This window comes from Trifolium pratense, unplaced genomic scaffold (genome assembly GCF_020283565.1).
Source record: "Trifolium pratense cultivar HEN17-A07 unplaced genomic scaffold, ARS_RC_1.1 scaffold_62, whole genome shotgun sequence".
Classification (NCBI taxonomy): domain Eukaryota; kingdom Viridiplantae; phylum Streptophyta; class Magnoliopsida; order Fabales; family Fabaceae; genus Trifolium; species Trifolium pratense.
In genome coordinates this window covers 195,165-260,881 of record NW_025721047.1, presented here as the reverse complement: position 1 = coordinate 260,881, position 65,717 = coordinate 195,165, and the positions used below count along the sequence as shown (strand labels likewise).

Genomic DNA, 65,717 nt, shown 5'->3' with positions numbered 1-65,717 from the left:
TCAATTTAGGACACCGAGGGACATAAGCTCAATATAGGACACCGAGGGACATAAGGTCAATTTAGGGACACCGAGGGACATAAGTTCAATTTAGGGACACCGGGACATAAGCTCAATTTAGGGACATCGATTTTCATATGCTTAATTTGGAAATCGAGGGACATAAGTTCAATTTAAGGATATCCAGGGACATAAGCTCAATTTAGGGACACCGAGGGACATAAGCTCAATTTAGGGACACCGAGGGACATAAGCTCAATTAAGGGACATCGAGGGACATAAGCTCAATTTAGGAACATCGAGGGACATAAGCGCAATTTAGGGACACCGAGGGACATAAGCTTAAATTTGGGACATCAATGGACATTGGCTCAATTTAGGGACAGCGAGGGTCATAAGCTCAATTTAGGGACATCGAGGGACATAAGCTCAATTTAGGGACATCGAGGGACATAAACTCAATTTAGGGACATCGAATGACATTATCTCAATTTAGAGATGTTGAAGGACATAAGCTCAATTTAGGAGAACCGATGGACATAAGCTCAATTTAGGGGCATCGAGTGTAATATGGTTAATTTGGACATCGAGGGGCATAAGTTCAATTCAGGGACACCGATGGACATAAGCTCAATTTAGGGACACCGATGGACATAAGCTCAATTTTAGGGACGTTGAGGTACATAAGCTCAATTTTAGGGACGTTGAGGGACATAAGCTCAATTTAGGGACACCGAGTGACATAAGCTCAATTTAGGGAAACCGAGGGACATAAGCTCAATTTAGGGACTGCGAGGGACATAAGCTCAATTTAGGGACTCCGAGGGACATAAGCTCAATTTAGGGACTTCGAAGGACATAAGCTCAATTTAGGGACACCGAGGGACATGAGCTAGATTTAGGAACACCGAGGGACATAAGCTCAATTTAGGGACACCGAGTGACATAAGCTCAATTTAGGGACATCGAGTGACATAAGCTCAATTTAGGGACACCGAGGGACATAAGTTCAATTTAAGGACATCGAAGGACATAAACTCAATTTAGAGACGTGGAGGGACATAAGCTTAATTTAGGAACACCGATGGACATACGCTCAATTTAGGGACACCGATGGACATACGCTCAATTTAAGGTCACTGAGAGACATAAGCTCAATTTAGGGACACCGAGGGACATAAGCTCAATTTAGGGACGCCGAGGGACATAAGCTAAATTTAGGGACGCCGAGGGACATAAGCTCAATTTAGGGACATCGAGGGTCATATGCTTAATTTGGACATCAAGGGACATAAGTTCAATTTAGGAACACCGAGGGACATAAGCTCAATTTAAGGACACCGAGGGACATAAACTCAAATTTGGGACATCGAGGGACATACGCTCAATTTAGGGACAGCGAGGGACATAAGCTCAATTTAGGGACATCGAGGGACATAAGTTCAATTTAGGGACACCAAGGGTCATAAGCTCAATTTAGGACACCGAGGGACATAAGCTCAATATAGGACACCGAGGGACATAAGGTCAATTTAGGGACATCGAGGGACATAAGCTCAATTTAGGGACACCGAGGGACATAAGCTCAATTTAGGGACACCGGGACATAAACTCAATTTAGGGACATCGATTTTCATATGCTTAATTTGGAAATCGAGGGACATAAGTTCAATTTAGGGATATCCAGGGACATAAGCTCAATTTAGGGACACCGAGGGACATAAGCTCAATTTAGGGACACCGAGGGACATAAGCTCAATTAAGGGACATCGAGGGACATAAGCTCAATTTAAGAACATCGAGGGACATAAGCGCAATTTAGGGACACCGAGGGACATAAGCTTAAATTTGGGACATCAATGGACATTGGCTCAATTTAGGGACAGCGAGGGTCATAAGCTCAATTTAGGGACATCGAGGGACATAAGCTCAATTTAGGGACATCGAGGGACATAAACTCAATTTAGGGACATCGAATGACATTATCTCAATTTAGAGATGTTGAAGGACATAAGCTCAATTTAGGAGAACCGATGGATATAAGCTCAATTTAGGGGCATCGAGTGTAATATGGTTAATTTGAACATCGAGGGGCATAAGTTCAATTTAGGGACACCGATGGACATAAGCTCAATTTAGGGACACCAATGGACATAAGCTCAATTTTAGGGACGTTGAGGTACATAAGCTCAATTTAGGGACACCGAGTGACATAAGCTCAATTTAGGGAAACCGAGGGACATAAGCTCAATTTAGGGACTGCGAGGGACATAAGCTCAATTTAGGGACTCCGAGGGACATAAGCTCAATTTAGGGACTTCGAAGGACATAAGCTCAATTTAGGGACACCGAGGGACATGAGCTAGATTTTGGAACACCGAGGGACATAAGCTCAATTTAGGGACACCGAGTGACATAAGCTCAATTTAGGGACATCGAGTGACATAAGCTCAATTTAGGGACACCGAGGGACATAAGTTCAATTTAAGGACATCGAAGGACATAAACTCAATTTAGAGACGTGGAGGGACATAAGCTTAATTTAGGAACACCGATGGACATACGCTCAATTTAGGGACACCGATGGACATACGCTCAATTTAAGGTCACTAAGAGACATAAGCTCAATTTAGGGACACCGAGGGACATAAGCTCAATTTAGGGACGCCGAGGGACATAAGCTAAATTTAGGGACGCCGAGGGACATAAGCTCAATTTAGGAACATCGAGGGACATAAGCGCAATTTAGGGACACCGAGGGACATAAGCTTAAATTTGGGACATCAATGGACATTGGCTCAATTTAGGGACAGCGAGGGTCATAAGCTCAATTTAGGGACATCGAGGGTCATATGCTTAATTTGGACATCAAGGGACATAAGTTCAATTTAGGAACACCGAGGGACATAAGCTCAATTTAAGGACACCGAGGGACATAAACTCAAATTTGGGACATCGAGGGACATACGCTCAATTTAGGGACAGCGAGGGACATAAGCTCAATTTAGGGACATCGAGGGACATAAGGTCAATTTAGGGACACCAAGGGTCATAAGCTCAATTTAGGACACCGAGGGACATAAGCTCAATATAGGACACCGAGGGACATAAGGCCAATTTAGGGACATCGAGGGACATAAGCTCAATTTAGGGACACCGAGGGACATAAGCTCAATTTAGGGACACCGGGACATAAACTCAATTTAGGGACATCGATTTTCATATGCTTAATTTGGAAATCGAGGGACATAAGTTCAATTTAGGGATATCCAGGTACATAAGCTCAATTTAGGGACACCGAGGGACATAAGCTCAATTTAGGGACACCGAGGGACATAAGCTCAATTAAGGGACATCGAGGGACATAAGCTCAATTTAGGAACATCGAGGGACATAAGCGCAATTTAGGGACACCGAGGGACATAAGCTTAAATTTGGGACATCAATGGACATTGGCTCAATTTAGGGACAGCGAGGGTCATAAGCTCAATTTAGGGACATCGAGGGACATAAGCTCAATTTAGGGACATCGAGGGACATAAACTCAATTTAGGGACATCGAATGACATTATCTCAATTTAGAGATGTTGAAGGACATAAGCTCAATTTAGGAGAACCGATGGACATAAGCTCAATTTAGGGGCATCGAGTGTAATATGGTTAATTTGGACATCGAGGGGCATAAGTTCAATTTAGGGACACCGATGGACATAAGCTCAATTTAGGGACACCAATGGACATAAGCTCAATTTTAGGGACGTTGAGGTACATAAGCTCAATTTTTGAGACGTTGAGGGACATAAGCTCAATTTAGGGACACCGAGTGACATAAGCTCAATTTAGGGAAACCGAGGGACATAAGCTCAATTTAGGGACTGCGAGGGACATAAGCTCAATTTAGGGACAACGAAGGACATTATCTCAATTTAGAGATGTTGAACGACATAAGCTCAATTTAGGAGAACCGATGGACATAAGCTCAATTTAGGGTCACCGAGGGACATGAGCTCAATTTAGGGACACCGAGGGACATAAGCTTAAATTTGGGACATCAATGGACATTGGCTCAATTTAGGGACAGCGAGGGTCATAAGCTCAATTTAGGGACATCGAGGGACATAAGCTCAATTTAGGGACATCGAGGGACATAAACTCAATTTAGGGACATCGAATGACATTATCTCAATTTAGAGATGTTGAAGGACATAAGCTCAATTTAGGAGAACCGATGGATATAAGCTCAATTTAGGGGCATCGAGTGTAATATGGTTAATTTGAACATCGAGGGGCATAAGTTCAATTTAGGGACACCGATGGACATAAGCTCAATTTAGGGACACCAATGGACATAAGCTCAATTTTAGGGACGTTGAGGTACATAAGCTCAATTTAGGGACACCGAGTGACATAAGCTCAATTTAGGGAAACCGAGGGACATAAGCTCAATTTAGGGACTGCGAGGGACATAAGCTCAATTTAGGGACTCCGAGGGACATAAGCTCAATTTAGGGACTTCGAAGGACATAAGCTCAATTTAGGGACACCGAGGGACATGAGCTAGATTTTGGAACACCGAGGGACATAAGCTCAATTTAGGGACACCGAGTGACATAAGCTCAATTTAGGGACATCGAGTGACATAAGCTCAATTTAGGGACACCGAGGGACATAAGTTCAATTTAAGGACATCGAAGGACATAAACTCAATTTAGAGACGTGGAGGGACATAAGCTTAATTTAGGAACACCGATGGACATACGCTCAATTTAGGGACACCGATGGACATACGCTCAATTTAAGGTCACTAAGAGACATAAGCTCAATTTAGGGACACCGAGGGACATAAGCTCAATTTAGGGACGCCGAGGGACATAAGCTAAATTTAGGGACGCCGAGGGACATAAGCTCAATTTAGGAACATCGAGGGACATAAGCGCAATTTAGGGACACCGAGGGACATAAGCTTAAATTTGGGACATCAATGGACATTGGCTCAATTTAGGGACAGCGAGGGTCATAAGCTCAATTTAGGGACATCGAGGGTCATATGCTTAATTTGGACATCAAGGGACATAAGTTCAATTTAGGAACACCGAGGGACATAAGCTCAATTTAAGGACACCGAGGGACATAAACTCAAATTTGGGACATCGAGGGACATACGCTCAATTTAGGGACAGCGAGGGACATAAGCTCAATTTAGGGACATCGAGGGACATAAGGTCAATTTAGGGACACCAAGGGTCATAAGCTCAATTTAGGACACCGAGGGACATAAGCTCAATATAGGACACCGAGGGACATAAGGCCAATTTAGGGACATCGAGAGACATAAGCTCAATTTAGGGACACCGAGGGACATAAGCTCAATTTAGGGACACCGGGACATAAACTCAATTTAGGGACATCGATTTTCATATGCTTAATTTGGAAATCGAGGGACATAAGTTCAATTTAGGGATATCCAGGTACATAAGCTCAATTTAGGGACACCGAGGGACATAAGCTCAATTTAGGGACACCGAGGGACATAAGCTCGATTAAGGGACATCGAGGGACATAAGCTCAATTTAGGAACATCGAGGGACATAAGCGCAATTTAGGGACACCGAGGGACATAAGCTTAAATTTGGGACATCAATGGACATTGGCTCAATTTAGGGACAGCGAGGGTCATAAGCTCAATTTAGGGACATCGAGGGACATAAGCTCAATTTAGGGACATCGAGGGACATAAACTCAATTTAGGGACATCGAATGACATTATCTCAATTTAGAGATGTTGAAGGACATAAGCTCAATTTAGGAGAACCGATGGACATAAGCTCAATTTAGGGGCATCGAGTGTAATATGGTTAATTTGGACATCGAGGGGCATAAGTTCAATTTAGGGACACCGATGGACATAAGCTCAATTTAGGGACACCAATGGACATAAGCTCAATTTTAGGGACGTTGAGGTACATAAGCTCAATTTTTGAGACGTTGAGGGACATAAGCTCAATTTAGGGACACCGAGTGACATAAGCTCAATTTAGGGAAACCGAGGGACATAAGCTCAATTTAGGGACTGCGAGGGACATAAGCTCAATTTAGGGACTTCGAGGGACATAAGCTCAATTTAGGGACTTCGAAGGACATAAGCTCAATTTAGGGACACCGAGGGACATGAGCTAGATTTAGGAACACCGAGGGACATAAGCTCAATTTAGGGACACCGAGTGACATAAGCTCAATTTAGGGACACCGAGGGACATAATTTCAATTTAAGGACATCGAAGGACATAAACTCAATTTAGAGACGTGGAGGGACATAAGCTTAATTTAGGAACACCGATGGACATACGCTCAATTTAGGGACACCGATGGACATACGCTCAATTTAAGGTCACTGAGAGACATAAGCTCAATTTAGGGACACCGAGGGACATAAGCTCAATTTAGGGACGCCGAGGGACATAAGCTAAATTTAGGGACGCCGAGGGACATAAGCTCAATTTAGGGACATCGAGGGTCATATGCTTAATTTGGACATCAAGGGACATAAGTTCAATTTAGGAACACCGAGGGACATAAGCTCAATTTAAGGACACCGAGGGACATAAACTCAAATTTGGGACATCGAGGGACATACGCTCAATTTAGGGACAGCGAGGGACATAAGCTCAATTTAGGGACATCGAGGGACATAAGTTCAATTTAGGGACACCAAGGGTCATAAGCTCAATTTAGGACACCGAGGGACATAAGCTCAATATAGGACACCGAGGGACATAAGGTCAATTTAGGGACATCGAGGGACATAAGCTCAATTTAGGGACACCGAGGGACATAAGCTCAATTTAGGGACACCGGGACATAAGCTCAATTTAGGGACATCGATTTTCATATGCTTAATTTGGAAATCGAGGGACATAAGTTCAATTTAGGGATATCCAGGGACATAAGCTCAATTTAGGAACACCGAGGGACATAAGCTCAATTTAGGGACACCGAGGGACATAAGCTCAATTTAGGAACATCGAGGGACATAAGCGCAATTTAGAGACACCGAGGGACATAAGCTCAAATTTGGGATATCCAGCGACATTGGCTCAATTTAGGGACAGCAAGGGTCATAAGCTCAATTTAGGGACATCGAGGGACATAAGCTCAATTTAGGGACATCGAGGGACATAAGCTCAATTTAGGGACAACGAAGGACATTATCTCAATTTAGAGATGTTGAACGACATAAGCTCAATTTAGGAGAACCGATGGACATAAGCTCAATTTAGGGTCACCGAGGGACATGAGCTCAATTTAGGGACACCGAGGGACATAAGCTCAATTTAGGGATTCCGAGGGACATATGCTTAATTTTGGACATCGAGGGACATAAGTTAAATTTAGGGCTACCGAGGGACATAAGCTCAATTTAGGGCCACCGAGGGACAGAAGCTCAATTTAGGGACACCGAGGGACAGAAGCTCAATTTAGGGACATCGAGGGACAGAAGTTCAATTTAGGGACATCGAGGGACATAAGCCCAATTTAGGAACACCAAGGGTCATAAGCTCAATTTAGGGACACCGAGGGACATAAGTTCAATTTAGGGACACCAAGGGACATAAGCTCAATTTAGGGACACCGAGGGACATAAGCTCAATTTCGGGACATCGAGTGTAATATGGTTAATTTGGACATCGAGGGACATAAGTTCAATTTAGGGACACCGATGGACATAAGCTCAATTTAGGGACACCGATGGACATAAGCTCAATTTTAGGGACGTTGAGGTACATAAGCTCAATTTTAGGGACGTTGAGGGACATAAGCTCAATTTAGGGACACCGAGTGACATAAGCTCAATTTAGGGACACCGAGGGATATAAGCTCAATTTAGGGAAACCGAGGGACATATGCTCAATTTAGGGACTGCGAGGGACATAACCTCAATTTAGGGACTCCGAGGGACATAAGCTCAATTTAGGGACACCGAGGGACATAAGCTCAATTTCGGGACATCGAGTGTAATATGGTTAATTTGGACATCGAGGGGCATAAGTTCAATTTAGGGACACCGATGGACATAAGCTCAATTTAGGGACACCAATGGACATAAGCTCAATTTTAGGGACGTTGAGGTACATAAGCTCAATTTTTGAGACGTTGAGGGACATAAGCTCAATTTAGGGACACCGAGTGACATAAGCTCAATTTAGGGAAACCGAGGGACATAAGCTCAATTTAGGGACTGCGAGGGACATAAGCTCAATTTAGGGACTCCGAGGGACATAAGCTCAATTTAGGGACTTCGAAGGACATAAGCTCAATTTAGGGACACCGAGGGACATGAGCTAGATTTAGGAACACCGAGGGACATAAGCTCAATTTAGGGACACCGAGTGACATAAGCTCAATTTAGGGACATCGAGTGACATAAGCTCAATTTAGGGACACCGAGGGACATAATTTCAATTTAAGGACATCGAAGGACATAAACTCAATTTAGAGACGTGGAGGGACATAAGCTTAATTTAGGAACACCGATGGACATACGCTCAATTTAGGGACACCGATGGACATACGCTCAATTTAAGGTCACTGAGAGACATAAGCTCAATTTAGGGACACCGAGGGACATAAGCTCAATTTAGGGACGCCGAGGGACATAAGCTAAATTTAGGGACGCCGAGGGACATAAGCTCAATTTAGGGACATCGAGGGTCATATGCTTAATTTGGACATCAAGGGACATAAGTTCAATTTAGGAACACCGAGGGACATAAGCTCAATTTAAGGACACCGAGGGACATAAACTCAAATTTGGGACATCGAGGGACATACGCTCAATTTAGGGACAGCGAGGGACATAAGCTCAATTTAGGGACATCGAGGGACATAAGTTCAATTTAGGGACACCAAGGGTCATAAGCTCAATTTAGGACACCGAGGGACATAAGCTCAATATAGGACACCGAGGGACATAAGGTCAATTTAGGGACATCGAGGGACATAAGCTCAATTTAGGGACACCGAGGGACATAAGCTCAATTTAGGGACACCGGGACATAAGCTCAATTTAGGGACATCGATTTTCATATGCTTAATTTGGAAATCGAGGGACATAAGTTCAATTTAGGGATATCCAGGGACATAAGCTCAATTTAGGAACACCGAGGGACATAAGCTCAATTTAGGGACACCGAGGGACATAAGCTCAATTTAGGAACATCGAGGGACATAAGCGCAATTTAGAGACACCGAGGGACATAAGCTCAAATTTGGGATATCCAGCGACATTGGCTCAATTTAGGGACAGCGAGGGTCATAAGCTCAATTTAGGGACATCGAGGGACATAAGCTCAATTTAGGGACATCGAGGGACATAAGCTCAATTTAGGGACAACGAAGGACATTATCTCAATTTAGAGATGTTGAACGACATAAGCTCAATTTAGGAGAACCGATGGACATAAGCTCAATTTAGGGTCACCGAGGGACATGAGCTCAATTTAGGGACACCGAGGGACATAAGCTCAATTTAGGGATTCCGAGGGACATATGCTTAATTTTGGACATCGAGGGACATAAGTTAAATTTAGGGCTACCGAGGGACATAAGCTCAATTTAGGGCCACCGAGGGACAGAAGCTCAATTTAGGGACACCGACGGACAGAAGCTCAATTTAGGGACATCGAGGGACAGAAGTTCAATTTAGGGACATCGAGGGACATAAGCCCAATTTAGGGACACCAAGGGTCATAAGCTCAATTTAGGGACACCGAGGGACATAAGTTCAATTTAGGGACACCAAGGGACATAAGCTCAATTTAGGGACACCGAGGGACATAAGCTCAATTTCGGGACATCGAGTGTAATATGGTTAATTTGAACATCGAGGGACATAAGTTCAATTTAGGGACACCGATGGACATAAGCTCAATTTAGGGACACCGATGGACATAAGCTCAATTTTAGGGACGTTGAGGTACATAAGCTCAATTTTAGGGACGTTGAGGGACATAAGCTCAATTTAGGGACACCGAGTGACATAAGCTCAATTTAGGGACACCGAGGGATATAAGCTCAATTTAGGGAAACCGAGGGACATAAGCTCAATTTAGGGACTGCGAGGGACATAACCTCAATTTAGGGACTCCGAGGGACATAAGCTCAATTTAGGGACTCCGAGGGACATAAGCTCAATTTATGGACACCGAGGGACATGAGCTAGATTTAGGAACACCGAGGGACATAAGCTCAATTTAGGGACATCGAGTGACATAAGCTCAAATTTAGGGCTACCGAGGGACATAAGCTCAATTTATGGACATCGAGGGACATTGGTTCAATTTAGGGACAGCGAGGGTCATAAGCTCAATTTATGGACATCGAGGGACATAAGGTCAATTTAGGGTCACCGAGGAACATCGGCTCAATTTAGGGACACCGAGGGACATAAGCTCAATTTAGGGATTCCGAGGGACATAAGTTAAATTTAGGGCTACCGAGGGACATAAGATTTAGGGTCACCGAGTGATAGAAGCTCAATTTAGGGACACCGAGGGACATAAGTTCAATTTAGGGACATCGAGGGACATAAGCCCAATTTAGGGACACCGAGGGTCATAAGCTCAATTTAGGGACATCGAGGGACATAAGCTAAATTTAAGGACACCGAGGGACATAAGTTCAATTTAGGGACACCAAGGGACATAAGCTCAATTTAGGGACACCGAGGGACATAAGCTCAATTTAGGGACATCGAGTGTAATATGGTTAATTTGGACATCGAGGGGCATAAGTTCAATTTAGGGACACCGATGGACATAAGCTCAATTTAGGAACACCGATGGACATAAGCTCAACTTTAGGGACGTTGAGGTACATAAGCTCAATTTTAGGGACGTTGAGGGACATAAGCTCAATTTAGGGACACCGAGTGAAATAAGCTCAATTTAGGGACACCGAGGGATATAAGCTCAATTTAGGGAAACCGAGGGACATAAGCTCAATTTAGGGACTACGAGGGACATAAGCTCAATTTAGGGACTCCGAGGGACATAAGCTCAATTTAGGGACTCCGAGGGACATAAGCTCAATTTAGGGACTCCGAGGGACATAAGCTCAATTTAGGGACTCCGAGGGACATAAGCTCAATTTAGGGACACCGAGGGACATGAGCTAGATTTAGGAACACTGAGGGACATAAGCTCAATTTAGGGACACCAAGTGACATAAGCTCAATTTAGGGACATCGAGTGACATAAACTCAATTTAGGGACACCGAGGGATATAAGTTCAATTTAAGGACATCGAAGGACATAAACTCAATTTAGAGACGTTGAGGGACATAAGCTTAATTTAGGAACACCGATGGACATACGCTCAATTTAGGGACACCGATGGACATACGCTCAATTTAGGGACACCGATGGACATAAGCTCAATTTAGGGACACCGAGGGACATAAGCTCAATTTAGGGACACCGAGGGACATAAGCTAAATTTAGGGACACCGAGGGACATAAGCTCAATTTAGGGACGCCGAGGGTCATATGCTTAATTTGGACATCAAGGGACATAAGTTCAATTTAGGGACACTGAGGGACATAAGCTCAATTTAAGGACACCGAGGGACATAAACTCAAATTTGGGACATCGAGGGACATACGCTCAATTTAGGGACAGCGAGGGACATAAGCTCAATTTAGGGACATCGAGGGACATAAGTTCAATTTAGGGACACCAAGGGTCATAAGCTCAATTTAGGACACCGAGGGACATAAGCTCAATATAGGACACCGAGGGACATAAGGTCAATTTAGGGACACCGAGGGACATAAGCTCAATTTAGGGACACCGAGGGACATAAGCTCAATTTAGGGACACCGGGACATAAGCTCAATTTAGGGACATCGATTTTCATATGCTTAATTTGGAAATCGAGGGACATAAGTTCAATTTAGGGATATCCAGGGACATAAGCTCAATTTAGGGACACCGAGGGACATAAGCTCAATTTAGGGACACCGACGGACATAAGCTCAATTAAGGGACATCGAGGGACATAAGCTCAATTTAGGGACACCGAGGGACATAAGCTCAATTTAGGGACACCGGGACATAAACTCAATTTAGGGACATCGATTTTCATATGCTTAATTTGGAAATCGAGGGACATAAGTTCAATTTAGGGATATCCAGGGACATAAGCTCAATTTAGGGACACCGAGGGACATAAGCTCAATTTAGGGACACCGAGGGACATAAGCTCAATTAAGGGACATCGAGGGACATAAGCTCAATTTAGGAACATCGAGGGACATAAGCGCAATTTAGGGACACCGAGGGACATAAGCTTAAATTTGGGACATCAATGGACATTGGCTCAATTTAGGGACAGCGAGGGTCATAAGCTCAATTTAGGGACATCGAGGGACATAAGCTCAATTTAGGGACATCGAGGGACATAAACTCAATTTAGGGACATCGAATGACATTATCTCAATTTAGAGATGTTGAAGGACATAAGCTCAATTTAGGAGAACCGATGGACATAAGCTAAATTTAGGGGCATCGAGTGTAATATGGTTAATTTGGACATCGAGGGGCATAAGTTCAATTTAGGGACACCGATGGACATAAGCTCAATTTAGGGACACCAATGGACATAAGCTCAATTTTAGGGACGTTGAGGTACATAAGCTCAATTTTTGAGACGTTGAGGGACATAAGCTCAATTTAGGGACACCGAGTGACATAAGCTCAATTTAGGGAAACCGAGGGACATAAGCTCAATTTAGGGACTGCGAGGGACATAAGCTCAATTTAGGGACTCCGAGGGACATAAGCTCAATTTAGGGACTTCGAAGGACATAAGCTCAATTTAGGGACACCGAGGGACATGAGCTAGATTTAGGAACACCGAGGGACATAAGCTCAATTTAGGGACACCGAGTGACATAAGCTCAATTTAGGGACATCGAGTGACATAAGCTCAATTTAGGGACACCGAGGGACATAATTTCAATTTAAGGACATCGAAGGACATAAACTCAATTTAGAGACGTGGAGGGACATAAGCTTAATTTAGGAACACCGATGGACATACGCTCAATTTAGGGACACCGATGGACATACGCTCAATTTAAGGTCACTGAGAGACATAAGCTCAATTTAGGGACACCGAGGGACATAAGCTAAATTTAGGGACGCCGAGGGACATAAGCTAAATTTAGGGACGCCGAGGGACATAAGCTCAATTTAGGGACATCGAGGGTCATATGCTTAATTTGGACATCAAGGGACATAAGTTCAATTTAGGAACACCGAGGGACATAAGCTCAATTTAAGGACACCGAGGGACATAAACTCAAATTTGGGACATCGAGGGACATACGCTCAATTTAGGGACAGCGAGGGACATAAGCTCAATTTAGGGACATCGAGGGACATAAGTTCAATTTAGGGACACCAAGGGTCATAAGCTCAATTTAGGACACCGAGGGACATAAGCTCAATATAGGACACCGAGGGACATAAGGTCAATTTAGGGACATCGAGGGACATAAGCTCAATTTAGGGACACCGAGGGACATAAGCTCAATTTAGGGACACCGGGACATAAGCTCAATTTAGGGACATCGATTTTCATATGCTTAATTTGGAAATCGAGGGACATAAGTTCAATTTAGGGATATCCAGGGACATAAGCTCAATTTAGGAACACCGAGGGACATAAGCTCAATTTAGGGACACCGAGGGACATAAGCTCAATTTAGGAACATCGAGGGACATAAGCGCAATTTAGAGACACCGAGGGACATAAGCTCAAATTTGGGATATCCAGCGACATTGGCTCAATTTAGGGACAGCGAGGGTCATAAGCTCAATTTAGGGACATCGAGGGACATAAGCTCAATTTAGGGACATCGAGGGACATAAGCTCAATTTAGGGACAACGAAGGACATTATCTCAATTTAGAGATGTTGAACGACATAAGCTCAATTTAGGAGAACCGATGGACATAAGCTCAATTTAGGGTCACCGAGGGACATGAGCTCAATTTAGGGACACCGAGGGACATAAGCTCAATTTAGGGATTCCGAGGGACATATGCTTAATTTTGGACATCGAGGGACATAAGTTAAATTTAGGGCTACCGAGGGACATAAGCTCAATTTAGGGCCACCGAGGGACAGAAGCTCAATTTAGGGACACCGAGGGACAGAAGCTCAATTTAGGGACATCGAGGGACAGAAGTTCAATTTAGGGACATCGAGGGACATAAGCCCAATTTAGGGACACCAAGGGTCATAAGCTCAATTTAGGGACACCGAGGGACATAAGTTCAATTTAGGGACACCAAGGGACATAAGCTCAATTTAGGGACACCGAGGGACATAAGCTCAATTTCGGGACATCGAGTGTAATATGGTTAATTTGGACATCGAGGGACATAAGTTCAATTTAGGGACACCGATGGACATAAGCTCAATTTAGGGACACCGATGGACATAAGCTCAATTTTAGGGACGTTGAGGTACATAAGCTCAATTTTAGGGACGTTGAGGGACATAAGCTCAATTTAGGGACACCGAGTGACATAAGCTAAATTTAGGGACACCGAGGGATATAAGCTCAATTTAGGGAAACCGAGGGACATAAGCTCAATTTAGGGACTGCGAGGGACATAACCTCAATTTAGGGACTCCGAGGGACATAAGCTCAATTTAGGGACTCCGAGGGACATAAGCTCAATTTATGGACACCGAGGGACATGAGCTAGATTTAGGAACACCGAGGGACATAAGCTCAATTTAGGGACATCGAGTGACATAAGCTCAAATTTAGGGCTACCGAGGGACATAAGCTCAATTTATGGACATCGAGGGACATTGGTTCAATTTAGGGACAGCGAGGGTCATAAGCTCAATTTATGGACATCGAGGGACATAAGGTCAATTTAGGGTCACCGAGGAACATCGGCTCAATTTAGGGACACCGAGGGACATAAGCTCAATTTAGGGATTCCGAGGGACATAAGTTAAATTTAGGGCTACCGAGGGACATAAGATTTAGGGTCACCGAGTGATAGAAGCTCAATTTAGGGACACCGAGGGACATAAGTTCAATTTAGGGACATCGAGGGACATAAGCCCAATTTAGGGACACCGAGGGTCATAAGCTCAATTTAGGGACATCGAGGGACATAAGCTAAATTTAAGGACACCGAGGGACATAAGTTCAATTTAGGGACACCAAGGGACATAAGCTCAATTTAGGGACACCGAGGGACATAAGCTCAATTTAGGGACATCGAGTGTAATATGGTTAATTTGGACATCGAGGGGCATAAGTTCAATTTAGGGACACCGATGGACATAAGCTCAATTTAGGGACACCGATGGACATAAGCTCAACTTTAGGGACGTTGAGGTACATAAGCTCAATTTTAGGGACGTTGAGGGACATAAGCTCAATTTAGGGACACCGAGTGAAATAAGCTCAATTTAGGGACACCGAGGGATATAAGCTCAATTTAGGGAAACCGAGGGACATAAGCTCAATTTAGGGACTACGAGGGACATAAGCTCAATTTAGGGACTCCGAGGGACATAAGCTCAATTTAGGGACTCCGAGGGACATAAGCTCAATTTAGGGACTCCGAGGGACATAAGCTCAATTTAGGGACTCCGAGGGACATAAGCTCAATTTAGGGACACCGAGGGACATGAGCTAGATTTAGGAACACTGAGGGACATAAGCTCAATTTAGGGACACCAAGTGACATAAGCTCAATTTAGGGACATCGAGTGACATAAACTCAATTTAGGGACACCGAGGGATATAAGTTCAATTTAAGGACATCGAAGGACATAAACTCAATTTAGAGACGTTGAGGGACATAAGCTTAATTTAGGAACACCGATGGACATACGCTCAATTTAGGGACACCGATGGACATACGCTCAATTTAGGGACACCGATGGACATAAGCTCAATTTAGGGACACCGAGGGACATAAGCTCAATTTAGGGACACCGAGGGACATAAGCTCAATTTAGGGACGCCGAGGGTCATATGCTTAATTTGGACATCAAGGGACATAAGTTCAATTTAGGGACACTGAGGGACATAAGCTCAATTTAAGGACACCGAGGGACATAAACTCAAATTTGGGACATCGAGGGACATACGCTCAATTTAGGGACAGCGAGGGACATAAGCTCAATTTAGGGACATCGAGGGACATAAGTTCAATTTAGGGACACCAAGGGTCATAAGCTCAATTTAGGACACCGAGGGACATAAGCTCAATATAGGACACCGAGGGACATAAGGTCAATTTAGGGACACCGAGGGACATAAGCTCAATTTAGGGACACCGAGGGACATAAGCTCAATTTAGGGACACCGGGACATAAGCTCAATTTAGGGACATCGATTTTCATATGCTTAATTTGGAAATCGAGGGACATAAGTTCAATTTAGGGATATCCAGGGACATAAGCTCAATTTAGGGACACCGAGGGACATAAGCTCAATTTAGGGACACCGAGGGACATAAGCTCAATTAAGGGACATCGAGGGACATAAGCTCAATTTAGGAACATCGAGGGACATAAGCGCAATTTAGGGACACCGAGGGACATAAGCTCAAATTTGGGACATCCAGGGACATTGGCTCAATTTAGGGACAGCGAGGGTCATAAGCTCAATTTAGGGACATCGAGGGACATAAGCTCAATTTAGGGACATCGAGGGACATAAGCTCAATTTAGGGACAGCGAGGGACATAAGCTCAATTTAGGGACATCGAAGGACATTATCTCAATTTAGAGATGTTGAAGGACATAAGCTCAATTTAGGAGAACCGATGGACATAAGCTCAATTTAGGGTCACCGAGGGACATGAGCTCAATTTAGGGACACCGAGGGACATATGCTTAATTTTGGACATCGAGGGACATAAGTTAAATTTAGGGCTACCGAGGGACATAAGCTCAATTTAGGGCCACCGAGGGACAGAAGCTCAATTTAGGGACACCGAGGGACATAAGTTCAATTTAGGGATATCGAGGGACATAAGCTCAATTTAGGGACACCGAGGGTCATAAGCTCAATTTAGGGACATCGAGGGACATAAGCTAAATTTAGGGACACCAAGGGACATAAGTTCAATTTAGGGACACCGATGGACATAAGCTCAATTTAGGGACACCGATGGACATAAGCTCAATTTAGGGACACCGATGGACATAAGCTCAATTTTAGGGACGTTGAGGTACATAAGCTCAATTTTAGGGACGTTGAGAGACATAAGCTCAATTTAGGGACACCGAGTGACATAAGCTCAATTTAGGGACACCGAGGGATATAAGCTCAATTTAGGGAAACCGAGGGACATAAGCTCAATTTAGGGACTGCAAGGGATATAAGCTCAATTTAGGGACTCCGAGGGACATAAGCTCAATTTAGGGACTCCGAGGGACATAAGCTCAATTTATGGACACCGAGGGACATGAGCTAGATTTAGGAACACCGAGGGACATAAGCTCAATTTAGGGACACCGAGTGACATAAGCTCAATTTAGGGACATCGAGTGACATAAGCTCAATTTAGGGACACCGAGGGACATAAGTTCAATTTAACGACATCGAAGGACATAAACTCAATTTAGAGACGTTGAGGGACATAAGTTTAATTTAGGAACACCGATGGACATATGCTCAATTTAGGGACACCGATGGACATACGCTCAATTTAAGGTCACTGAGGGACATAAGCTCAATTTAGGGACACCGAGGGACATAAGCTCAATTTAGGGACACCGAGGGACATAAGCTCAATTTAGGGACGCCGAGGGACATAAGCTCAATTTAGGGACATCGAGGGTCATATGCTTAATTTGGACATCAAGGGACATAAGTTCAATTTAGGGACACCGAGGGACATAAGCTCAATTTAAGGACACCGAGGGACATAAACGCAAATTTGGGACATCGAGGGACATACGCTCAATTTAGGGACAGCGAGGGACATAAGCTCAATTTAGGGACATCGAGGGACATAAGTTCAATTTAGGGACACCAAGGGTCATAAGCTCAATTTAGGACACCGAGGGACATAAGCTCAATATAGGACACCGAGGGACATAAGGTCAATTTAGGGACACCGAGGGACATAAGCTCAATTTAGGGACACCGGGACATAAGCTCAATTTAGGGACATCGATTTTCATATGCTTAATTTGGAAATCGAGGGACATAAGTTCAATTTAGGGATATCCAGGGACATAAGCTCAATTTAGGGACACCGAGGGACATAAGCTCAATTTAGGGACACCGAGGGACATAAGCTCAATTAAGGGACATCGAGGGACATAAGCTCAATTTAGGAACATCGAGGGACATAAGCGCAATTTAGGGACACCGAGGGACATAAGCTTAAATTTGGGACATCAATGGACATTGGCTCAATTTAGGGACAGCGAGGGTCATAAGCTCAATTTAGGGACATCGAGGGACATAAGCTCAATTTAGGGACATCGAGGAACATAAACTCAATTTAGGGACATCGAATGACATTATCTCAATTTAGAGATGTTGAAGGACATAAGCTCAATTTAGGAGAACTGATGGACATAAGCTCAATTTAGGGTCACCGAGGGACATGAGCTCAATTTAGGGACACCGAGGGACATGAGCTCAATTTAGGGACTCCGAGGGACATATGCTTAATTTTGGACATCGAGGGACATAAGTTAAATTTAGGGCTACCGAGGGACATAAGCTCAATTTAGGGCCACCGAGGGACAGAAGCTCAATTTAGGGACACCGAGGGACATAAGTTCAATTTAGGGACATCGAGGGACATAAGCCCAATTTAGGGACACCGAGGGTCATAAGCTCAATTTAGGGACATCGAGGGACATAAGCTAAATTTAGGGACACCGATGGACATAAGTTCAATTTAGGGACACCAAGGGACATAAGCTCAATTTAGGGACACCGAGGGACATAAGCTCAATTTAGGGACACCGAGGGACATATGGTTAATTTGGACATCGAGGGACATAAGTTCAATTTAGGTACACCGATGGACATAAGCTCAATTTAGGGACACCGATGGACATAAGCTCAATTTAGGGACACCGATGGACATAAGCTCAATTTAGGGACACCGATGGACATAAGCTCAATTTAGGGACACCGATGGACATAAGCTCAATTTTAGGGACGTTGAGGTACATAAGCTCAATTTTAGGGACGTTGAGGGACATAAGCTCAATTTAGGGTCACCGAGTGACATAAGCTCAATTTAGGGAAACCGAGGGATATAAGCTCAATTTAGGGACTCCGATGGACATAAGCTCAATTTAGGGACTCCGAGGGACATAAGCTCAATTTAGGGACTCCGAGGGACATAAGCTCAATTTATGGACACCGAGGGACATGAGCTAGATTTAGGAACACTGAGGGACATAATTTCAATTTAGGGACACGGAGGGACATAAGCTCAATTTAGGGACACCGAGTGACATAAGCTGAATTTAGGGACATCGAGTGATATTAGCTCAATTTAGGGACACCGAGGGATAGAAGTTCAATTTAAGGACATCGAAGGACATAAACTCAATTTAGAGACGTTGAGGGACATAAGCTTAATTTAGGAACACCGATGGACATACGCTCAATTTAGGGACACCGATGGACATACGCTCAATTTAAGGTCACTGAGGGACATAAGCTCAATTTAGGGACACCGAGGGACATAAGCTCAATTTAGGGACACCGAGGGACATAAGCTCAATTTAGGGACACCGAGGGACATAAGCTAAATTTTGGACACCGAAGGTCATAAGTTCAATTTAGGGACACCGAGGGACATAAGCTCAATTTAGGGACACCGGGACATAAGCTCAATTTAGGGACATCGATTTTCATATGCTTAATTTGGAAATCGAGGGACATAAGTTCAATTTAGGGATATCCAGGGACATAACCTCAATTTAGGGACACCGATGGACATAAGCTCAATTTAGGGACACCGAGTGACATAAGCTCAATTTTAGCGACGTTGAGGGACATAAGCTCAATTGAGGGACACCGAGTGACATAAGCTCAATTTAGGGACACCGAGTGACATAAGCTCAATTTAGGGACACCGAGAGACATAAGCTCAATTGAGGGACACCGAGGGACATACGATCAATTTAGGAACACCGAGGGACACATCCAGCACATTACCTCAATAAAAGAACAACGATGTTGCTAGCATTGTTCTAAATTGTTCTCCGTAGACACAGTATAAAGTCATCGCAACAGCATTTCAATTGCGACTATAATATGCCATAGTATTAAGGGTCACAGTATAACAACCGCAACTGCAATTTAGCCAAACAATATTTGAAATAGATTCCATAGTTTCTTCCATTGCATGAAAGAAACTTGTTCTGGCAACCATGTATCCAAAGTTGTGGACCTCACCTTGTAACAAAATCAGAAGGTTCCGCCATTATAAAATTTCTAAACTGAGAAGGAACAAAAATGTATATGAAACCTTTGATATATGCACTCCTAGACTCCGGTGAATCCCTGAAAATTGCATGCAAATGAAAATTCCTAGATTCGCACAAGCCCATCGTGGTGCCCTGAAATAATATAATTCCAACAAAACTCATTAATTTCAAAAATACAATTTGCAAGATCAGATGCTAAACTTTACACTGCTACAATGAATGTGGTTGTTTTGCTTCCTTTCACATGAAAAAAACTTTCAACTATACTATATCTCATAATCCTAAATAAATTCAATGATGAAGCATCCCCAAAATCAGATGATAGGAACATAAGCAAAGTGAATGAAACGAAAAAACTTAGAATTGGGTGAAACACTTTTAAATAGCTAGATTTAAGTGCTCAGCAATTGTTATTAATCAGATCAAGATTCAAATTGTGAATAAGAACACTTTGTTTTCAGAAACCTGAATTGAATCTCATCATCAATAGTAAGATAATATGGCAATAAAAATGTCATTTTTAAGGAAAAAAACCAAGTGAGACAACAAAATGATAAGCAGATATATCATATATGGACATCAAATTAATTCAAGATTCAAATCATATATCATACGACAAAAAGTAAACAAAGAAAATAAGGTTTGATTATATAAAGTTGACAGACAAAAAAAGTAATTGTCTACACTAAGTTTAAGCAGTGATTTATTATAACGAACCAGAATTCAAGATGGGATTATGTCCTTGGTAGCTTGTTCGGCTTGGTAGGATCCTTAGCGGCTTTGCTCGTCTGTTTCCTTCCTGTTACAATTCAACAAAAAAATCGAATAAAAAACCAGATCAAACCATTCATTACAAATTGTTGATGAAAATTGTTCATCTAAAACCTAAAAAACAAAATAAAAAAATATAGTGCTATAGCCGCTAGTTATTAACATTCTGCTGCTACGCTATAGTGCTATAGCCGCTATTTGGTAACATCGATATCTTCCATGAGTAAAGAAAGAGCAAGTCGATCAAATCGAAATTACGTAATGTCCTTTTGGAGAAAAAGAAAGAGTTGCTCAGTGTATCTAATAATTTGCTCAATAGTACATTTCACAAATAAAGTAATTAAGAAATAGATTCAAGAGTTTCTTCTATTGCATGAAAGAAACTTGTTCTGGCAACCATGTATCCAAAGTTACGGACCTCGCCTTGTAACAAAATCAGAAGGTTCAGCCATTATAAAATTTCTAAACTAAGAAGGAACAAAAATGTATATAAACCTTTGATATATGCACTCCTAGACTCCGGTGAATCCCTAAAATTGCATGCAAATGAAAATTCCTAGGTTCACACAAGCTCATCGTGGTGCCCTGAAATAATAAAATTCCAAAAAAAACTCAATAATTTCAAGAATACAATTTGCAAGATCAGATGCTAAGCTTTACACTGCTACAATGAACAATGAATGTGGTTGTTTTGCTTACTTTCACATGATAAAAACTTTCAACTATACTACATCTCATAATCCTAAGTAAATTCAATGATGAAGCATCCCCAAAATCAGATGATAGGAACATAAGCAAAGTGAATGAAAAGAAAAAACTTAGAATTGGGCGAAACACTTTTAAATAGCTGGATTTAAGTGCTCAGCGCAATGGTTATTAATCAGATCAAGATTCAAATTGTGAATCAGAACACTTTGTTTTCAGAAACCTGAATTGAATCTTATCATCAATAGTAAGATAATATGGCAATAAAAATGTCATTTTAAAGGAAAAAAACCAAGTGAGACAACAAAATGATAAGCAGATATATCATATATGGACATCAAATTAATTCAAGATTCAAATCATATATCATACGACAAAAAGTAAAAAAAGAAAATAATGGTTTAATTATATAAAGTTGACAGACAAAAAAAGTACTTGTCTACACTAAGTTTAAGCAGTGATTTATTATAACGAACCAGAATTCAAGATGGGATTATGTCCTTGGTAGCTTGTTCGGCTTGGTAGGATCCTTAGCGGCTTTGCTCGTGTGTTTCCTTCCTGTTACAATTCAACAAAAAAATCGAATAAAAAACCAGATCAAACCATTCATTACAAATTGTTGATGAAAATTGTTCATCTAAAACCTAAAAATCAAAATAAAAAAATATAGTGCTATAACCGCTAGTTATTAACATTCTGCTGCTACGCTATAGTGCTATAGCCGCTATTTGGCAACATCGATATCTTCCATGACTAAAGAAAGAGCTAGTCGATCAAATCGAAATTACGTAATGTCCTTTTGGAGAAAAAGAAAGAGTTGCTCAGTGTATCTAATAATTTGCTCAATAGTACATTTCACAAAGAAAGTAATTAAGAAATAGATTCAAGAGTTTCTTTCATTGCATGAAAGAAAGAAATAGATTCAAGAGTTTCTTCCATTGCATGAAAGAAACTTGTTCTGGCAACCATGTATCCAAAGTTACGGACCTCACCTTGTAACAAAATCAGAAGGTTCAGCCATTATAAAATTTCTAAACTAAGAAGGAACAAAACTGTATATAAACCTTTGATATATGCACTCCTAGACTCCGGTGAATCCCTAAAATTGCATGCAAATGAAAATTCCTAGGTTCACACAAGCTCATCGTGGTGCCCTGAAATAATAAAATTTCAAAAAAAACTCAATAATTTCAAGAATACAATTTGCAAGATCAGATGCTAAGATTTACACTGCTACAATGAACAATGAATGTGGTTGTTTTGCTTCCTTTCACATGAAAAAAACTTTCAACTATACTATATCTCATAATCCTAAGTAAATTCAATGCTGAAGCATCCCCAAAATCAGATGATACGAACATAAGCAAAGTGAATGAAAAGAAAAAACTTAGAATTGGGCGAAACACTTTTAAATAACTGGATTTAAGTGCTCAGCGCAATGGTTATTAATCAGATCAAGATTCAAATTGTGAATCAGAACACTTTGTTTTCAGAAACCTGAATTGAATCTTATCATCAATAGTAAGATAATATGGCAATAAAAATGTCATTTTAAAGGAAAAAAACCAAGTGAGACAACAAAATGATAAGCAGATATATCATATATGGACATCAAATTAATTCAAGATTCAAATCATATATCATACGACAAAAAGTAAAAAAAGAAAATAAAGTTTTGATTATATAAAGTTGACAGACAAAAAAAGTAGTTGTCTACACTAAGTTTAAGCAGTGATTTATTATAACGAACCAGAATTCAAGATGGGATTATGTCCATGGTAGCTTGTTCGGCTTGGTAGGATCCTTAGCGGCTTTGCTCGTCTGTTTCCTTCCTGTTACAATTCAACAAAAAAATCGAATCAAAAACCAGATCAAACCATTCATTACAAATTGTTGATAAAAATTGTTCATCTAAAACCTAAAAATCAAAATAAAAAAATATAGTGCTATAGCCGCTAGTTATTAACATTCTGCTGCTACGCTATAGTGCTATAGCCGCTATTTGGCAACACCGATATCTTCCATGAGTAAAGAAAGAGCTAGTCGATCAAATCGAAATTACGTAATGTCCTTTAGGAGAAAAACAAAGAGTTGCTCAGTGTATCTAATAATTTGCTCAATAGTACATTTCACAAAAAAAGTAATTAAGAAATAGATTCAAGAGTTTCTTCCATTGCATGAAAGAAACTTGTTCTGGCAACCATGTATCCAAAGTTACGGACCTCACCTTGTAACAAAATCAGAAGGTTCGGCCATTATAAAATTTCTAAACTAAGAAGGAACAAAAATGTATATAAACCTTTGATATATTCACTCCTAGACTCCGGTGAATCCCTAAAATTGCATGCAAATGAAAATTCCTAGGTTCACACAAGCTAATCGTGGTGCCCTGAAATAATAAAATTCCAAAAAAACTCATTAATTTCAAGAATACAATTTGCAAGATCAGATGCTAAGCTTTACACTGCTACAATGAACAATGAATGTGGTTGTTTTGCTTCCTTTCACATGAAAAAAAACTTTCAACTATACTATATCTCATAATCCTAGGTAAATTCAAAGATGAAGCATCCACAAAATCAGATGATAGGAACATAAGCAAAGTGAATGAAAAGAAAAAACTTAGAATTGGGCGAAACACTTTTAAATAGCTGGATTTAAGTGCTCAGCGCAATGGTTATTAATCAGATCAAGATTCAAATTGTGAATTAGAACACTTTGTTTTCAGAAACCTGAATTGAATCTTATCATCAATAGTAAGATAATATGGCAATAAAAATGTCATATTTAAGGAAAAAAACCAAGTGAGACAACAAAATGATAAGCAGATATATCATATATGGACATCAAATTAATTCAAGATTCAAATCATATATCATACGACAAAAAGTAAAAGAAGAAAATAAAGGTTTGATTATATAAAGTTGAGAGACAAAAAAAGTAGTTGTCTACACTAAGTTTAAGCAGTGATTTATTATAACGAACCAGAATTCAAGATGGGATTATGTCCTTGGTAGCTTGTTCGGCTTGGTAGGATCCTTAGCGGCTTTGCTCGTCTGTTTCCTTCCTGTTACAATTCAACAAAAAAATCGAATCAAAAACCAGATCAAACCATTCATTACAAATTGTTGATGAAAATTGTTCTTCTAAAACCTAAAAATCAAAATAAAAAAAATACAGTGCTATAGCCGCTAGTTATTAACATTCTGCTGCTACGCTATAGTGCTATAGCCGCTATTTGGCAACACCGATATCTTCCATGAGTAAAGAAAGAGCTAGTCGATCAAATCGAAATTACGTAATGTCCTTTAGGAGAAAAAGAAAGAGTTGCTCAGTGTATCTAATAATTTGCTCAATAGTACATTTCACAAAGAAAGTAATTAAGAAATAGATTCAAGAGTTTCTTCCATTGCATGAAAGAAACTTGTTCTGGCAACCATGTATCTAAAGTTACGGACCTCACCTTGTAACAAAATCAGAAGGTTCGGCCATTATAAAATTTCTAAACTAAGAAGGAACAAAAATGTATATAAACCTTTGATATATTCACTCCTAGACTCCAGTGAATCCCTAAAATTGCATGCAAATGAAAATTCCTAGGTTCACACAAGCTCATCGGGGTGCCCTGAAATAATAAAATTCCAAAAAAACTCATTAATTTCAAGAATACGCTATAGTGCTATAGCCGCTATTTGGCAACACCGATATCTTCCATGAGTAAAGAAAGAGCTAATCGATCAAATTGAAATTACGCAATGTCCTTTAGGAGAAAAAGAAAGAGTTGCTCAGTGTATGTTTTGCTTTCTTTCACACGACAAAAACTTTCAACTATAATTATATCTCATAATCCTAAGTAAAATCAATGTTGAAGCATACCCAAAATCAGATGATAGGAACATAAGCAAACATCAGAGAAAACAACAAAAAAGAAAGTGAAACAACAACAACAAAATGATAAGCAGATATATCATATATGGGCATCAAATTAATTCAAGATTCAAATCATATATCATCCGACAAAAAAGAAAGAAAAAAAAAAGAAATCATATATCAAATTGAACGAAATAAAAACCAGATGGAACGATTCATTACAATTTGTTGATGAAAATTGTTCATCTAAAACCTAAAAATCAAAATCAGAAAATCGCAAAAAAGAAGAAAGAACGGATAGAAACGATTTACCTGATATCGGCGGGTTTGGAATCAACTTTATCATTCGGCATGATGAAAAAATCGAAACCGAATAGAACGAGTTACGCGAATGAGTCGAGTGAGCGAGTTACACGAACGTGTTGTGAGGTTTTTTCAGCGTTCTGTTATGATGAATGACGGAGAAGGAAAGAGTGTCGCAAAGAGAAAACAAATTGGGCAGAATGAATCGATTATGAATTAGTGATAATGAAAGATTAAAGTAGCGATAGTGATAACAAAGAACCCTAATCAAGAAACTATCTCTGAATTTAGAGTTAAAAAGGAATGTTGTGTTTCAAAGGAGTGTGAGAGAGATAGAAAGAGAGAATTTGGGGATTGAGAGATTTTGAGTTTGGAGAATCAAACCTACCGTTTGATTTTAACTCAAGAACCGTTTGATTTTTTTTTTCAAATCAAACTTACCGTTTTGTCAAAAAAACAATCAAAGCCTTCGTTTTTTTTTTTTCTGCATTGTGAGTTATAGGATTTTGATTTATTTTTCTAAATATGAAAAAGAATAATGCTTAATCCTACGAAACTACCATTCACGAAATACACGACCGCTTTACCAAAAAAAAAAAAATGACATTGGCTCGTGACGTGTCCCTCTCTCAACCACTTAAATTTCTACAAAAATGTGAGCCAAAAATTCAACGTGCTTTGTTTCCTTCCTATGCGGCGCTGTGCTTCCTATCACTTGTGTTTCTTTTCTTTCTCCATCAACCCCTCTCTCATCCTCTTGCTTTCATATCCTTAATTTTTCCTCTCTTTCTTTATCCCATACATTCTCATTCAATTGTGAATTGTGATTGGCTTTCTTTCTTCATTATTTCTTCTAATACAGAGTATTTTCTTTTGTGTTTCCAACTAAGCCTTTTAATGTCAAGACAACGACAACATAAAATTCACAAAATATTTTCATTTCTTTAACTACTATTCATAAAGATCAGCCATTAGCCATGGAAACCTCAAACCTTATGGTAAGGAAGAAATAAGTTGGACTTATTAGTGTTAACACAGAAAAATAAAATGGAAGGGAAATGCGGTGGTTTCTGCGTATTTCACACACTAACAGCATTATCCTAAATGTGTGTAAGAGGATAGGAACAAAATAAAAAAACAAACTAACATATAGTAATAATCTAAATTTAAATTAACATTGACTTATTTAACAATTAGCACTAAATGGAAACCTTGTACTTATTGAAAGTAAGCATGGTGAAGAGATTAGTCATGTCAGGTAAAAATAGTGGCATCAAACAAATTTTACAATGTTGATAGGCTGATTATACCAACATAGTGGGGACTGGGGAGTTACTATTTTACAAAGAGCTTTATGCACCGCATAAAAAATAAAATAAAAAGGTTGTGAAATACGTGAGTCGAATACACGCATGGCACGCATTCTTAGATTTCGTGAATGAAGTATTCGTATGATATAGCACTGCTGTATGAAAAATTTGGATAGAAAAATATTTAATGTTTAAAAAGTTAAATGCAGTCACTATATTATTTTTTTTTTTTTGACGCAAGCAAATTTAGTGCATTTCATTCATAATGATAAGTTCAATATAAGGTGGACAAAAATTATAAACTTGGGGACTAGCTAAAATACGAGTCGCCTGAGCTAATTCATGAGCTACTCGATTGGCTTGTCGCCTAACGAAACTGACCTTACAGTTATCAAATTCAGCTAATATTCTAAGACACAACTCGATTATGCTACCAAATTCAGTCTTGTTTACTGGTTTTGCTAGAATGGCTTTTGCTACTTGCATACAATCTGTTTCAATGACAATTGGTGTACTTGTTCTATTTGTACTCTTCAACCAACGTAATACTTCTAGCAGACCCATGGCTTCGGCTTCTGCAATATTTGGGCGGCCTGCAGATCGCTTCGCGTAAGCTTGTACAAATTGGCCTTGTTCATTACGAATACATGCTCCAACACTGTAGATATTTTGCTCCATATAACACGCAGAGTCGATGTTACACTTGATCATCCCTCGAGATGGTTTTGTCCACTTATAATCCTCTGGTGCTATGTTTCTGCAGTTCGTATTTTTCTGTTGTTGTACCTTCAACCAATCTTGCAAATTCTCTTTTGCTCTTCTCCTAACCTCAAAGATTGTTGGACTTCTATCTTGCCAACATTTTTTATTTCTTCTCCACCAAATTGTCCAAAGCATCATAGCAATTTTTGACATGGTTTCATGTTCAATCTTTTCAATCATCTCAAACATCATCGATACAAATCCTCTCGCGTCTGTCATGAAATGATTTATCTGCTGCCATTCATCAGTTTCTAGCCACACTTCATAGGCTGTTTTACAACCGAAAAAGCAATGCCATTCATTCTCTGCATAACTATCACAATGAGGACATTTATTATTACATGGTATTCCTTTCTGCACTAAACGACCCCGAACCGGAAGGCAACCACGCAGTGCTCGCCACAAGAATAATTTGACTTTATTCGGTACCTGCAATTGCCAAAGTTTCTTCCAATTACCTTCCACTTTAAGATGATTGTTGTCTACAATAGTTTCCATGAGTTGATAATATGCAGATCGAACCGAGTAAACGCCATTCTTGCTAAATCTCCATATTGGAATATCATCATTCTGTAGCAAATTTAGTGGAATCTTCATGATCTCATCAGCATCTCTTGAATTAAAGGTTTGTTGAATAAAGTCATTTTTCCACATCCCCGTATTATAATCTATGAGATCAGCTACTCTCATATCTGCTCTACTTTCAATGATCGCAGTTGTAACAAAAGCATTTCTGTCATCACGTAACCAAGGTTGTTTCCAAACATGAACTTTCGCCCCACTACCCAATTTCCATCGTAGGCCTCTTTTAACAATCACCCGTGAAGCATTGATACTACGCCACACATAGCTTGGATTATGACCCAATTTAGCATCAAGAAATCCCTCTTTAGGATAGTATTTAGCTTTGAAGACTTGAGAAAATATAGTATCATGGTTGGAAACAAGTTTCCAACTTTGCTTCCCTAGCATTGCCAAATTAAACCCATACATATGACGGAATCCCATACCTCCATGTTCTTTCCTCATAGTTAACTTTTCCCATCGTAACCAGTTAATACCTCTTCCTGTATTTTTATTCGATCCCCACCAAAATGAATTTATCATTCTTTCTAGCTCCTCACCTAGTGATTCTGGTAAAAGAATTGTGCTCATACAATAGGCAGGAATGGCCTGTGCAACAGATTTAACTAACACCTCTCTACCTGCTTTAGACAGATGCTTCCCTGACCAGCTTTGAATCTTCTTCCACATTCTATCCTTGAGATATCCAAACATAGCTTTCTTGTTTCTACCAATCATCGATGGCATACCAAGATATCGCCCTGTTCCCAATACTTCTTTAACTCCTAAAATATCAGATATACTTTCCTTCATGTTATTAGGAGTGTTTCTACTAAAATACACCTCAGACTTTGCATAGTTAATTGCTTGGCCAGAGGCTTTCTCATAAACGTTAAGGATCTTCTTCATGCATTGGGCTTCTCGCACATCTGCTCTGAAGAACAAAAAACAATCATCAGCAAAGAGCAAGTGTGATATATTAGGGGCCCCTCTACACACCTTTACACCATGAATATCGCCTCGTCCCTCATATTTTTTAATTAATGAAGATAATCCTTCAGCACATAAAATAAATAAGTACGGTGATAATGGATCACCTTGGCGGAGGCCTCTCTCTGGTATTATTGGTCCTACATTTTCACCATTAACCGAGACGGAGTATTGGACTGACTCGAGGCACATTTTAATCCACTTCACCCACTTATCACAAAAACCCATTTTATCCATTACTCTAATAAGGTACTGCCAATCTACCCGATCATAAGCTTTGCTAATATCTATTTTAAGTGCTACCTCCCCTACTTTCCCTTTTACTTTACATTTCATATGGTGAATTGTTTCCATAGCCACCATAACATTATCAAGAATAGATCTATCAGCCACAAAAGCAGATTGTTCAGTAGAGATATACCTGTTGAGGAGGGGTTTTAATCTATTAGCCAACACTTTAGAAATAATCTTGTAGAGTACATTACAAAGTGATATTGGTCTGAGATCTTTCATTGAGGTCGGATTGTCCACTTTAGGAATGAGTACAATATTAGTATTATTCAGCTGATCCGGAAACCGCCCTCTCTGGAGCCATTGTTTGCTTGTTTGGAACACTTCAGAACCACATAGGTCCCAAAATCTTTTATAAAAAGCCGGGTTCAGCCCATCCGGTCCTGGGGCCTTGTCAGAATGCATGCTGGACAGTGCATCTTTGAATTCCTCGATGTGGAAATCTCTAGTAAGACTCTGGTTATCCTCATTTGTTACTCGACCACCCATAAGACTAATCACCTCTTCATCATCATTATCTCCTTGTTGGAATAAATCGTCAAAATATTCCTTGGCAATATTACACATCCCTCTTTGATCATGAACCAAGTCTCCTTCATTGTTACTTAATTTCGTGATCTGGTTCCTTTTTCTTCTAGCTGATGCCATGGCATGAAAAAACTTGGTATTTGAGTCTCCGTCGCGAAGCCAATGCGTCTTTGATCTTTGTTTCCAATACTCTTCTTCTTGCTTGAGGACTTGACTCAACTTTTCTCTAGCCTCTTGGTATTTTCGGACACATAAATCATTGCTGCTATCTTGATTTTGCTCCATTTCCTCCCTATACTCCCGTATGGATCGTGTAAACCGTGATCTCAACCTTGCACCCCAAGCCTCTAGATCTTCCGTACAATTTTTTATCTTGGACAGAAGTGGTACATGTCCTTCTTTACTCCAAGCTTCACTAACAACATGATTGAGTTCTTGTTCTTCTAACCAAGCATTTTCGAACCTAAATACTCTTGGTTTATACACCTTCTCCATATATTTGAGTCGTAGCAAAATTGGAGTATGGTCGGATCGGTCAGCAATTGTATTACTGAATTTAAAATGAGGAAATTCTTCCAACCATCTTTGAGTTGCCATCGCTCTATCTAGCCGTTCCTCTGTGGGATTCAATGCTCGTCTCCCTTTTGTCCACGTAAAAGGATACCCTTCCATTTGTAAATCAATAAGACCACTATCTTGCACCGCTTCTCTGAAACCTCTGATAAGCCATGGTGGTTGAGTTGTACCTCCACGTTTGTCATCTGCCGACAACATGTCATTAAAATCGCCCATTATACACCAGGGAAGTGAAGTATCATGTGCTAAACTCCTAAGAAGATCCCATGAGTCCTTACGTCGATCGTGTTCTGGGTACCCATAGAAACCTGTGAATCTCCAAGAATTCCACCCCTCCGAACTGACTTCAGCGTTTATAAAATTTTGAGAGTAATTAATGACGCGACATGAAACTTTGTGCCTCCAAAGTAAAGCAAGACCCCCACTTCTTCCGTTTCTATCTACCGCAAAAGCTTCATCAAAACCCAACTTAGTTTTAATTTCTGTAATTTTATTCATATGTACCAAAGTTTCACAAAGAAACATAACATCCGGTTGGTACGTCCGAACGAGGTCGCGTAATGTGGGAACTGCACTCGGGTTACCTAAGCCCCGGCAATTCCAACTTAAGAAACTCATTATCCCCGGCGGGCCCCGCCAGGGCCGGCCGTTAAAAAATTCTTCTCATTGTTGCTAATATCTGATGTACTAGGACTGCTATTTGGCACTTCCTGCACTTGTATATTTTTTGGCACATGATTGGGTTCACCACTTCTAGATCGTTTCCTATCCCCTTCTACAATTAACACTTCCACCTCATCTTCATCCATTGTCTCTCTATGAGTTTTGACATTTTTATTTTCTATTGGTTTAGGGAATAAAGCTTCTGGTTTGCTAAATATAGCAGCTAGCTGGGATTTTTGCACTCTCTCTGCATTATTAGCTTTGGTTTTCTCTTCAATACTTGTGCTATTACTTCCACCTTGACTTCTCATCAAAGTAGGATCCGGTGCAATCCAGTTCGAATTTCCTCCTTGGCGGAGCCATTTTGAGTCACTGCCTTGTCTCTTTCCCATCTCTGCTCTTAATTCTGGTCCCCATCCTCGCACAACCTTGGTTGTTTCCATGTCAAATAATTTAGGACATTTGTTTTCAGCATGTCCTAGCAGCCCACATACATAGCAGAATGTTCCAAGTCTCTCATACTTGAATTGAATCAATTTACTTTCCTCTCCAGGCTTTTTAATCTTCTTGGACTTCTTCAATGGTAATCGAACATCTATTAGGACACGAATTCTCATATACTTCCTCCATGAAAGACTATCATTCTTCTCATCATATTCCAAAAATTCTCCAATATAATCACCCACATTCTTTCCTACCTTTTGTGACATAAATCCTGATGGTAAATTGTGAATTTGAATCCAGAATGGAACATTAAACAGTGGAACATCCCGTGGGTCAACATCATCAGAAAGTATATTTAGGACAAGAGTGTGATTATCAAAAGACCATGGGCCTTGTTTCAATATGTGTTGCACATCTAATTGATGGAAGAATCTGAACACAAACAAACCTGGGTATGCTTCCTCAACATCCATTCCCCTTCCAGGTTGCCAAATATCTCCCATCTTCCCCATCATCATATTCACTCTGATGGGTCTGTTTGTCAAGAACCTGCCCACCAAATTGAATGATTGTTTGTTGACATGTGATTCTTCATCTAGTGTTATCTCTAGTTCGTCTTCATCATCATTGAGTGTGAGATTTTCCACGGTAAGAGTGGTATCGTGAATGGTGTTTCTGTTCCGAGTTGATTCCTCCATATCAGGTTGAATAATTGGATCAAAGGTGAGAGTTTAAGATTGTTGAAGAAACTCTCAAGAGGAGAGAAAAAGCTCACAGTCGGAGATTAAGAAAACGTTTTACTCGAATTGTACAGAGGGGTTCTATCAACCTTTGTGAAGTTCAAACTAGCATGAATCTAGTAGAACAACAACGCGGATGAATCCTCTACACTTGTTCCAAGCAAAACCCTAGCAGAGCCTTTGTCTGCCGTCTAGTTATAAAATTGAAATAACCTATTTTTGAATTTATGCAAAACAACTTTGCAGTCACTATATTATTTCTACTTTTGCTTTCTTAACATGTGTCGTTGTTACATATATTAACATTTTTTTTATTTAAATAAACAAAATTAAAATAAAAAAGAAAGGTACCAAAAAAAACCAAAAACTTAATTCAATAAACTTAATATTCGAAGAACTTAGAAAACTCAATTATATTTTTCATTATGAATTCCAAAAGAATTCAATAATTTAGTTTCTGGAGAACTTGAAAAAAATTTAGTTTTGATCATGAGGGACTTTTTGGAGTCGAAACACCATCGTCACTTAAATCTTATTTAAAACCCTAAATTGCGATCTTGCCAGTGACATATCGATTTTTTGGTAGATGAAACCACAATGTAACTGCGATTAGGCTACATCGGTTGCATTTGATCGCAAATCTATGCAATTCTGTGTAATATCAGATATCGCATTCGGTCACAATTTTCTACAATATCAAAGACCGCTATGCACCCTCGTCTCTTAAAACCCTATTTAAAACATACTTAATTGCAATTATAATCACAACCGCTATTTAAAACTTACATAACCATCATATCACTTTACTAATCAAAGAAAAGCCAAATCTTTAAACAAAAAATGGCACGCTCTAGCAACAAGAATGAGTTTATAAAGATAACCTGATCATAAGGAAACTATTAGCACATTGAAAATGACATGCACACATAACAAATATCGAAAGGTTTTACCACAAAAAAAAAAGAAACACAAAAATCAAAGAGGGTTGTTTGTTTAAGAGTAAAACGAGAAGTAATAATAATTTAATGAACAAAAACAAAACCCTATAACTGTGGAAAGGAGAGGGTAAAACCGGTACAGCAGAAAAAAAAAAAAAAGTAATGAGAAGGTGGGTATCAAAAATGCTCTCCCACCAAGGTAGTGGATTGTTTTTTTTTTCAAGTAGTCTAGTGGCTAGAAAATCTATCTTAAATGTGAATAAGTGAAGTGTCCCGGGTTCGAAACCAGACTCCTGCACATGTAGTGCGATTTACCTACCAATTGAGCTAAGCTCACGGGGACATTTAAGTGTTATTTTAGCATAAAGTTCTTCCATCGAAGTAGTGAATTCTTTTACCAATCGTTAGGTGGTTCAACGGTGATTGACGTTGAACTTGGTAGGGAGGACTACGGTTCGATCCCCCGCAACTGCGATCGGGAGTGGACTGGAACCACTTGATGCCAGAACTGACCCCCGAACCAGATTAAACTAGAGGTGAAAAACTAAAAAAAAGTAATGAATTGTTTTATTCTTTTTTAAATTCCAACCTCATTAGCACATACACTCTTCAGTATAAAAAAAATATATAAGATTTTTTTTATCAATAATCATTTTATAGTCATCTTATTTTTATTTTTGTTGACAATATAGTCATCTTATTTTATTATCCCAAAAATCTTACATCCATCGAATGAGATAGCTACTCATTCATTAGTCATATGAGTTAATTAGTTTACTCAAGAGTAAAAATATCTTAACAATCTGTACCAAAAAAATCTTAACAATTTTAATTTTTATCCATATTTATATTTCTAATTTCCCAATAATTTGAAAATTTGAAAATTTCCTTCTGTAATATTTTCACAAAGTTTGACTCTATAATTCATATAATAATTATTTTAGTAATCCTCAACCATTAATTAATTTTAAATTGACCAATTTTAATTTCAATTTAATTTTCAGGCAATAAAACAATCTCAACCTTTTATTTTAATCATACGGCTCAAAGCTATAACAGCATAGCAGAAAATCATGTTCCCTTATCTCACCTTTTTTCACGCTCCTACTAGCTACTCTACTCCCTCCACTACATATAATTAAAACACAATTGAACCAAATTTCATTTTTCATTTCACTGACCCATTAATAGTTTTATTTAAGAGAGACAAAAAATATTAAAAAGAAATCAAGAGAGAGAAATAGAAACAAAATACGAAGGAGAGAGATGGGGACAATAAATTAAAAGAGAGGATCGATTCTCGACAAATTCAATTACATGTTGAATTTGACATGTCATTTGTAAAACTAAAACTAAAAAAAATGTTCAATTTGGTGATAATCTCTCTTACTCGAAATACAATACAAAAAAACAAGACTACTCTAGTAATAATTGTCAAATATTTCTCTAAACACATGTAGGGTCCGTTTGAATTGTCTTGTTTTTTAGCTTATGCGAAATTTGATCTAAACACAAATGAAGAAGAAGAAGAAGAAGAAGAAGAAGAAGAAGAAGAAGAAGAAGAAGAAGAAGAAGAAGAAGAAGAAGAAGAAGAACCGGTTCTTCAATTGCAAACACGCCGCTGCTTACCCGATTGAAATCATCAACCTCCACCATGTGGCACTTAGATAGATCTATGATAATGTAAAATAATTTTATTTATGTTTTTGTATTATCTTAATTATTAGTAATTTAAAAATTTTGCAATATTAATTATATATTTTATATATAATTCTACTATATTTTTTTATTTATGTTTTGGATTATCTTAATTATATAATTCTACTATATTTTTTTTATGATTTTATATATTTATTATTTTTAAAATAATCATTTTATAATTATTTTAAAAAAAAAGAATAAAATAAAAATAACTTAATAAAAAAAAAGAATTTCACAGAATTCCGTGCACGCTGCACAGAATTCCGTGCCTAACATTGTTTATGTGCAATTTTTTTTCTAATTGCCCCCGACACATACAAAAAACTCCAAACTACCCTAACCTTTAAATAAATTTTCAAAATACCCTACTTGTGGGACCTGTTGTGATCACTAGATTCGGAATGACGCGTCCATCAATGGAAAGTGTCATTGTGGATGCCGCGTTAAAACATGCAATGTTTTTTTTTGTTTATTTATTTTAATAGGCAACACTTTTTAATATTGCCTTAAGCCTTAAAAGTGTTCTCTTAAGTTTATTTTACAATTTTTTGTTCTTAGTTACGATAGGCAAGTGTTCTCTTCACGGACGGCTCACACCCATGTACGGGAGTGTACAGTGGTATCGTAATCAAAATTTTGAACCCCGTAATAATTATTATATATTTATCACCTTTTCTCTTTTTGATGTTATATTTGATGATAATTATTTTTTTATGTGTTGTTTATGTTATTTACAATTTACATAGAAAATGATTTTTTTTTTTGTTTTTTTTTATTAGGGGTTACTTTTAATATTCGAGTAGAACCTCCAAATAGTCGGGGACGACCTTTGTTCTCTTTGCTTTGTTTCACAATTTTGTTTACTTCGATTTTTTGACAAAGATTGACAACTCTTAATGAATACCACGACAAATCTTAAATTGGTTATTCGTATTTCTATTTATAATAAAATCGGTTTTTCAGAGTATTCATTAAGATATAGCAAAAAACTATTTTTATTCTTAATAATATTATTAAGATTTGTCACAGTATCTTAAAATTTGAAAATAATTTTATTATTAATATTATTAAAATTTGAAGATAATTTTATTCTTATTAATATTATTATCCCATGTGTGGTTTGCATGCTCTGTTAATCATATCAGTTGGATTATCTATGTTTTTGTTGCTGAATGTTTCTGATTTTGGTTTTTGTTACATTAATTTAGGCTTTTAGCAATGTGAGTGAGATTGATAAACAAACTAATGTAGTATTATACTATTATTATTCGTATTATTATTTAGGATGTGAAGAGTGATATACATTATTTTGTTGCTGAAGGAGCTATGTTACAAGTTGAATCGATTGAAGGAGCTGATTTGGATCTTAAACCTAGTGAAATGGCTTTTCAGTTAAAAAGCCAACAAGGACATTAAACTTGATTTTGACAAATTAAGTATAACAAATGAATCACATCATATTAGATGCAAACCCAACAACACAAATACATGAGTTAAATCTCAATTCATATCATCCATCTCCTTGTCAGGTCCTATGTACATGGTACAAGATACAGATATAACAATAAGTAAAATCCCAATGAGGTGATCAAAAGCTGGAGTCAGAAATGCCAAAGCAAGGCTCCAAAACTGGGTTAGTGCTGCCTGAAACACAGAAATGTTGGTTCATATCAGTCCCCAGGATTACTATTCATATTATCAAGAATGTGAAGACATTAAACATATCTAGTAGACTATGATCAAGGGAAAGTACTGGATGCTCAAAATTAGTTCCAACATATTTATCTAGAAAGAGACTAAATGGAAAAAGCACTGCAACATACAAAATAGACAATTATGCAGAAACAGAGAGCACTCCAACATGTATTTGAGATCCTAACTAGTTCGAGCAAGTGTTGGGTGCTCTTAGGAGATTATAAATCAAGGTCTATATTCATAGTGACTACAAAAAGCTCACAACAGAGTGTTGCAGTTCTTACAATATCTTCCTACAAGCTCATTTCTGGCAAATTCTTAATCCAACACAACAGAGTGTTGCAGTTCTTACAATATCTTCCTACAAGCTCATTTCTGGCAAATTCTTAATCCAACAATTCTTGATTATTTATATAGTGCGTGCTTTTATGTTATATTTCGAATTCCAAAAATGCTACACAAGATCACAGTCAAGATTGGTAACAGAAAGCCAGGAAACTAAGTGATATGAAGATGACAATAGTACATGCTATACGCTAGTGACAAAATGCAAACTTCGTTGTTCATTTCCAAACTGGTTAGAATCTAACATACATTGAAACTAAGTTGTAAAAATTAAAATGATAAACAAAATGAGAACATGAAACAGCTGAACAGTGAGGATACCTCCATGTACTGGATGTTGATAACTTTACCCATCCTCTCAAGTTGTAGTCCCCGTGCTAACAATACCTGTAAAAGATTAATGTTTAATACTAATATAATAAAGTATGTTTCAACTGCATAGAAAAGCAATGAAGATAAGCTAGAATATATAGATAAAAATTATAACTATATAAATTAAATGTCCATACTACGACTCTCAAATTTATGAAAATATGCAAGCTATCATAATCAGTGTAGGGTCGCACCTCAGCAAAGAAGGCCAGAATACCAAGTACAACCATAAGTATAATTGACTGAACTCTCGGTAGCACAAAATCCTGTACAAATAAGACAAAGTATGTTTACACGTACTTTTCATTTTCATAGATATGACATGCACTGATCCTTAATAGCATTTGTAAAAGATATAAAATGCTAATAAAAATTACTTAGACAAGCAACATCTGATATCTTACTGGTGCATGCCTTGCAATAAAAGGTTATTTATAAAGTTATTAACGAAGTAAAGCCTTTTTCCATTATGCTTAGAGATGAACTCACTGAAGAAGTAAAATTTGATAAAATAAGCAGCAGTTTTTAAGGTATCAAAGGGATGTTTGACTATAGTAGGTGAGGTTGTAAGTAGAGTACGAAAGAGGTGATTGATTTAGATTATGCCTTCAAATTGGAAAGCGTGGGTTTTAATTTGGGAATTAAATTTTTAGGTTTGGACGGGTATATTCCTCCTATCCCAGTTTATTTCCTGTTGGTTAAAATACTTTCTTTTAGATATTAATTTGTCTAGTAAAATTACCCCTTTTCACAACTTTAGGATCTTACGTACTTATTATTGAAAAAGAGTATCTGTACAACAAAAATTAGGCTAGTTGTAGAAATGACATAATGAAAGGTTGTTTTAGTAATTTTTTGTACAATATTTAAAAAGTAAAAACAAAGTTAGGAAAACGAGGCATCTTTAAATTTATGAAAAAAGCGAAAACAATATTTTCTAAACCCCAAGAAACTCTAATACTTTTGCATTTCATTCATATATAGACTGTTATATGCATAAATCATCATTAATATTAATTTCATAAAGCACCAACCACTCATTGAAAAAGAAATTCAACATTCCAAGTATAAAATTACCTCGAAGATATATGTACATATTCCCATAGCAGGACTAGCCAGTATGCCAAATGAAAAGACAGTCAATCTGCAACAGAACAGAAATTCGTAGAACTAAGTTAAAGATAAATTTACAGCTCTAAAATACACTGGCAAAACAATTTGTGAATTATTTATCTTCTGTCACATGCCTGCTCTAAGAAGTTCTACGAATATTTGAGTCTCTAGTTACAGCAATTTTTTTTTTTATAAGCAAAAATTATTGTGCAATGACTAGCACTACACATTTCTATGCAATAAAAAGGAAAGCTCAGAATTATGTGCCGACATCCCAGTTACTTTGATATAAGCACCATAATATTACAGATAGACTGATTGCAACAGGAACAAATTCTAAAACAAAAAGAGGGAAACTATTTTGTAGACCAACATATTCTCTTTCTAAGTTCTAAAACTAAGTATAAACAAAATAGAAATAAACAGAGAATAAGAAAACCAAAGTATAAGCCGGCGTATAATATTTATGGGTTTGATCAATGGAGCACCTCAGAACAAAGTAAAAACAACTGTATAATCTTACAGTGGCTGGTCCGATGCTTTAGCTCCAGCCTTAATAAGGCAGTAACTGGTTCCACCAATTATTGATGAAAATATGCCCACTAGGATTGCAAATATATGATGACTTGGCTTAGCATTTGCATTGTTTGCTTCCTCAACTTTGGCTAACTGTCCTGGAAAGTCCACATTCGGAAATTAGGAAAGGTAGTTAAAAAGTATATCAACCATTCTTCCTAAACCATTCGGAAATCATTCAGATGCAAAAATATAACACAAGACTGCCTACAAAGGGATCAAACAACCAATAATTTATACAAAAGATATTGCACTTACAAGAATGTGAGTTGGAAACTACTATACCTTGCGTGGCCAGCATTTCTCGGAAGAAAAAGAGCACGCCAAAGAAACTACAAGCAAGAGCTGAAAAATACACAGCATTAACAAAATAATCAGTACCTGCAAATTGTAATTGATAATGAATAAACATTTTTATAATTATCAAATTATTTCTTCTTGTACATAAAATATGAAATATAAACATTTTTAACTTTCAAGAATTTTAAGTTTAGTTGTTTCATGTTTGGGTTGTATATCTTTTTCCTAGTTGGGTTAGGATTCTATAGTTCCTAATGTATGTTAGCATTGCTTTAATTTTAAGCTCCACTTTCTTGTCCGGGTGGTTTGAGGTTTACTTGAGTTACCTACACAAAGTTTAGTATGCCAGTAGAGTTCAGTTATCAATGAAACAACTCATAATTTTTTTTAAGGTGTTACGAGTTTCCAGTATAAACATAAAGATGGCTTAAAATAAAAGATCTTATGTGGTAGTTACAATTGACAGATTATAGTTAACATCTCACAAACTATTACTTTGGCTTTCTAGACATGATAAAACTTCGTAAAAAAGTTTAAGCAAAAGAAAAAAAAGATATATGGACAGGTAAATGTAATTAAGCATAAAACAGGGTTAAAGTTTTCACTTCATTCAATCATAATTTTATAATAGCTAATAGTTTATGAACATAACTACTAAATCTTACTTGCAATATCTGCAATTTTCAATTTCTCACGCAAAAAGAATCGTGCCATTATTGATGCCATAACTGGAGTTGTTGAATTCAACACAATAGCCTGAACAAGAGGCAACTTCTGAAAGCTGAAAAAGAACAAATTTCTTTTATAACAATAGTTGGTATTAATTGAGAACACAAGATTGCAAAGGATGAATAAGTTGCACATAAGCTCAGTTTACTAAAGCAAATTGTTGATTATGTCAAATCACAAAGCAAGGTTTCAACTTAATATGAAGAATACTTTAATTTGTATGTAATATGTATGTAAAAGAAATATTGTCAACATGTAGTTAGTTCCATATTGAAAATGAAGTAAAATATTAAATCAATTTTTTTACAAACTTCATCGTTACAAAAAATGCAATGTAAATCCCACTTCTAAAACCTTCATTCCTAATATTATACTAGAAAGTAGGAATTAGTGCAGTTACTGTTCAAACCAGAAAGCTTTGTAAAATATGCCCTGCGGAAAAAACTATCAACATTAATAAAGGACAATGTTATCCAGTAATATCCTAAAACTATGATATTTTACAAACATACAAAGATAAACAGTGAAGGGAAAAGCTCCACGAGAGAAAATACAATTCCAATAGGACAAATTAAGTGCTGAAAAGATTGGATATTGAAACAAAAAACTTAAAGACTACTTACCAATATACAAAACTAGACATTGATATACAGCCTGCAATGGCCCTTAAAAGTAAAATGATTCTAACATTGGATGTTCCAAACAGTGGTTGTTCGCTCCTTCTCAACCAAAAATATGACAGTATCAAGACAATTGTACATCTTGTAAAAGCAGTCTCAAACAAAGGAATTGCCTGAACTGCCATGTCAAAAATGTTATTGCAAAATTAAAATGAGAAACAAATAAAAAAGATAATTGTAGATCTTTAACTTTTTTCTAAAATTTAACTGAACATCTAGTATACTTAATGCACAACGAAATAGAGAGTAATTTCCCTAAAATGAATCCGAAGTAGCTAATTCGACATTCAAAGACCACTGTATGATTACAAAATTTAGCTAAAAACAAAATTAGATGGTTACAATACAATATTTGACAAATTAAACCATTGAGCTGAGGGGCTTGAGTAGTTTAAGAGAGGTCTTAAGCCAAATAATTTATGTCCCTAGGAAGTAAGACCAATATTTGACAAGTAAGAAATATCAGACTAACTTCAATCTCAATGGAACAAACATTGAAATAAATTCTGAACTCTCTCCTTTCCCTACCCTAAAAGTAAAAGATAAATATAAAAGTCGAGCATCAAAGCAATTCATAACATCTAACTCCAAGTCTCCAACCAGAATTGCTTTCCGACTAAAATGTTATTATTCTTCTCAGTTGTTTCACTTATTCAGTAAATGCATAATGTTGAGCAAAGAAAATGACATGCTAAGCAGAATAACATAACATTACCAGAAAAAATATCGGAAAGAACTCCCATAAGAAAGTAAATGAGGGATGATAAGGCCATGCAAAGTAAACCAGAGTATCTGGACCCATTCCATATCCACAATATAATCTGAGTAAAAGGAGATGTCTCAGACTCGAGTAATCTTGTTACTTCATCCTGCAGCAGAATACATGAAAAAATTCCATCACATTTTGTTCATGTTTTCCTCATCTATTGTGCTTTTACAGTTGAATTACTAAATTAAGCTTATTTTGAGTTTTACGAAACCACTCGTTCACAGCGTAGCACTTACATTTTAGATTAAAGGTGTGTTTAGTGTCTGACGTCGTCACGACACTGGCACATGTAATTACATTCAATTAATTAATTTTCTCAAATTATCAGCGTTGAGGTGTCAGTGTTAAGTATTATTACCATCACTAGCACATGTAATTACATTCAATTCTTCATTTTCTCAAATTATTATCAGTGTCGAGGTGTCAGTGTTGAGTATCATGTCCGTCCGGTGTCTGTGTCGGTGCTTATCTACATGAAAACATATCAATAATTGAAACTTATGATATCTGCACGTTCAAAATTCAAATAATATTAAACATTTCACAGTATATAAGATGTTGCCGCATATAAATAGTTAATTAAGTGTGAAACTAGCAAAAGAAAAACAAGAACGATCTTTGATTGCAACGAAAGAAAATGAAAAATACTCTAGGCTTTCTTCGAGGATAAGAAGCGGTGAAGATGTTGATCTTTGGTCTATCAGTGCGGGAGAGGAGAGGGGCAATTTGGTCTTTAGCATTATCACGAGACTCGTCGGAAGAAGATTGTGGTTGTGGTGGTGGTGGTTGTGGTTGTGGTTGTGATGCGTCGCGGACAATGAGCTCGACGACGTGATCTGAAGCAGGTTTGGATTCAGAAGATGCGGTGGTGGATTTAGGAGCATGCATTTCATTCAGATTTGGGGAAAAGTCGTAACGGAATGAAACGACGACGTCGAATGAAAGGAAGCTGAAAGTGGGAATGAAACGGTCAGAGAGAGAGAAAGGTGGGAAGGAGGAAGGAAGGAAGGAAAAGGACTGACTGAGACACAGGACCCAACTAATTAGCCACCCTTGTCTTTTTTCTTACTTTTTTTCAACTCCACATTGAAAATCAAAATTAGTTTTTAATTTTTATTTTTTAATCTTTAAAATATTTCGTTGGTGTTTAAAATAAGACATATGATGACAATATTAAATTCTTTCACTTTGTCTATAGGATAATAATTGTTTTATCCTTGTACCAAAAACAAAATAGAAAAAATAGTTTTATCTTGAGATAAATTAGTTAAGTTAACTTTATAATTAGAAAGTTAGAGCTAATATTAGTATCTTGAATTGAATCACATGAAGTTTTAGTTAACTTAATTTCGTTTATTAATCAGATTTTTTTATAGATCTCGATTTTTCAAAATCAATGCAAATAAAAGATTAAAGAAAGAAGTCATAATGCTTAATCTTTAAAAAATAGACCGAATATGTACCCAAAAAAAAAAATGAGACCGAAAGACCAATTTGCTAAATGGTTTTTTTTGACTAAATTTTGCTAAATGGTTGAACCTTATATGAATTGTATGTTAATCAAATCAGATTGAACTATATAATTAGTCCAAACTTTTTTCTTTTACTTTCTTTTAATATTATTTTGTTTGATTTTTTGTTAACAATCTTGTTATTGTAAACTATGGTTGAAGTATCGAACCACTTCAACTAACTGAACTATGATTGTAAGGTCTCGCTCGATTCAATCTTTGATCATATTTTTAAAACATTAATATGATTAAATTAAATCTTAATATTTTTTTTTGAAACATTATTTCTAACATAAACGGCCATTCAAAAAAACATTCTAACATAAATCAACAATAGTAGTAGTTTTTACACAAAATAAAAATACTAGACATAATTTACATATGGTAGGGACATTATTCAAGAATCAAAATCACATTATACATTGAATAGAAGAAACGGTAAAGGTTGCAGAGATGCAGATTCATGCTGTTTTTTTAGCTTATTGCATTGCTCAGGATCCCAACCTGAAAGGAGTCTCCTTTACCCTGATCTTTTGATTGGTTATGCTCTTATTGATGCTTAACTAACCATAAAATTAACAAATCTGTTCTATATGCAATACATGAACTGGAATATCGTAATAATATTCAACAGTGGCTCAAGCTTTCGGATTTAAGGATCGTTCAACCTCTTCTAGAGAGCGACCCTTGGTTTCTACCAAGAAGTAGCGGGCAAATGCTGCGGCTAACAGGGAAACAGATCCAAAGCTAGCATATACTGGTGCAACTCCAAATTTCTCGACCAACTCAAGGAAGAACAATCCCACCACAAAGTTGCAAACCTAAAAGGCTAAAATTATTAGACTGAAAAATTCAATCACAAGTAACATGCAAAGTAACACATAAAAAGAGCTTTTCATATGAGGAAAATTCACTGAAGATGTTTTAATACACACCCAATGGGTAGAGAAACTGAACCCCATGATCTTCCCTCGTGTCCTTGTGCTGCTAAGCTCTGGTACAATTATGCCAGTTACAGGGCCAGCACCAATTGCAAAAGAGAATATATACCTATAACATTGTATAAAGGGAAATTGACGTCACCTAAGTTTACTTGCGGAAGAAAAAGCACTTGCTCTTGCAGAAGCCTTGATAACAAGTAAATGCTTACATGATAGTTCCTAATATTGATAAGTTGTTGCTGAGTTGCTCATCCAATGGAAAGGTGACGGCATAGACCACAAGAAACATTGAAATTGCCTTCAAAGAAGCAGAAATGAAAATCATGGATTGCCCAGGAATAAGATCTAAATGAATTCAGTGTACCCTGCACATGCATGACACTATTGTTTAAATATACCGAGAAGAAGTTATGGACATCTTGTACACACTCACCATTCCTAAGTAGCTTCCTATAATTAGTTTCTGCCTCCCTTCCCTATCGATTAAGTGTAAAGCACAAAGCGCACCTGAAGAAAAGAATCAGTTCACAGCAATCAGGATCTGAGTCCAAGAAGAAGTTTATATTGAGATGAAGAATTCAGTGCATACTGCAAACCTGCAAAGTTTGTAAGCCCAACAAACAAGCTGGCTAAAGCACTGCTTTGAACTCCAACATTTTGAAAGGTCAATGATGAAAAATAAAGAACTCCATTTATGCCTGCGAACTGCTGAAATACGAAAAGCGCGCCTCCAATGAAGGCAACTGCAAACATAGAAGAAAACCCATTATGAATTTTTTCTTCAAGTGGCATGTAGGTAATGATTATGGACATGTGCTTGTTTAAGAAAAATAAAAGATATATTTTATGTCGTTAAATTCAATCCTAAGTCCTAACTCCAGCAGAAACCGTCACTTTGATGTTCTAATACTTCTGCTGACCTAAACTTTCAACCTATTATGAAGATAGGGAAATGAATAATTTTCCACGTACAGAATGTCTTTTCAAAGTAATAACCAAAACCACCTTGATACAACCTCTAGAATGTGGCTGCTCCAAGATCTCTGACCATCTGCTGTCCAAGTCACTACCATCATTCTTGCTGACAGATTGAAACTCTTCAATTGCACCCTCGACTTCAGATGCTCCCCAAAGCTCCCGTACTACTTTTTTAGCATCATTTATTCTCCCAGACTGAGCAGAAATATCAAAGTTTCAGAAACAGTGGGAAAATGGACAAATAAGAAAACAACAAAGTGCTACCTTGCAAAGCCAGCGTGGGCTATCAACAGCAAATTGCATACCCAGACCAACAATAAAACTAGGGACGCTTGCAATATACAACATCGTCCTCCACCTGAAATATATGTGTTGGTGTCAGTTAGCCATTATTTGGAATAATTTTATGTTTTTAAAGAATATAGAGTACAAATGATGGAAAAATCATAACAAATAGAGATCCAAAAATAATCCCATATGAATCCGTGTCATTCCCTATCACTCCAACCCCTATGTTCCTTCCCTAAACCACCAAGCCACCTTATCACTCCTAAGATATGTTTCAAGTAATTACATGTTAACCAAAACGTTGTAGGCAGATCACGACCAAAATAGAAGATGAAAAATACACACACATATTACATCAGCAGACAATTTAGGCAGAGAATCTCCGGAAACCTATAAAAGTCGCTTGTCAAATAAACCTGTCATCCTTGTTTATCATTCAACGTATTTTATATTCCCAGTAAAACTATTTATTTACCTCAATATACCATACAAACACAAGTGAAAATCTTTGGATTAAATGCTAATTCCATGAGTCTACGAGAAAGAAAATACAAAGAAACTTACCAATGTGGATCTGTCTCAGAAGGAATTCCAAGAGATAGTGACGCAATAATACCGAGACAAGTACCAATTTGACATAAGGACCCTAGGGCACCCCTATATTTTGTTGGAGCAACCTACATCACATATGGCAGTGAATAGACGTGAGAGAAAAAGACTTTTTGTTGTCCTAAAGTTTCTTCCCTCTCTTAACATGAGAGGGCACCCCATAAATAACAGCCATTTATGGAAAATATTACATGGATTTGGCCTCTTAGAAATCAGACATGTAAACCTATAATAATTGGAGAACAGAAATAAGAATTAACTAAAAAGTTAACATTGATATCAATAAGTACCTCAGATATATATATCGGAACAAGAACAACATTCACACCTATACCAAGACCAACAAGAAATCTTCCCCAAAGTATCTCATCCAAGGAGTGGGCATTTGCACTGTCAGAAATTGGAAGAGATATGATAATGATATCCTTTAACAAATCAACTATAATCTTAACAAAAGTGTATGCAGTCTTTGAGCAATACAAACACTATCGATCAACCAGAATGTAAAGCCAATCATGTTATAATCATAAATCATGTATGCATAACAGTAAGATAATTCAGAACAAAAGGATAAATAGCGTATAACAATACAACAGTAGAAACATTATGCAAAAAGATGATTATTGAAGAGATTTAGAAATGCTGTAAAAGCTGCTCAAATTGTCCTTGTAAAGCTTGAACTACCTTTAGAAGATTGTACAAAATTAAATTGGAGAGGAAATTAACAAAGTTAAAACACTGAAGATTAGAAATTTTAGAATTTTTATGATGCTGAATATTCTATAAAATTAGCAAGGTTGTCGAGTTTACATGTTTGAATCTGATCAACTATCTCAATAACACATTTATACTAGTAGGAAACCAGAAGGTCTCACATCAGTGTAGTATGTGTTACTATTAGTTTATTTTGTGATAAAAAGCAGTATAAAAGGTTTCGTGAGCTCCACGAAAAAAGTTATTACTTCAAAAAAGTGCTCCCTAATCATGCCTGACAGCATCAAGTAAGACTTCTAGTAAGAACTTTGAACTTGTTATTCTAAAGAGATGGACCATCACCACGTATAAATATTATATACAATGGATAGATCAAATTATGCAAATGAATCAGTTATGAAAATCATATTATGTAAAGTTTTTGCTTCAGTTACGACGGTTCATTTTAATAATTTTCACAAGAAAGCTAGACAATCTCAAGATCCTCAAGAAAACGGGACAAAACCTACAAATTTCATTAACCATGTATGCTACCTTATTATCGCCCCAAGAATCAAGGGTATTGTATCAATCTGAAATGTGAGTCGACAACCAAGTTTGTCTACCAAAGAACCGGTGCTTAGGCTCCCAATAAATGCGCCAGCAATAAATATACTAACAACAAGTCCCTCAATGAATGAGTTTCCCTCAAAACCAAGTTCCCGAGCAATGGAAATAATAGGACCATTCATGACCCTGCAAAATATGCAATCCAGTTTCAAACCGTTCATAAGAAGCTAGAAAATCAAATACCAAATCACCAGGTAGTTTTCATGTTCATTAAGCTGTATCTCAGCCCATCATATCACAGGAAAGAATCCCACGTGATCTTATATTATTATAAGGAATAAGGAAAATGCTAACCCCTAAGGGCACATGTTAAGGAGCTACATATAAGTAATTCTATCTCAAAAGTACAAAAACTGCTCTAATGCAAAATTTCTACTTTTGAATTCTTTAACATGTTCTCTTTCCTTAGTGAAGATGTAGTAGCAAGACCCTTGTTATAATCAACTATAACTGCAAACTTCATTTCAAGCATTGTCAACCATGGCTTGCCACATCAAGAAATAGTTTGATCTGTAATCACAGTCAAACTACTCTTGTAATGCTATGCTCACAAGTATGAAAAGACAATGTAAACAATTACCTTGATCAGATTAAACTGATTTTATTAAAATAAAAATTGAACACTCACCTCAGTCACCTGAACTCATAAGAGTAAAATTCTATTTAGGGCCTGTTTGAATTGTTTTATTTGAGCTTATTTACTAGCATAACCACAGGCGAGACTGTTTAGGAGAACTTATCGAAACAATTTATTGTCATGCAGCTTATGACATGTTACATGTAAATATACCCTTTTCAGCATATTTCCATAAACTCCCAATAATTGCATGCCAAAATAACTTATAACTTGTAGAAAATGCTTTAGTTTTATTTTATGTTTTGTTATAGAAATAGCTTATACATAAGCATTAATTATCCAAACATAACCTTAACCATCATTTCCCTAGAAACAAGCATGGAAATGGAAAGAGAAACTAACTGACCCAATATGATAACCAAAAGTGAAATTAGACATAGAAGCAACCAGAACGTGGGGAAAAGCAGGCAACCACCCAAGGTCAAATCCTCCACCACCATTTTCATCCAATGGATGCTCTGTTACTTCATCTGCAACATTAGGAATCTTTGACTCTGGATTCTGATCCTTGATGGCTGAAACTCTGAGCTTAGGAAGGTGGTAGGAGTAATTGAGAGAGTAAGATTTGGTTTTGATTTTGGGTTTGGAGAAGAAAACGAGTTTGGGGTTAGAGTGAGTGGAGATGATCGCTGAGGACACAATGGAGTTCATCCTTCAAAACTGAAAATACAAAAAACAAGGAGAAAAATCATACTAACAAACAAAGTATTTTAATCAAGCTCTTGCTTAGGGCCGGAAATGAGTCGAGTCAAGTCGAACTCGTCTGAGCTCGACTCGATATGAATTGATTCAGCTCAAAATTCGGATCAAGTTCGATTCGAACTTTTTTTCAGCTGGGAACTTGGATAGGACCATAAATTCTATTATTTTTTTAATTAAAAAAACATCAAAAAACAACGTATCGAAAAATTTAATCATTGAATACGATTTCGATGGGGAGAGATTGTCTCCCGTGGATATCTCACATGAGAATATTCAGTGTTGATATCCACCTTTTTTTTTTGTCATCATTAAACAATTATAAAAAAATAAAATGAAGGGTTTAGATCTAATAGGAGGGAAATGTCACTGGAGACAACCTCCTCCCGTTTTCGATACGTATCGAAAAGTATCAGACACATATCAGTGTTGGATAGTATCTAACATATCAATGCGATAGTTAGACGAACTTGGATTGAGTGTAATTTCCAACTTTATTTCTGACTACCCCTAGCTCCTGGGTGTAGTCCGTACCAATGATAGTATCACTCAGACGGTTTATATTTAAAGATGAAAATTTTTATATTTTTTTGATAAACTATATTAAAATTTGTTTGATTTTAATCGGATAGTTATGATGCACTGCGTCATAACAACTACACTGAATCCTGTATTCCCTTAACTATAATGACAAAAAGGTTTTGTCTCTTCCTGTAAAGTTTCCAATTCAAATTTTCCCGTGTTGCATGCACCTGTCTCTCTCGTTAGGCTACCAAAGGCAACAAATTTTGGGAGCAATTCCACTTTCGACACAAAACTATTCATTCAATCTCTCAAGAACAATAACAATAATACTTTGAAAAGAAAAAGAAACAAACAACGACGATAATGGGAGGAAGTGCCAATGTTGCATCAACACTCGTCTACATGGCAGAGAGGTGCACTTCCATGCGTGACCTCAAGCTCATCCACGCTCACGCCTTCCGCACCTGCCTCCACCACCACACGGTAGTTCTAGGCAAGCTCTTCCGCTTTGCTGCTGTCTCTCCCTTCGGCAACTTATCCTACGCCCACAACATGTTCGACCAAATGCCTCATCCATCCACATTCTTCTACAACATTCTCATCCGTGCCCATTCCTACTCTACCACCCCTTCCCTCTCCACTCTCTTCTTCAACCGCATGAGGCAAAAGGGTGTCGCCCCAGATGAATTTTCCTTCACCTTTTTGCTCAAGTCACGCTCTTTCACCACGCCTTTTGTCCAGGACACACATAGCGCTGTTTTTAAGTTTGGTTTTTGCAGTCACTTGCACGTTCAGAACGCGTTGATACACTTGTATGGCGTAAGGGGACTGGCCATTTTGGCTCGTAGAGTCTTTGAGGATGCCCTTAAAGTGGGTTTGGATGTTGATATTGTGTCATGGTCCGGGTTGCTTGTTGCGCACGTAAGGGCTGGTGAATTGGATGTTGCTAGGAAGATCTTCGATGAAATGCCTGAGAGAGATGTGGTTTCGTGGACCATCATGTTGTCTGGTTATTCACAAGCTAAGCGGCCTCGTGATACGTTGGCATTGTTCCAAGAGATGAGGCTTGTCGGGGTGTGGCCGGATGAGGTTACCATGGTGAGTGTGATTTCGGCTTGTGCGGAGTTAGGTGATGTGCAAATGGGTAGGATGGTGCACCGGTTTGTCAAGGAGAATGGGTTTGGGTGGATGGTTGCACTTTGTAATGCTCTAATTGATATGTATGGGAAGTGTGGATGCTTAGAGGAGGCGTGGCACCTGTTTGATAGCATGAAGCGGAAGAGCTTGGTCACATGGAACGCGATGATGATGGTGTGCGCTAATCACGGCTATGCTGATGATGCATTTAAATTGTTTGAATGGATGATTGGTTCTGGGGTTGTGCCTGATGGGGTGTCAATACTGGCCCTTCTTGTTGCATATGCTCATAAGGGGTTGATTGATGAAGGGATTAGATTGTTTGGGAGCATGGATAGAGACTACGGTGTTGAACCTAGAATCGAGCATTATGGTGCTGTGGTGGATATGTTAGGACGTTCAGGGAGATTACAGGAGGCATATGATCTGCTTACAAGCATGCCAATTCCTAGCAATGATGTTATTTGGGGAGCATTACTTGGAGCCTGCAGGATTCATGGTGATGTTGACATGGGGGAAAGGGTTATAAAGAAGTTGTTGGAGTTAAAACCAGATGAAGGGGGATACTATATTCTCCTCCGTGATATCTATGTTGCCGCAGGCCGGACTGTAGAAGCCAATGAGATGCGGCAAGCCATGTTAGATAGTGGTGCAAGGAAAAATCGTGGTTGTAGTTGGGTGGAAGCATGAAAACTTTTGGTGTGCATACGCAGTAATGATTATGCAAGGCAATGTGGTGCCTCAGTGCAGGTTGTGCACTTATAAAGGTGTCCGCGAGGAAATTTCCACATCTTTGATTTTGCCACTATACTGTTGATACAATGAAGAAAACCACGGAGCAGTTTGGTTGGAAATTTGGAATCATTGTTAGATCACTTTAAATAACTTATACGGTTGGATTTTGTCTAGTTCTCGTCCTCATTGCTAGCGCTGGCTGTTGGGTTGACAATTGACGGGCTCTTCAAAATCACCGGGATTGATCAACCTGTCAGAGAATTTGTTCCATATCAACGGTTGAATTGCCATCTTCCCTCTAAGGTATTTTCCTTCATCTTGAATTGCATTTCTTTGTTTTCTGCATTGGCCGTTTTTTTTTTCAAGCTTAAAATTTGGACTTTGATTCTGCTAGAGTGGAAGTAGCAATAAAATACAAAAATAAGAGTTATAACACGTTATAACTAAATCTACGCACATGATGAATGACACTATTAATTTATTAATGTTCAAATATGAAAACAGGCTAACTTATTAGAAATATTTAATGACCTACCTTCCAATACAATTTGGTCTGATTCTAACTGCTATTGATTTATTTGTATATTTTTTGATGAAAATTTCTGTGGAAATGCAACTTCTGAATAATTCTGCTCTTTGACAACCAAGTTCAGAAGAGTTTATTTCTAAATGACTTTTCTGGACTGCAAAATCTTCAGGTTAGCCAGCTGTACTACATGGACGATTGCTGTTTTATCAGAATCCCGTTTTACGTGATATTTTGATTCTTAGCACTTGCACACTGAAGCCATCTAATATTTTTGTGATGGTTTTGTGCATTCCTTTATATTTGTTATTCACAGGATTTTCTTTAATGATTATTTAATGAAACGGTGCAGACTAGCAAGGCAGTTAATATCGTTATTTTGTTATTAGTATATTCTTTCATGGTGTTTGTTGGACAGATATACTAATGTCAGGTGGGCTAAGCCTTCCCAAAATGCCATTTGTGCATTGGACTCTTGACAAATTTACCTAAAACCTCCTTTGCTGAGCTTGAGTTAATGAAACATTTCTATTAAGAAGAATTCCTTTCTATTTTCTAAGACTAAGAGTTTATTAGTTTGAAAACAAACACTTCTAGATATTGTTGTTGAAAGGTTAAAATTAAAGGGTGAATTTTGCTTAAAACCCAGCACCAAAAAAGGAATCGTACAACATGTTGCCTTTTTCAAGGGAATTCCTTCATACACAACATTCCATTTAGTATTGGAGAAATGATAAAAGGACGGGTTTCCGTTAAAAAGCACTACAAATTTAATTGATTAGATATCGTTATAACCATTAGCCAGTACTTGCATTCTTTTTAGTTTTCAACATTGTAGGATGAACTTTATTCAAATGTTATTGTTTAGTCTACATGTGGTAGTATTATTTGATTATGGCATTTGCAAGTTTTTCTTGCTGAGCTTTTTAAGAACTTTTGGTTGTAGTAGCTACATGATGCTTTCTTTTGCTATGAAGTTTAAAGGTGGGAAAGATTGTGAAAAGTTTAATGTACAAGCAATATATACACATACTATATGTTTATACATATACGCGGACGCGTACACACACACTCACACAAGTTGGTTCCTTCCATCTAAGACTTGGTTGCGATCTGAATCTACAGTTAATTTATTGTCTTTTTCAATTGTGTCATTCTTCTCCCAGTGATTTGAATCTACTATGGAAGCATAGTCATCTCCCTTGTTGATCAATGTTTCATGATTTCCTTTCTCTGCAATGACTCCTTCATCATTGCAATTAAATTTGTACCCTTTATTGTGGATAACCTGTGTGCCACTATAATTGGTCCACCATAACTCCGTCCAGTGCACCCTGGACTACTTTTTCTGATTCAGCATCAAGGGCACTGCTGACTTCATCTAGTAGCACCAATAGTTGCTCTTGCAATTGCCACACGCTGTTTCTGTCCAGCAGATAATCTAGATCCTCGCTCCCCTACAATGGTGTCATAACCTTGCATATATTTTTATTACAATCACAAACATTAGTACTTTTTTTTTTAAGAAGCTAAATTGGCTCATTCAAATTGGCACTAGAGACAAACATTAATACATTATCCAGAGTCTGCAAAAGAGAAGAGTTTGTAAAATGGGACTGTGTTCGTATTTTCACCATTTGTTGTGCTCTTCTTTGAATCTTGCAGCTTCTCTGTCTCTCTTTGGATATTTTAAGGAATTGATCTTGCAGCTTCTCTGTCTCTCTTTGGATATTTTAAGGAATTGATCTTGCAGCTTCTCTGTCTCTATTACTTACTAACTCAATGCTGGTAAATGGAAATCACCTGTAGCAAAAGAATATTGATTCAATATTTCAGCTATATTCATCATTGTGCTCTTCAAGCACAATGTCCAAAATAGAACCATTCAGCCTTTGAATTGGACACAAGAATATTGGAGTTTCATAGAGAACCCATGACCAAAAAGAGGAGGAAGTATAGGTTTAGTTGTACTTCTACATAATGCAAGTGTTTTTTGGATAAACAATTTAATTAAGCGCATATAGCATAAGAACTTATGTACGCGCTCTTTTTATAACAAAAGATAAAATGAAGTTTTATAGTTTTCATACAAGTTATAAATTGTTTTTGTAAGTTATCATGGAGAGCTTAAGAAAATTAGCTGAAATATCTTATGGATACGGCATAAGCTTTTTCCATAACTCTCTCAAACAATCTTACTAGTGTCTATGTTAGTAGATAAATTCAAATAAATCAATCCAAACATGCCCTAAAACCAATAAATGAAATGAGCTTTTACCAAACTAAAGGTAGATGAAGTTATTTCTGTATGCAACACTTGAATGCAACAGTGAGTAAATAGTAGGAACTCATGTAAAACATAATCAATCATATATGACTTATGTGCCTCACTGATTAAAGATTAAATCATCACATAGACCACTTCATTACTTGTGGAGCATGACAGCAAGTGAAACATGAGCTCTTTTGTTGGGAATTTGGTTTGTTCATAAAATCCAATTTATCAGACAAGCTCCATGTAGAATCTAAGGACCAAGTCCAAATCATTTGATTCTTTATGGTTTAAGATTATAATAATTTAATCCATACAATAGTGACATGATAATAAATTATTAAAAATGTCACTATTTTTTCCCCACTATTAAGTTCTAAGTTGTTAATAACCAAAATTATATTTATTTGATGTGATGCGGTTGTCAAAACCGGACCGGACCGGCCGGTCGGACCGGTCCGACCGTGAACCGGCCATATATGCGGTTCGGTTTGGCCTGAAAACCGGACAGTAAACGAACCGGTAAAAAACCGGTCGAACCGGCCATGAACCGGGTCAAACCGGTGAACCGACCAGTGCGGTTTAGCGGTTCCGGATTTTTTATAAAAAAAAAAATGGAAAAAATTCGGGGCGCAAAGAACCGGTCATTGAACCGCTAAACCGGCTCAAAATCTGTCAAAACCAAACTTCTTTTTATAATTTTTTTTACTACTATACTTGCATTGGGAAGCATTCATCTCATTATTAAATGAGAGAAAACTTGACCCCACAAGCATTTGCAAACAACACCTTACCCAATTTATTTATAGTGAAGCTACCTCTCAAATTTTTGTGAAACAAGCAATGTGGGACTAATAGTATAGTGCAAATCAATATCTCCATATTAGAATTTGAAACAAGCAATGTGGGACTAATAGTATAGTGCAAATCAATATCTCCATATTAGACAAGCATACATACATACAAACCTCATACTTTTTTTTTTTTATAAATAATAAACATTTGTCATATTAATAAGTGAACTTTTGTTATAATAATTTTTTTTAGCCTCACTTTTTTATGTTTCAATTTCCCTTTTGATATTGCTTCTTTCTTTTTGTTAATAGTTTTGATATTTTGTATCTAATTTTAATAGTCAATAAATATTATATTTTATATTTTGTATGATTCTAATTTTAATAGTCAGTGAATATTTTTTAGAACTTAGTTCATTATGTAATTTCTAATTTGATTTGAATTAGAAATTTTATGTGTAATGTACTAAAGTTTTTATTTTATATTGACGTTATGACATTTTATCTTTTTAATGTGTAAAACTATGGAATATTGAGTAATTACTTATATATTTATATATATATAATAATTAAAATATATATATTTAATTAAAAATGGTCCGACCCAGTTGAACCCCGGTCCGACCAATTGAACCTTGAACCGGTAAGCTTACCGGTTCGATGTCCGGTCCGGTTCTGACAACCTTGGTCTTCATTATTAGAATATAAACCATGCATAAGGGATGGTACATAAAATGTTTAGGTGTAACATCGAATATTAACAGACAGATACAATTTTCAAGTTGTTGGTAGACTTAGACGTAATTGTTGATTTGCAGAAACATACATGATACATTTGATCAATTGGTTTCAATTTTATGCATAATTTATTTTCTATTTTATAATATAATATGCATATTTTTAATTGGAAATTTGGAATAGTCTTAGCAGAAAAGCATATTGTCCAAATGTGGAACTTGAAAGTTGAAACCAACCAAATTCTTAATTACTTGTGTACAAAAATATTGGTGAGACGGCTCCTTTTTCTAGTATTGTTTTGAATCTACATGTATAATAAGCTTATTCAAAAGAAGACAATTACTTATGGTTTTTATGAAGTGAAAATACAAACCGAATATGATAGCATAAGTAACTTAATTGAAGTGGTTGAAAATAATTTGAAACACTACTATAGTAGTTTGATAAATAGAAGAAGTTTATTGTAATTGTAAATTTATAAAATGAAATCTTACCACATTAATAAATTTTACCTACTGATTAACTAGTTTTTAGCTAAAATTTATTCGAGTCTCATCAATTTTTACAGTAAGCAAATCGTGTGAAATTTATCTCGAGTATAACACTCCAACCAATTTTGTTTGGGCCTCTTTCTTTGTCAAATAATTTTCAACCTTAGTTTTTGCATGAACCAAAATCATGCAAACGTAATCTCTAAATAGTAACGAAACTTTACCCGTAAAACTGTAATTCCTCAACCTGAAACTTACATTAATGACTGATCAACTAGATTACCATTAAAGGACTCTATCGATTACCCAAAAATGGACGGGTTAACTAGTAGCTACCAAAACTAATACACCACGTTTTTGGGAAACATATAATTAACTAACCTACATGGCACTTAATAAATAAATAAAAAGTGATAGAAAAGACATGTATCCTTGCCGCATCATCAATAATGTCCAAGTTGGCCAACAAGGGGGAAATACAAAGAATCTTGATATTACGAGGGGGGAATCCAAAATTTTTATTTTGCAGGGGGTAACACAAAATTCGGCTATTTTGCAGGGGGTAAAAACCTATTTACCCTTTTATAAACTTGTAATTTTGGCCTGTAACTTTAGTCTCTTTTGTAAAAGGTTGATCTCACACTGATTTTGACCAAGTTAATGCATGTGTAAACAATGACTTATATACCACGTCAACACATGTTGATGTGACATGTAAGTTTGATGTGACATGTAAGTCAATACCCACGTGTAGGTTGACTTGGTCAAAATCAATGAATGATCAGCCTTTTGCAAAAGGGACTAAGTTAGGGGGTAAAATAAATGTCAACTGACAACGAGAATAATTGTTTTGGGATGGAAATACTAATAACAACTTAATAGAGTAGAGTGAAATGGATTAGGAGCCATCATTGTTACACTAGTGTCCAAAAGTATCCATTGTTCACGGCACATTCAATTCAACCCAGCAATCCATTTGTCGGTGCTGCTGCTCATATAGGTGAATTCTTTTGACCATCCATACATTTTCACTACAAATTCATACATGCAATAATCCATTCAACTTACCTATCTCGCAAATTGTGGCGGGTTAGAAGTGGAATGCATTCAACTCATTTTCGCAATTTTAATGTGTGATGGTTTCTTGTCATTATAGTATTATTTTTGTACAAACAAAAATTATTAATGGAAAAATTATTAAGTTAAAGACACCTTTTAACATAAGATTTAGACTCAATTTCGGAAGACACATAAGTTAGTTTGCGGCTTATAGACTATAAATTCATTTAGTTAAAAAATTTATATTTGGTAACAATTTTTTAAAAAGAGTTTATTGTTTATTTTACTAGTTTATAACATATTTTTCAAACGTTATTTCAAGTAGCTTATATGTTTATCATTTTTTCTTTCAATTTTACCTCTGTCATCTTACTTAAAAAAAATTAAATATTAATTAAACATATCTTTTTTAGATTATTTCATAATTATAAGTCAGTTCAAGTATTAATTTTATCAAACATTACTTATGATGAGCTCTAAAGTATTCTCTATATTAGACAGGGTATCATCCCATCATTCTAAATTTGTATTAGAAAAAAAAAAGGCTTAAATGCATTTTTAGTCCCCCTATTTTCAAAAATATGAAGTTTTAGTCCTCTATTTTAAAAACCAATTTTTTAGTCCCCCAATTTCAAATTTTTTTTTAGTTTTGATCCCCCATCTCATTTTGAGATCAATTTTGATAATGTGTCTTTATAAGTAATGATGTGGCACTGTCCATGTGGCAATATATTAGACATGTCATTTATTTACACTCCTTTGAGTCCATTCATCATCACCTCTATGATTTTCTCAACAAGCTTATTCAACTGTTCATAACAAGCTTATTAAATTTGTATTTCAATAGAAAACTTAATCTTCAAATGATTTCTAGATTTTGGACGAGTTTGAATCGGAAATTGTTTTAGGTGGATGTTGTGATTGTTTGGTTTTTCTGGGTTTAATAAATTAGAGGTGGTGGTGGTTGGAATATATTTGGGATTTGTTCACTATTTTTTGTGTTTTGGTTTGGTGATTCTTTGTATTTCTTGTTCTTCTCTGGGTTTTTGGTAAGAAGAACAAGAGGTGGATGTTGATAATGGTGATGATGGGGTTCTTTGTTGGTACGGGTATGGATGATGATGGTAGATGGTAGATGCTGATAATTGATTTTAAAAATTATTATTATTATTACTATTTTAATTTTAATAATAAAATAAGTACCGGTGGATGTTGGTGTTTTTTAATTGATTTAATCAGGGCCGGTTTTGGGCCTGGGCTTCCAGGCCTCCAGCCCAGGGCCATAAAAAAAAGGGGGCCACAAAAAAAAAATAAAATGGTAATAGGTAGTAATATTGGGGGGGTTTAAATAGCAACAATAGTGGCCCAGCAACATTTATGGCCCAACAAAACATAATCAGACAAAAAAAAATCATAATTAGATAAAAAAAAAACAAAAATATATTTCATAATTAGATTAAAAAAAAAACAAAAATATATTTCATAATTAGATAAAAAAAATATATATATTTCAAAAAAAAAAAAAAAAAAAACATAATTAGAAGGGGGGCTTTTTTTAAGTAGCTAAAATGTATTTTGATAATATTAATTACAATGACTTTTTTTTTATTAGTCACAACAATGAATGATTATTTTTGATGTTATTGAAATTGTTTACAATTTAGATATATTATATTTTTATAAGGGGTCCATTTTTATTTTTTGCCCTGGACCTCTAAATACTCGGAGACGGCCCTGGATTTAATAGTAGTAATAATATTATTAATGATATGTCTAAATATATATTGGCCACCTAGAGAGTGACACATCATTACAAATAATGACACATCAACCAAATTGACCTCAAAATGAGATGGGGGATCAAAACTAAAAAAAAATTGAAATTGGGGACCAAAAAGTTGGTTTTTAAAAGAAGGGGACTAAAACTTCATATTTTTAAAAATAGAGGGACCAAAAGTGCATTTAAGCCAAAAAAAAGTTAAATAGGAGTATGTTTTTAGTTTCTCTAAATATTCAACTTTTAGTTTGAGTCCCTCTAAAAATTTCCTTTAAACTTTGATTCTCTCTAAATTAACTATTTTCAGTCTCTACTTTTTTTTTTTCAAAAGTCCGTGTAGCTCCAAATGACATTTTTTGTTGATGTTAAACCTTTGATATTAAGTTATACAATTTAATAATTTCACGATTTAATCTTTAATTTGAGGTTATAGATAATTTTATAAATATTAAATAGCTAAATTATTACACTAATGATATTTTAAAGTAGGGTCATGCTAAACAGTGCCCCGAGGCACTTGTTAAGCATGCCAAAAAAGAAAATAAGAAATAAAATTAATATTAAAAAGATAACTTTTGATACTTGAGGTATTGAATGCACGTATTTCGATGTAGAATTTCTATTTTTAAATGTTTAACCAGTGCCTGGGAGCATTCTTTAGCATTTTCCTTTAAAGTATTATAAATGACATGTTATAAAAGAATTAAAAATCCAGTTAAAACATATATATGAAGTGAATTTTATGGTACTAAACTTGAAAACAAAAAACAAAATTAGAGAACCAAAGTTTGAAATTTTTTTTATAGAGATTAAAAATAAAAGTTAATATATTTACAGAGATAAAAATCATATACTAATTGTAAAAATTAGAGCTATCAAAACGGGCTATCTAATCTAAATCGGGCGGCCCGAACCGGCTTCGGGTTTTTATCGGGTTGATCAAAATGACCTATTCTAAAATGGGCTAAAAAAATACTACCCGAACTCAGCCTTGTACCGGTCGTGGATTTGACGGGCTGCCCATATTGTTATCATTATTATTACTATTATTATTGTTATTATTATCATTTATCTAATTTTTCATTTTTTTCAATAATGTAAAATAGTTTATCAAAATAAAATTGAAAATTAATTTACAAAACTATGAAAGAAGAAACACACGAGAAAAAGTGATTAACATAGCACAATTACATATTATGTTCAGAATGCAAATGAATATAAAATTTTCAATGTGAAATGAAAGAGATTGTGAAGTTCCGTGAAGAATTATAAAACATTTAAGAGTCATATATTTTAGTGATAAAAAAATACAATTGTATATGATTTAGTATATGGATTAAGCTATTAACCAATGTAACCATTATATTGAGCCAACAATTTAGGTACTTAGTTTAGTTTTTATTTTAATTTTTTGGGGGTATATTTTACTTTATACGGGTTACAACCTACCCATCTGCCCCATGCCGGCTATAGACCATTTTTAAACGAGGTTTTTTGGGCCGGACTGAAAAGTTCTGGATAAAATTTTAAAGGCAAAACCCTACATTTATTTGGATTTTGCAAATTAACCTATACGGATTAGTCCATTTTAACAACTCTGCTAAAAATAAATGATTTTTTTTTTTTTTAGAGTTTGGATTTATAACGGGTACATGATATTATGATTTTTGAAATATGTAGGGGTATACCACTCCCACAAGACATTATTGTTTTGAATAATAAATCCATCGTTCCATGTGTATTAATAATAGTATAATAAATAGAGCAAAATAATAGCCCCATTGAATTCCCAGTGAACTTTGTTCCCCCACATAACTCTACGTTTTCCTTATTTCCCAAATTCAAATGCATAAACTTCATCATCAAAAAATTGTAAAAATCAAAATTCAACCTAATGTCAAAAAACAAACATAAACTAATTCTAGTGCTTCAAATTCAAAGACCATATATATAGCAACAAACAACATTTTCAAAAGCACTTTTTTTATTTCAACTTATGTGCAGTGCTCTATATAGTGTTTGGCTTCACTTTTATAGCTTCACTTTCTCCAATTTTCTCTTCACTCCTAAAAACTAAGTTCTTTAGGAGGGAAAGGGACAAGACAATGGAGAATGAAACACAACAACATCAGAAACATCATCATAGAGTTTCTAAAACTCCCAGATTTGTATATCATTGTCACATTTTTCTCATCATTTTGTTCACCCTTTTTTCCATAACTCAAGCTTTTGATTATGCTGATGCACTTTCAAAAAGTCTCCTTTACTTTGAAGCACAACGCTCCGGGAGGTTACCATATAACCAACGTGTTAATTGGCGTCACCATTCCGGTCTAACAGATGGTTTAGAACAAGGGGTGAGATCAAAATCATAACTTTTTGATAAATTATAATTGTGTTTGTGCTTTAAAGTTTAGATTTTTATTTTTTGTGTGTATTTTGTAGGTGGATTTGGTTGGAGGGTACTATGATGCAGGTGATCATGTGAAATTTGGTTTACCAATGGCATTTACTGTCACAATGTTGTCATGGAGTGCTATTGAATTTAGGGAACAAATTGTAGAAGCTGGTGAATTTGTACATGTTATGGAAGCAATTAAATGGGGAACTGATTATTTCATCAAAGCTCACACTAGTCCAAATGTGTTGTGGGCAGAGGTATGATTATAGATTATAATCATTGATTTCCATTTCGTCACTTCAGATTGAACGTGTATTTGGTGTCTGACTCGTACATGGTTACTTTTAAAACGATTACCAAAGTATCTGTCATGTCTGGTGTCTAACTCGTGTCTGGTGTCCGATTCATACATGGTTACTTTTGAAATTATTACTGGTGTCAATGTATCGGTCATGTCTGTGTTAGTATTCCATATTGATTTATGGAATCAACAAACACAATCCTCAAATTAAGTTTTTTTTTTTTTTTCTTTTAACTTAGGTGGGTGATGGAGACACAGACCATTATTGTTGGCAACGTCCAGAGGACATGACAACTTCAAGACAAGCATTTAAGATAGATGAGAAGAATCCAGGATCAGATCTGGCTGGAGAGACAGCTGCAGCTATGGCAGCTGCTTCCATTGTGTTTAGGAAAACTAATCCACATTACTCTCAACTACTTTTGCACCATGCTCATCAGGTAGTAACCTCTACATTGTATTCTTTTCAATATAGTAGTACTTGTGTTTAGTTTGGTGGATTAGTTTTAAATTTGGAACAACTTTGCTTTACCCTCTCCATTTTAAGTACCTTTAACTTTTAGAGACTAATAAAGTATGCAAAATAAAGGGTAAATTGCTATTGTGGTCTTTGACTAAGTATCAGTGTCGCAATAGTTCTTAAATGTATCAAAATTATAAAATGCATTTTTCGTTAATCAGATTGTCTTCGCACATATCTTTAATTCGTTAGTTTTGTCATCATATGTGTCTTCCTTAAGTTAGTTTGGTCTATAAAAATACTAACAAAAGATGCACTAAAGACACTTACAGATATTTTTATAATTTTGAAAGATTTATGGACTATACTTAGTGAAACCCTGTAACTAATAAGGTACGTTTGATCTATAAAATGTAAGTATTGAACAAAACAATAGAATACATAACAAGACAAAACAAAATTTAAGGTATTAAACAAATTTTGTTTGGTATGATGTTGGGTGAACAAACAGTTATCTTGGTATTTTAAACAACTTGTGCGAGGACAAAGTTGTCCTGTGGTTTAGTCAGAGACAAAAATTTCAGTTTTTGTCCAGTTTATTAACCCTCCAGATTGTCCTTATTTCAAGAACAGTTTTAAAATCAAACACAATATAATTGAAGTTGTGCTATCTAGTCCTTATCTTTTAGCATATTACTCATAGAGACCAAAATAATTGTTTGTTCGCAAAATAAATAATGCTCCTAATTAGTGTGTATATATCCACTTTCTTTTTGACAGGATATTAACTATCAATTATGAACTGAGAGTAGCTAGAGCTGCTAATTAATTAAAATACTATTTGAAAAATCAGTACTAGTTTAGACTTACTGTGCTTATCTTTTTTTAGTAATATGAAAGCAATGTTTATTGAGAATTAGTTGTATGTTTAATATGTAGCTATTTGAGTTTGGAGACAAGTACAGAGGAAAATATGATGGAAGTGTTGGAGTAGTGAAAAGCTATTATGCGTCGGTGAGTGGTTACATGGATGAGTTATTGTGGGGAGCTATGTGGTTATACAAAGCCACCGACAAAGAAGAATATTTTGAGTACATTATTTCTAAGGCTCATACATTTGGTGGCATTGGTTGGTCCATTTCAGAATTCAGCTGGGATGTTAAATATGCTGGTCTACAAGTTTTAGCATCAAAGGTATGAAACAAAACAAAAAGGTTTCCTTTAATCACTCTTTTTTGTCTCATTTCACGTTCTTCTATGTTGGCTTAATTCAAAGATGTCACATTTTTATGGTCCATAGTGCTTTTTGCTTTTATTTGGTTTTTTTTTTCTTCCTTTTTCAATGGCTTATTTCTTGCTAGCATTGCTCTTGCCTGCATATGTAGATATATTGCTTTACTAACATGAAGTCAAGAAATTAAATGATGGGTTTTATGACTTAATTTGTTTTGTTTCTTTTACTTTAGTTTCAAAAGTTTTTTACTATTGATTTGATGTTACAATGTCTAAGGTATATAGTAAATTGGATTTGAAAATTTGTTGAAATTATATCCAAGCACAATTGACAATCCCATGTGCAATTGAGTGGGGTTTTATCACAGTTCAATAAAGTGGTCAGTGTCTATGTTTGTGACAAATGTTGAATTTTCAATGGTGGCAACAATGTCTACATTAATATGCAGGAAAAGTCTGGCTTGGACCTCCCGCTAATAGACAGTAAAATTGGTGTCCTTTGAATTAGTCGGTTTTTATATTGGATATCGAATTTTAAAAAAAGAACATATGCTATATAAAGCTAATATATTTTTGTATCAATAGTGATTATAAACATACATTGAGTATTGACTCTAAAAATGGTAATAATGGATGCCACTGATTGCTTACCTGATTGAGTGTATGTCTCAACTCTCAACCCTTCAGCTCATCATGAGGCAAAGTATTACTGTGGTGTGTGGCCCACATTCAGGGAATTATTTTTTCAACTTCCAGGGTTTTGCAATAAATCAGTAGGACATTGTAAAACTGCAAGAGCACATTTTGGTTACTTTGGGTAGTACTATTTTCCTTATTGACAAAGGGCTATGCTACCTATATGCTTGTTTAGAAGAAGGAAGTTTTGGGGTTCATTCATTATATTGCTACTGATGCACAATGGTTCACATACCAGAACTATCGATCTCTCTTCAATTTGATCCTTAAACTATAGAAATATACTAAATAGTCCCTAACTTATTAATTATCCATCAATATGGTCTCTAAAATATCATTACCTCTCAGATTTTTAAAAGAATCGAGGGACTAAATTGATAGTTCATGGACTGAATTGAAGAGAGGGTGATAGTTCATGGACCAAATTGAAGGATTTAAAATGGGCCGTTCGGATACTTGAAGGGAGAAACTTTTTTTTATTACCAGAGTACTTCAAAAAGTATACATCTGAAAATAAAAATACAGTTTTCTGAGAAAATTACAACATTTTTTCATTTGAAAGTACACTTTCAGAATCATGTGGGTTGGAAAAGTTGGACCCTACATAAATGATGCATGAAAATGAGATTTAATGCTCAGTTGAAAATGATTTAAAAGTTTGCTATTAAAACATGTCAATAAAGTTATCAACACTAAATAGTAACTAAGTTACTAGTAACTGTAGTTTTGTTGTAATTGATATGCTACTTATGGTAGAGTTGTCTTATAAAGTGATTGTGATCTAACTATAATACTATCTTTTGCAGTTTTTTATGGATGAAAAACACAAGAAACATGCTGATATACTACAACAGTACAAATCAAAAGCAGAATACTACATATGTTCATGTCTCAACAAAAACAATGGAACAAACAATGTGGAAAGAACACCAGCTGGATTACTCTATGTAAGACAATGGAACAACATGCAATATGTTTCAACAGCATCATTTCTACTCACAATTTACTCTGAATTTCTCAAAAGCAAAAATCAAAAGCTCAATTGCCATGATGGAATTGTAGGCCATGAAGAAATTTTAAGTTTTGCTAAGTCACAAGTTGATTACATTTTGGGCCAAAACCCACTTAACATGAGTTACTTAGTGGGCTATGGGCCCAAGTACCCTAAAAGGGTGCATCATAGAGGTGCATCCATTGTATCATACAGAGAGAATAAAGGGTTTATAGGGTGCACACAAGGATATGATAATTGGTATGGTGTTCAAGAACCAAATCCTAATATTTTGGTTGGAGCTTTGGTTGGAGGACCTGATAATCTAGACAATTTTGAAGATCAA

General features: G+C 36.6%; 5 protein-coding genes and 1 long non-coding RNA gene across 14 annotated transcripts in view; 2 read left to right on the top strand and 4 right to left on the bottom strand.

The window, feature by feature from the left end:
• Positions 1 to 20,385: 20,385 nt before the first annotated feature.
• LOC123901264 lies at positions 20,386 to 26,627 on the bottom strand. Of its 4 annotated transcripts, XR_006806684.1 has the most exons (11): positions 26,173 to 26,627; positions 25,526 to 25,615; positions 24,976 to 25,057; positions 24,290 to 24,379; positions 23,741 to 23,822; positions 23,055 to 23,144; positions 22,467 to 22,548; positions 21,781 to 21,870; positions 21,232 to 21,313; positions 20,556 to 20,646; positions 20,386 to 20,482 (listed from the first exon to the last, which is right to left on the bottom strand). It is a non-coding gene; the product is annotated as an uncharacterized LOC123901264 (long non-coding RNA). The 4 variants fall into 4 exon arrangements; XR_006806683.1 differs by having other exon boundaries at positions 20,386 to 20,646; positions 26,173 to 26,625; XR_006806686.1 differs by lacking the exon at positions 24,290 to 24,379 and having other exon boundaries at positions 20,386 to 20,646; positions 26,173 to 26,625.
• A 5,174-nt stretch (positions 26,628 to 31,801) lies between these two features.
• LOC123901267 lies at positions 31,802 to 33,210 on the bottom strand. The gene has a single exon (XM_045951598.1). The coding sequence runs from the start codon at positions 32,987 to 32,989 to the stop codon at positions 31,802 to 31,804; it is 1,188 nt and encodes a 395-aa protein (XP_045807554.1). The 5' UTR covers positions 32,990 to 33,210.
• A 3,897-nt stretch (positions 33,211 to 37,107) lies between these two features.
• On the bottom strand, positions 37,108 to 43,332 carry LOC123901272. Of its 3 annotated transcripts, none has more exons than XM_045951607.1 (10): positions 42,898 to 43,332; positions 42,196 to 42,349; positions 41,424 to 41,598; positions 40,737 to 40,852; positions 40,057 to 40,116; positions 39,719 to 39,869; positions 39,160 to 39,226; positions 38,277 to 38,348; positions 38,032 to 38,097; positions 37,108 to 37,314 (listed from the first exon to the last, which is right to left on the bottom strand). In XM_045951607.1, exons 1-10 carry the CDS (start codon positions 43,135 to 43,137, stop codon positions 37,171 to 37,173), a joined length of 1,245 nt encoding a protein of 414 aa, XP_045807563.1. In that variant the 5' UTR covers positions 43,138 to 43,332; the 3' UTR covers positions 37,108 to 37,170. The 3 variants fall into 3 exon arrangements, with proteins under 3 accessions (XP_045807563.1, XP_045807565.1, XP_045807564.1); XM_045951609.1 differs by lacking the exon at positions 42,898 to 43,332 and adding an exon at positions 42,608 to 42,872 and having other exon boundaries at positions 41,424 to 41,593; XM_045951608.1 differs by lacking the exon at positions 42,898 to 43,332 and adding an exon at positions 42,608 to 42,871.
• A 731-nt stretch (positions 43,333 to 44,063) lies between these two features.
• On the bottom strand, positions 44,064 to 49,522 carry LOC123901268 (probable plastidic glucose transporter 1). 2 transcript variants are annotated; one of them, XM_045951599.1, is made up of 11 exons: positions 48,883 to 49,521; positions 47,825 to 48,025; positions 46,867 to 46,966; positions 46,532 to 46,644; positions 45,944 to 46,037; positions 45,718 to 45,874; positions 45,298 to 45,444; positions 45,135 to 45,208; positions 44,911 to 44,999; positions 44,696 to 44,810; positions 44,064 to 44,581 (listed from the first exon to the last, which is right to left on the bottom strand). In XM_045951599.1, exons 1-11 carry the CDS (start codon positions 49,185 to 49,187, stop codon positions 44,399 to 44,401), a joined length of 1,578 nt encoding a protein of 525 aa, XP_045807555.1. In that variant the 5' UTR covers positions 49,188 to 49,521; the 3' UTR covers positions 44,064 to 44,398. The 2 variants fall into 2 exon arrangements, with proteins under 2 accessions (XP_045807555.1, XP_045807556.1); XM_045951600.1 differs by lacking the exon at positions 44,064 to 44,581 and having other exon boundaries at positions 44,911 to 45,066; positions 48,883 to 49,522.
• A 13-nt stretch (positions 49,523 to 49,535) lies between these two features.
• LOC123901269 (pentatricopeptide repeat-containing protein At1g74630-like) lies at positions 49,536 to 52,844 on the top strand. Of its 3 annotated transcripts, none has more exons than XM_045951604.1 (2): positions 49,536 to 51,935; positions 52,331 to 52,844. In XM_045951604.1, exon 1 carries the CDS (start codon positions 50,124 to 50,126, stop codon positions 51,585 to 51,587), a length of 1,464 nt encoding a protein of 487 aa, XP_045807560.1. In that variant the 5' UTR covers positions 49,536 to 50,123; the 3' UTR covers positions 51,588 to 51,935; positions 52,331 to 52,844. The 3 variants fall into 3 exon arrangements, with proteins under 3 accessions (XP_045807560.1, XP_045807559.1, XP_045807558.1); XM_045951603.1 differs by having other exon boundaries at positions 52,286 to 52,844; XM_045951602.1 differs by having other exon boundaries at positions 52,281 to 52,844.
• An 8,149-nt stretch (positions 52,845 to 60,993) lies between these two features.
• Positions 60,994 to 65,717, top strand: part of LOC123901274 (endoglucanase 11-like) — a 4,899-nt gene continuing 175 nt past the window's right edge. Inside the window, exons 1-5 of the mRNA XM_045951612.1 lie at positions 60,994 to 61,646; positions 61,735 to 61,947; positions 62,231 to 62,431; positions 63,391 to 63,645; positions 65,187 to 65,717. The exon at positions 65,187 to 65,717 is cut by the window's right edge and continues 175 nt beyond it. Coding sequence (XP_045807568.1) covers positions 61,395 to 61,646; positions 61,735 to 61,947; positions 62,231 to 62,431; positions 63,391 to 63,645; positions 65,187 to 65,717 — 1,452 coding nt within the window. The 5' untranslated portion in view covers positions 60,994 to 61,394. The remainder of the gene's footprint in view (positions 61,647 to 61,734; positions 61,948 to 62,230; positions 62,432 to 63,390; positions 63,646 to 65,186) is intronic.

Bases quoted from the DNA above. Each gene is read 5' to 3' on its own strand.
- LOC123901269 (XM_045951604.1), top strand. From the start codon at position 50,124: ATGGGAGGAAGTGCCAATGTTGCATCAACACTCGTCTACATGGCAGAG.
- LOC123901272 (XM_045951607.1), bottom strand. From the start codon at position 43,137: ATGCATGCTCCTAAATCCACCACCGCATCTTCTGAATCCAAACCTGCT. The intron at 40,117-40,736 runs GTAAGATTTAGT...TGTATTTTTCAG, and splicing joins GAAAATTGCAGATATTGCAA to CTCTTGCTTGTAGTTTCTTT. The intron at 37,315-38,031 runs GTATCCTCACTG...TCTGTGTTTCAG, and splicing joins TCAACATCCAGTACATGGAG to GCAGCACTAACCCAGTTTTG.
- LOC123901267 (XM_045951598.1), bottom strand. From the start codon at position 32,989: ATGGAGGAATCAACTCGGAACAGAAACACCATTCACGATACCACTCTT.
- LOC123901268 (XM_045951599.1), bottom strand. From the start codon at position 49,187: ATGAACTCCATTGTGTCCTCAGCGATCATCTCCACTCACTCTAACCCC. The intron at 46,038-46,531 runs GTAAGTTTCTTT...CATATATTTCAG, and splicing joins TCTGAGACAGATCCACATTG to GTGGAGGACGATGTTGTATA. The intron at 45,875-45,943 runs GTAGCACTTTGT...ATTTCTGCTCAG, and splicing joins GCCCACGCTGGCTTTGCAAG to TCTGGGAGAATAAATGATGC.